A 72089-nucleotide genomic window follows, 5' to 3' on the forward strand; every position below is an offset into this window, starting at 1 on the left:
CAAACAACAAAAACAAATCCATTTTATTTCATATCTCCTGTGAGTTAATTCAGATATATCTAACCTTTAGGAGGATATCTGGTCTTCCCTAGAGATGTCCTTTAGAGTTTAATGCCAGTTCTGTTTAGACCAGTAGTTCTCTGTGAGAACTCAGTACCAGTAGTATCTCTGGGAATTTGTTAGAAATATAAATTGGGGGGCCGACCCAAGACCCACTCAATCATCAACTCTGTGGGTAGGACCCAGCAATCTGTGTTTTAACAAGTTCTCCAGCTGATTCTGATGCACAGCAAAGTTTGGGAACCACTTAGATTGTCTGCTACACTGTTGTTTCTCTGGTAAATAAAGCAGGTTTAATGATTCAGAGGTCTTAAAACGTTGCTTAGGATTTCAGGTGGATGCACAATTCGTGATATGAGCTGAATTTGCTGGAAAACCAAATAACTGGCACATAAGTGTTTCAAATGCTTAGGGCAGAGTGGCCTTGAGTCCTGCATTGTAGTTCTACTCAGAGCTTGCAGGCTCCACATGCAAAGGGAGGCCTTGCTCTCAGATAAGACTGATTCTCCAGCAGGGGCCCTGAAAGTGCCATTGTGATGGGACAACTGCTCTCAGCAAGAATGAACTAGTTTGGGCCTTAAGTGCTACTCAGTTCTCCAGGTAGCTGTTCCTAAACTAAACAGGCATGTAACATGCTTGCAAAAATTTTATAGTTTTGCCCTACTTATTTTATCTTCGAAGTATATGTCAAATCACCAAATCAAAGAGCGTCCTAGATCGCACCTCAGGTGAGACTGGTGGCCCCCAGTACGTTTTCAAAACACTTTCTCTGTCTTCTTGTATTGTAATTGATTGTCTTCAAATGCATATAGTAACTGACAGGCTTTAAATATCGAGGATAATAACTAACTCCTTTCCTCACCCAGAGCCTCTAGTCCAGTACCCAGCACAGACTGGGCACTTGGTAATTTGTTAAAGGGAATCAATCAACCCATCAGAAGTAGAATCTGAAACCAAGGACCCATCAAAATCATTTCAATAAAATCATCCCGTATAGGTATGATTCATAGATGCTGGTGCCCAGCTTTTACCCTCCATTCATCTATTCACCGTCTCCACCATCTCCAAATAACCAGAAAATTTACACGTCTCAAATACAACAGCTGCAGGACATATTTCAAGCCACTCTCCGACACCGACGCAATTCTCGCCGCTGGTCCGTCAGTCTGTCAGTTCCCTCTAATCCTCATCCCGTCTCACTTCCGTTCCCCTCTCCCTTCGCGGTTGGAGGCAGGATGTGTCTATGCTTTCGGCCCTAAAGAAGTGTTGTAAACATCCGCCTCATCTGCTCTCTGGCTGGCGGCCAAAGACCCCTGCCTTGCGGCCTTGGAAGCAGCTCGGGCGTCATTGACCATACTCCACCCCGCCGTAGCCCTCAATAAGAGTTGGTCATAATAGACAATCGAACCGCATATTTCCCGGGCGCTCGTGGGGCGACGTAAAACGGGGTTCCCACAATCCTCTTCGCCTTCTCCCCACCCCCCATCCATTACCCCCGCCCCGCGCAAAAAAAAAAAAAAAAAAAAAAAAAAAAGCATTAACCCCTTCGCGTCTAAATTCATTGTCTCATAGACCCTACCCTTGCGCAGATTGCTTTGTTGGGAGATCCAGGTCATTTATCTGGTAAACGAAATAAAAGACCATGCTTGTCCTCTTAGTCACAGTCATGTGATTAAGTTTTCTCAGTTTGCTTGTATATTGACTTGTAAGTTTACCAATCATTTTTAAATAGGAGCTTAACTTACTTGTTCATAACCTGAACGTTTCATAACGATGCTTTAAGCTTCTGGACCAACCCAAACTCTAACTTTGTAGTTTATGACTGTTCATCTTGAACCTGTGCCCTTTCTATCTATCCTACATTTCCAATCTCCTTTTGGTTCTTGTCTGATTATTTAACCGCCTACCTCAATGATTAAAAGCAGGTACTTTCTAGACCTGACTTTCTGGGTTTGGATCTCCACTCTACCACTTTACAAACGTGGAATCTTGGGCAAGTGATATAAGCACGTTTTCTTTGGCTTTCTAACCTGTAGAATGGGTATAATAGTAGTACCTACCTCTAAAGTTGTAGTGAGAATTTTAACAGTTCTAGGTGTGTGAGCAGCACCTAGAACATTGCCTGGAAGAGTTAAGCAGCATACTGAAATAGAAATTTTAATTATCAACTTTGAGGGTGATGTCTTCTCAGCTAATGCCTTCTAGCTAATAAATAAATGATAATAATTGTTAACATTTTAGCATCTATGGATCAGGTACAATGTTAATTGCTTTGAACCCATTGTTTTTTGTTTGTTTGTTTTATCCTCACAATTATTGTGGTAGTTAAAAGTATTATCCTTCCCTTTCCTCCTCTTTGTTTTTCTAAAGCAGCTAAGAAAATTCAGGTCAGTAAGGTATCAGATAACTCTGTAATTTTCTCATAGTTACAGAGTCAGTAACAAATAGAGCCAATACTTAACCTAAAATGAATTCAAATATGTCTTGGTCTTTCTCAAATATCACTGGGAAAATGGCAATAAATTATTTTTGTGTGTTTCCCACCTCCCAAGAGTTGCCTCAATACTGTGCAGGTCAGGAAGGCTAGGTTTTCTTCAGAGGCAGAAGGGCAGCAGGCAATAAAGCAAGAGTCTCTCTCAAAGGCTGGCAGCAAAGGGGATGACCAAAATAGCAATAGTCATAACCAGCGCACTTATTGTGCCCCAGTGTGCTACACAGTCCACATTACTGCCTAAGGCCACCAGAGATAAAAATGCAGGATCCCTACCTCACCTGACCTGTAAAGCTTGGATATTATCAAAGATTTTGTTTTAGGACAGCATCAAGAGGCTCTGTAATATACTATTCTGACTCCAGCCAAAGCGGTAGTAATTTTCATATTTGCTGTTCGTAGAATTAGGTGTTTCTACCTCAGCCCAAGAGCACAGGGAAATCTCCTTTTACCCCAGATGAAAACTAAAAAGGTAATTTCCTCCTTTCTTTCAGAGCCTACAGTACCCACAGTCTTGTTCTTGCTCTACACCCATCCACTCCCACTTCCCAGCTTATCCTCAGGCAGTTTATAATGTTGTTGGTTTTTTTTTCCCCCAGAAGGACTGGTGATGGTTTAAAAAGGCAGGGGAAGGAGAAGGTAAATCCCAAGTTTGCTGAAGGTAAATCAAGTACTGCTTTATACCCACCCCCTATTACTTCTGCAGATCCCCGACCTTCCTCACTCCCTCTTGGCACTTTAGAACCCATTATTCTGCACACCCAGGAAACCTCTGGGCTGGAATTGTAGAAGAATCAACTTCTTGTCTTTTTGCCCCTCCAATGTCCGCAATAGCATGTATGACTGGCCTTGGTCTTCTACTTAAAGAGGCTAAGTTTTAAAAGAAAAAAGGAGAGAAATAGCATAAGAAGACATTTTACTTAATTTTCTTCAATATTTTTAGCTATCAAACTATTAGAAAATGTCAGTGCAGGGGTAAAGCTACAAGAAGTTTAGTTCTAGAGGCCAGGAAAAATAGAGGTCTTGGTGCAAAGCAAAAGTGTTGACAAAAGAAAGACAAGCAGACAAGGGTGCCTCTAGGGTCAGTAGAAATAAACGAAGAGGGGAGGTTGGGATAAAGATCTCAGACAAGAGACCCTGCCCTTATAGCTCCTTTCACCTTAAACTCCATATCCTAATTCCAGAGACTTCATCTGTATTAAATTCTTCTAGCCAACCTGGTCTCCTAACCAACCCAGCTTTCACTTCTGGGCATCTTGCCCTGATCACTGAAGCCACCACCAGCTGCAACTGCTTCGCAAAAAGAAAGGTGAGTGGGGAGAATATTCCTAACCCAGTGTTAGAAAGGGAGATGTGTTCCCAGCATTCCTAGTGATTCTCAGAACATATTTTTAGAAACACTACATAGTTTCAGTGTTCTAGACACCATACATAGTTTCAGTGTTCAAGTTCTGCAATACTTTCTGTAGTATGTTTCAGTTACATGTTTCTTAAGGGCTGATCTGGCATCCTAACACACAAATGACAGTGTTTCGGGACGCCTGGGTGGCTCAATCGGTTAAGCGTCCAACTTCAGCTCAGGTCAGCATCTCATAGTTTGTGGATTCGAGCCCCTTGTCAGGCTCTGAGCTGACAGCTGAAGCCTGGAGCCTGCTTCAGATTCTGTGTCTCCTTCGCTCTCTGCCCCTCCCCTACTCACGCGGTCTCTTTCTCTCTCTCTCAAAAATAAAATAAACATTAAAAAAGTTTTTTAAACAAATGACAGTGTTTCTATATTGTAGTGTACATACACTGCTGGTGACCAGTTCAGGCCTCCTTTATAGGGCAGATGGACCCATCCCCCAGCAGCTCTGGGTATTAGCTGCTAACTACAGCTTCTTTCTTCTCTAGAGAATTGCACTCTGCAGAATAAGAGCTTCAGTACTCTGCCACACTCCCACTCCTTACACACCCCTGCAACCTGCAGTCAATGACTGAATGATGATGAGGGTACATAATGCCAGCAACTCTGCCTCAAGGTGGACCAATTCTGTGGGGGCAAATTCTACTCCAGTGCTCCTTGTGGGGTAAAGTTAAAGCTAGTCTCCAACTGGCTTAGTTGTTTTCCTCCTTGCCCTGTCCTGCTTCCTTCATTTCCCTTTACATGAGAGCACTTCGTTAATAAATCACTTACATAAGAACCACCTCCTTTCAGGCTGCACTTCAAACAACACTAAGACTCGTGCTTTTTTTTAAGTTTATTTTATTTTGACTTTTTTTTTTAATTTTTTTTCAACGTTTATTTATTTTTGGGACACAGAGAGACAGAGCATGAACGGGGGAGGGGCAGAGAGAGAGGGAGACACAGAATCGGAAACAGGCTCCAGGCTCTGAGCCATCAGCCCAGAGCCCGACGCGGGGCTCGAACTCACAGACCGCGAGATCGTGACCTGGCTGAAGTCGGACGCTCAACCGACTGCGCCACCCAGGCACCCCAACTTTTTTAATGTTTATTATTTATTTTTGAGAGAGGGAGAGACTGAGTGTGAACAAGGGAGAGGCAGAGAGAGAGAGGTAGAGAGAGAATCCCAAACAGGCTCCATGCTGTCAGTGCAGACCCTGATGCAGAGCTTGATCTCATGAATCGTGAGATCATGACTTGAGCCAAGATCAAGAGTAGGACGTTTAACTGACTGAGCCACCCAGGTGCCCCCAAGACTCATTCTTATCTCAGGTTTATCAGAGGACTAAGTAAAGAAGGCCCTCTGTAGTCCTCCCTTTCCCTGACCAGACCAAACCCCCATTGTAAGCAGAAGAGTCATCCATCTCTGGGAAGCCAGTGGTGAATTATGAAACTAGATAGGGCCCCTCAAATCAAAATTGGACCTATGACATAATTCAAATGACAATGAAGCCCAGCCAATTCCTAATATCTTTTGTCTTGCTGACACCAACAGATCACATTCTATCAAATCATAAATAAAGGTATATTTGTTCATACTTCATTGTAATTCTTTGTCACTACAGAATGTCAAAAATTCTTATAATTATGGGAAAATGCTATATAGCATTTCTTAAACTTTTGGCTAGATTATTATTCTCTTGTGATAGATATTCCTGCTCAATAGCATGAATCTTAAATTTGTTTATCAGCTGTTGGCTGTTTTATTTCTGTAAACTGTAAACTGTTATTGAAGATAGCCAAAGAATAAGCCCAAATTTGGATACCTGATAGGATGCACTGATTAATCTAGAAGTGTTAAAAAACAGACCAGATTACTAGTTTGAAAATAATAAAAATATATCCTAATTTAATAATTCTGTGATTCAGAAGACATATTGGGGTAATCATTATAAACCTCAATATTGTAGAAATATAGAAGTATTAGTTAAGAGTAATGTTCAGGTTGAGAACAACCAGATTTAAAAAAAATAATGTTTATTTTTGCGAGAGAGACAGACAGACAGCATGAGCAGGGAAGGGGCAGAGAGAGAGGGAGACACAGAATTCAAAGCAGGATCCAGGCTCTGAGCTGTCAGCACAGAGCCTGATACAGGGCTCGAACCCACGAACCTCGAGATCGTGACCTGAACCAAAGTCAGACACTTAACCGACTGAGCCACCCAGGCGCCCAGAAAATGACCAGATTTTTAAAATTTACATTTGCAAAGATTCAGATTCCATAACGTCTGGCATCTCGTCCAGTGTTTATCCTCCAATATGTATGTCCTATTATATATCCCTTGTATAGCCACCCATAACCAATCTCAGTTGACTAAATCCACTGTTCTGGCTTACAATAAAAGTGCCAAGACAATAATTTTCACTGAGATTATCTTCTCAATTAACTTCCACCTAAATTAGGACACAAATGTACCTGAAAATCTATTTCTATCTATATTTGAATACTTTCCTTTTGGTGTGACTTCTCATAATTAGTTTCCTTTTTACTTATTTTTTATTGATTTACATATATCTATTTACATGTAATTTTTTATTTTAATTCGTTTCATTTGTTATTTTGCAAAATATGTTGATCATCTCTTCCCTCGAAAAAAATCTAAAGTATGGAGGAACTTTTAAGTGCTTTTGATTTGGCAACTAAAATAAACATTGTCTATTTCATAAGAAGAAAATATCATTGAAAGGAAAACGAGGCCGGAGCTACGGGCACTTTTTCTGCCCGCGGTGTCTCAGATTCATTCTTAAGGAACTGAGAACTTAACCTTCCAAAATGTCAAAAAGACCATCTTATGCCCCACCTCCCACCCCAGCTCCTGCAACACAAATGCCCAGCACACCAGGGTTTGTGGGATACAATCCATACAGTCATCTCGCCTACAACAACTACAGGCTGGGAGGGAACCCGGGCACCAACAGCCGGGTCACGGCCTCCTCTGGTATTACGATTCCAAAACCCCCAAAGCCACCAGATAAGCCGCTGATGCCCTACATGAGGTACAGCAGAAAGGTCTGAGACCAAGTAAAAGCTCCCAACCCCGACCTAAGGTTGTGGGAGATTGGCAAGATTATTGGTGGCATGTGGCGAGATCTCACTGATGAAGAAAAACAAGAATATTTAAACGAATACGAAGCAGAAAAGATAGAGTACGATGAATCTATGAAGGCCTATCATAATTCCCCCGCATACCTTGCTTATATAAATGCAAAAAGTCGTGCGGAAGCTGCTTTAGAGGAAGAAAGTCGACAGAGACAATCTCGCATGGAGAAAGGAGAACCTTACATGAGCATTCAGCCTGCTGAAGATCCAGATGGTTATGATGATGGCTTTTCAATGAAGCATACAGCCACTGCCGGTTTCCAGAGAAACCACCGCCTCATCAGTGAAATCCTTAGTGAGAGTGTGGTGCCAGACGTTTGGTCAGTTGTCACAACAGCTAGAATGCAGGTCCTCAAACGACAGGTCCAGTCCTTAATGGTTCATCAGCGAAAACTAGAAGCTGAACTTCTTCAAATAGAGGAGAGACACCAGGAAAAGAAGAGGAAATTCCTGGAAAGCACAGATTCATTTAACAATGAGTTTAAAACGTTGTGCAGTTTGAAAGTGGAAGTGGACATGGAAAAAATCGCTGCTGAAATTGTACAGGCAGACGAACAGGCTCGCAAAAGGCAGGAGGAAAGAGAAAAAGAGGCAGCGGAGCAAGCTGAACGCAGTCAGAGTAGCATGGTTCCTGAGGAAGAGCAAGCTGCCACTAAGACCGAGGACAAGAAGGACGACGAGAGCGTCCCAATGGAGACAGAGGAGACACACCTTGAAGAAGCGACGGAGAGCCAACAGAATGGTGAAGAAGGCACATCTACTCCTGAGGACAAGGAGAGCAGGCAAGAGGGGGTGGACAGTATGGCTGAGGAAGGGACCAGTGATATTAACACTGGCTCAGAGAGCAACAGTGCAACCGTGGAGGAACCACCAGCAGACCCCACACCAGAAGACGAGAAGAAAGAATAAATGTTGCCTTGTTTTATGTGTTCTAAATACTTTTTTAAATGAAAAAAAGATGTTTTTTGAGTTAAAAAAAAAAGAAAATATCATTAATTGAAAATGTGTACTGATCTGAGAAATGTCTGTTGTTTCCAAAAAGTACTTTCTACATTAATCAGATAAATCTCAGTATTTATAGGACTTATATAGTATTTTAGTTGTGTGCAAGATTTGCAATATAGCATAGGAAAGAATACTACACTTACGTGCTTAACAGAGACATATACTGAAGAGGAGATATGAGTTTCCTAACTTATCTATAACAATGGTTAAATGAAAGTTTGTTAAGAGCAATTGAAGAATGCAGAATTATCCACTCATTAAAAATTTTAAAGCACTTGAACATTAGGATGTACACAATTATAGAAGAGGATTATAAATTATTTCCTTTTCAAAAATAAGAAAAAAAGTGTATGAGGGAAAATATGTAAATTTTATTGTAATAGTCCCCTTTGTTGGTATTTCTCAAAATATTTCTGGCCATCAACCCTTAAACGTTTCCATGATTATATATGACTAATATCACATCATCCATTTCTAATCAGAAATGTTTTCTAAGTCCGTAATCTCTTTCAAAATTCACCAGTTTCACCACAGAAATGATAGTGAATTTCAGTGCCACATTCTTTCATCTAAAATGTCCATCTTTCCTAGCCTAGTGGGCAGCTACTCATATTCTAAAAGCCCAGGCCAAATGTTATTCCCCCTGCAAAACCCTTACCAATCTTTCTCCCAGACAGAATTCATCCTTTCCTTAAACGTGCATTCATAGGTCTTTTTAGAAACCTCTTTTAGACTTTACATCCCAGTGTATTATAATTATGTGTTGCATCAGTTAGGAATTGTTTTGGCTGTCATTAAGAAACCCATGATTTTTCTATCCCGTAAGAGAAATCCAAAGGTAGGCAGTTCAATATTGTTATGGTGGCTGGATGCTTTCATCTTTCTGCTATATTTTCCAAGCTCAAGCTCTGCCTTTGTAGCTTGAAGTTTCCTTATTGTAACAATATGGTTGCTCTATCTCCAGCCATCACATCCATGTCATAGGCAAGGATAAATAAGAAGGTAATGCAAAATGGCCTCCCACCTTAGCAGCCTCATAAGCACCATCAATCTTCCTCTTCCCACCCCAGTGCATACATGTGCACACACACATATGCATGGACTCAATTATGAAGTTTCCTAGGAAGCCCAACCAATATCTTCCACCTCCATACAATTGGCCTATATATAGTCACATGGGCTCCTCTATCTGAAAGGAAGGCTGAGAAATTACATTCCGCCCTATTTGAGTATATAGCCACCCCCAACAAAATCAGGTTTTGTCACTTAGAATGAGGAGATAGGATATGTGATAGACAACTAGCAATCTGCCACATTTTTCACTTTTTTTTTCTTTTTTACCATATCTGTTTCCTTACCTAGAATGTAAAATTTTGGAAGGTATAGAGTATGTCACATTCACTTTGTATTTCTAGAGTCTAGCACAGTACAAGACACTCAAGACAGTGGTTTACTGTTTATTTCCTTTACCTACAATATGAAGGGTTATTCTGTGTAACTTGCCTAGATAAAAAAAGATTCCATGTTTTATCAGAATAATTTTTTGTGCTTTATGTTGACTTCATTGTGTCCTCAGTTATTTAAGAAAACAAAGCTTCTTCACCTATGTAAGGGCTAAGGTTCTTGACAATCATGTTACCTTCTATGTTTATCTTTAAATATTTTATTGTTCCCTTCATACGAATAGCCAAATAATGTTTCTTGGCACTAACTATTCTATTTTAAGTGCTCAAATCTCCTGATAAATTTTCATTTTTTTCTTTCCTAAAATTTAATCCTTAATGTAAAATGAAATAAAATAAATTTCAGGATATCTTTTGCATCTATAGTTATCCTTCGGCATTTCCCCAAGGGTCCCTGGACAATCAAAAACTTGTTCTTTCACCTTGCAAAAAGAGAGGTGTTAGAAACTGTTATGTTTATTCAGTGTTACTACTGATGATTCCATGGGAAAAGTTGTACAATTTGAAGAGATGCTCAGACTTCCCCAAGTTAAGTTTGCATGGGAAAAACATTATATTAATATAAAAATTTCAGAAATTATATGCTATATGGGAAATACATAGAGATTTCTCAATGCCCTCAGTCTCCATGATGTTTCTATTTATCAGAGTACTGGTAGTGCTTTGCCTGAGAATATTAAGCAACAGCAATATAGTGTTATCAGTTATAATTTCAGTTAGTGTTATAAACTTTTACTGGACCACAACTTACATCTTATGAATTTGAATCTAGCATCTCAAGGCCAGTGCTTTTTAATTGAGGATGCACATCAAACTTAATTATGGAGTTCCATTAAAATATAGTTTTTTGTACCTCTTCCAGCCTTAATGAATCTCTTTATTTGATATTGTTCATATTCTATCAACATGTTTCTCCATGAATGTTTGATATATTCATAGTATAGAATGTACATTGTATCTCTGTATTACTATATGCTATATCTTAAGTTTTTTTCTTTATAAAAGTTATCTTCATTAATTTTTTTGTAAATCAGATGTAATATTCACTATCTTTGCTGAAAATAAGCTCAATAATTATCCTTACAGATATTTCATCTATAACTTTGGGAATTGGCTTTATTATTGGGATTGTCTCTGATATCATACATTTGGGCCCATTGGTTTGTCATCTAGCAAAAAGGATCAGCAGATAATTAAATTCAAGAAAGAAAAAAAGTTAGGGGTCTCTGACTCAAGAACTGAAACCCTAAGTACTTCAGATGACTTCTGGATTTCTTTTTTCTCCCCTCAGCCCTCCTAAGTTCATGCTTTATAGGAGGTCTAGAAAGTAGAGCAAATCCTACATGCTGTGGTTCAGAGAATAGCAAGTAGTTTTGACAATGCTACTGCAACAGGCTGAATCGTATCCCCCTAATGATATTATTTCCACGTCATCATCCCTGGAACATGTGACTATTACTTAATATGGCAAAAGAGTGAATGTTACTGTAAATGGCAAACAAAAAAACATGTGAGTAAGAATTTTGAGAGAAGGACCTGATCCTGGATTATCTAGGTGGGCCCTAAATCCAAAGACAGGTGTCCTTATAAAAGTGAGGCAGAGGGAGATTTGACAGAGACAGAAGGTAATGTGAAGATGAAGGCTGAGATTGGAGTGATGGAGCTACAAGCCCAGTGCATCCCCCAGAAGGTGGAAGAAGCAAGGAACATGTCATGTCTAGAGTTCCCAGAGCAAGTGTGGTCCTGACAAATTTTAGATTTCTAGACTCCAGAACTGTTGTGAGAATAAATGTCTTTCGTTTTAAGCCACCATATTTACAGCAATTTGTTACAGCAGCCTTAGGAAACTAACATAGCCACCAAGACTATAGAACTTTCTTTTAAGTTTATTTATTTATTTTTTTGAGAGAGAGAGAGTGGGGGAGGGGCAGAGATAGAGAGGAAGAGAGACTATCCCAAGCAAGCTCCACACTGTCAGTGCAGGGCCTGATGCAGGGCTCGAACCCACAAACTGTGAGATTATGACCTGAGCTGAAATCAGGAATCAGATGCTTATTTGACTGAGCCATCCAGGCACCCCAAGACTATAGAACTTTTTGATCCAAAAGTTCATGAAATTGAACAGGTGGTGGTTCAGAATAGAGCTGCTTAGATATAAGACTGGTTTCTTGAAGAAGAGTGTGGGCAATTTTAACAGTAGAATTTTGTGTTTATATCCCTGCAGACCTCTCTGAGATATTTGATACTACTAAAAATACAGGAAATAAACCAAAAAATCAGAAATTGCATAATTTGGAGAATAATCTCATACCTGCTTTGACAGACTGTTTCGATTGGGGCCAAGATCTATTCACTTGGTGTAATATGGGCACTTGGCTTTCCTAGCTGAGAAGTAGACCACAAACTGAACTGTGACAAATAATACATTCAAATTTCATTTTATCCGTAGGTTGTGTTGGTGATATTTGGGGAGCTAATTATTTATTTGTATATATATATATATATATATATATATATATATATATATATATATGTATATATATGTGTGTGTGTATAATGTATATATATACACACACACAACTTTATATATCTAGATGTACATGTAGATACAGATACAAATATAGACATAGATACACACATACACATACATATACATCAATCACATGAAAAAATTACAAGGGTTAGACTATAGATCATTGGGTCAAGTCCAATATATTTCTATCCAAAAGTAACCAAAATGATAAAAATTGGTTGACAATTCTCAATCTTGTTCAGTCTCTCCACAACCCTCTTGGAGCCCATCAGCTCTCTGGGAGGTAAATTATGCATCTGAAGAAGGCAGATCACCTTGGAGTTTCTTTGCAGGCCCAAACCCTCACAGAAGGTAGGGAACTACTATATCTATGTTTTCAGAGAAACAGGAATTAGGAAAGATATTGGTGGAGAAAGGAAGGGAGAGATGAACTGGGTAAATTCGTTCAGACTAGATACACCCAAGGGACAATACAAATAAATTAAAGTGGGGCAAGGAGGGAGGATGCACAACAGTCATGAGCTCTTAATGGTTAAGAGCTTGGTAAAGATGTATTAATACATTATTACCATATATTTAAGTAAAAGTTATATACACAAGTGCACATACTCTGTTTACTGCTCTCAATATCTAATTAGTATTTCTCTACTGAGAAATATACTGGAGGGACTTCTTTTAAAGGAAAAACATTCTCTTAGACTCAAGCATTTATATAAATTCTTTTAATAATATTTCTTAAATGTAAACAAATATAAAACTAAATAGAGACTCTGCTGTTCATAAAGCTCTTATACAAATTTAACACCAAAGGAAATTTAAAAATTGTGCACAAATAAAAAATATTAATTCACTGTGGTACATGATATTTACTGAGACAAAACTGCTCTTAGAAACCTGAACATACTACTGAGTGGCCAGCGTGCGTTCTTGGCCTTTAACAGGCTTGTATGTGAGTCTTGTGAGGACTCAGCTTTCCCATCACTTTCCTTTTCCAAACTACCAGAAAATCTTCATCTGTATAGTCAGCCATGAAGTAAGAGGTACACCTAATTTATTTTCTCACTAGGCCATGACAATTAAAGTAGTATTGTTGCCAACTTGATTTTGAAAACAGGCTCAAATACATGTCCTAATTATGTGGCAGCTGTTAGTTACCATTCATCATCCAGACTCCAGGAAATGCTTAAAATTAAATGTAAAAGTAAAACATATTTGTAAAAACTTCACAGCTCTGTCATTAGACTCCAGTTTGAAAAACACTGTGCTATTATTACAGTATGTGCAAAAAATATATATGTTTAGACTATTTTGCTAGCTTCTTATTAATAGCTTCTGGTGCTATTACCTGAGTACCTACATTATTTTTTTAAGTTTATTTATTTTTGAGAACGAGAGAGTGGGGGAGGGGCAGAGAGAGAGAGAGAGAGACAGAGAGACAGAGAGAGAAAGAATCCCAGGCAGGCTCCACACTGTCAGCACAGAGCCCAACTCAGGGCTCAAACTCAACATCCCTGAAGTTATGACCTGAGCTGAAATCAAGAGTTGGATGCTCAATGGACTGAGCCACCCAGTTGCCCCTTGAGTACCTACATTATTATGCAGCTCTTGACTCCTGTTTCATTTGGACAACTAAGTCTCTTGTTTGTGGGGACTAAGCCATGGCCCATTCAGGCTCACTGGGAATGGTGCTTTGGAGACCACAAGTCAACCCATTATCACCCTCACATGCATGATTTTTAAATTAAATGAAAGAAGACAGGCACACTCAACAGTCAGGTAACCAAATAACTGAAGCAAGACAATATAAAATTTTAAAGGAGTGGTTCAGTTGTTTTCATTTTAAGTTGCATTGGTGGACGTGGCACGAGAAAGACTGTTTGGGGCTTGTGTGTGACAACTACCCATTTCCCCAACTTCTTTTCTCCTTTCCTTCTTTTTGGGTTCTTTCACCTTTCCTCTTTCTTCCACCTACTTTAGTTTTACTTTTCCCCCAGAGTTCAATGTAATGAGTTTTTCCATAAAGCTAAATATATTTAATGTTTTTTTTCAATATATGAAATTTATTGTCTAATTGGTTTCCATACAACACCCAGTGCTCATCCCAAAAGGTGCCCTCCTCAATACCCATCACCCACCCTCCCCTCCCTCCCACCCCCCATCAACCCTCAGTGTTTTTTTTTTATTAAGAGATTATGCCTTTATCATTTTTATATGAAATGTGCTTCCTTTTATAAAATAGAGTTTAGGGGCGTCTGGGTGGCTCAGTCGGTTGAGCATCTGACTTCGGCTGGGGTCATGATCTCCCGGTTCGTGAGTTCGTGAGCATTGGGCTGTGTCTGAGCTAACAGCTCAGAGCCTGGAGACTGCTTCAGATTCTATGGCTCCTTCTCTCTGCCCCACCCCTGCTTGCTGTCTCTCTCTGTCTTTCAAAAATGAATACACATAAATAAAATAAAATAAAGAAAAAATGTCTTCATTTGGCAAAATAAGAAATTGGCAATCTTGTGTTTTCCACTGAATATTAAAAAAAAAATGTTAACATGTCCAAGATCAGCACCCACTTGTCTGGAAAACAGAGAAAAGAGACAGGGAGAAAGAATGGTATGTGATATCTAATAAGTTGACTTAAGTTGAACAAGTTAAGCGCCATAATATACTTTCTACTGGAGCAGGAATATGTAAGACTCATTTGGGAGTCAGGGAAGGCTTCACAGAGGAGGTAACATTTGAGCTGGGGCTTTAAGGATTAGCAGGGGAGAAAAGGCAGGGCATTCCAAGCAGAATGCATAATGCAAGCAAGAGCACAGAGCACAAAAGAACACTACGTGTCCAGCAGCTCTGAGTAGCCTGGTGACTGTTGTGTAGAGTTCTCAGGGTTAGAAGATCAGGGGTGAGGCAGGGACTATTTTTTCCTTCTTGGCCCATTTTCCCTATAGCTCATTGCACAGTGCTGGGCACACACTGCAGGGACTCAATATAAATACTTATTGAATTGGGACAGGGTGGTCAAGTACGCTGGGAACCAGGACATCTGGATTCTTTCTCACGCACTCTCAGTGTGACCTTGGCCAAGTCCGTTTTCTCAGGGCCGCTGCTTGCTGCTTAGTAATCAGCCCTGGGTGAGAAAACGGCGGTGGTTGGCCTGAAGTGCCGGGTCTTTCCAGCGCCTGGAATCCCTGATTCCACGCGTCGAGGGCGGGGCGGACGGAGGTTCAGTTCCTCCTCCGCTCCAGCAGGGGGCGCAGGAAGCGACTTCCCGCCACCCTTCTCTTCCCGGCGGGCGCCAGGCGGATAGCAGGAGTAGCGAGTTGCGAGCGCAGTGGGCGGGACGGACGGCGGTGGCTCTGTGCTGCGCTGTGTTTACTGGGCTGGGCCGGGCAACGGCTGTGACGGAGACGGCTGCAGAGGCCGAGGCGCTGACCGGGTCGTCAGCCGCCTGCTGTGGTCTCTAGCAGCCTCTTCGCGCGGCTAGCATTCCCCGGGCGGCGTCTGGCCGTGGCGCTCAGCCTGCTAGTGAGCTGCGGTGGGCACACCCTGGCGCGGCGGCGGCAGACAGGTTAGAGTGGGGGAAGGGGCAGGCGCGGGAGCCGCTTGGGGCTAGAGAGGGAGCCCGAAGCCAGGCAGTCTCCAGCCATGTCCGACGAGACGTCGGCCACCACTTCGTATGAGAAGTTTCTAACCCCCGAGGAACCCTTCCCCCTTCTGGGACCCCCTCGCGGGGTGGGCACCTGCCCGAGTGAGGAGCCAGGTTGCCTGGACATCAGCGACTTTGGCTGCCAGCTGTCCTCTTGTCATCGCACCGATCCGCTCCACCGCTTTCACACCAACAGGTACGAACTGCCGCTGAGGGCAGGGGCGAACTGCTCACACCCCTGCCTTAAGCTGGAGAACGCCAGGTCCCTCCCGTGCCTGGATGTCCACCTCGGGTCTGCGCTTCCTTTCGTCCCCTCCCCCACCTTCCTCCGACCAGCGCTCATTCCCTGGCTCCTTCCCTCTCCCCCTCCCTATGTTCACCCCTGCCCTCCGATTTTCCTTTCTGCTGGCATTTTACTCGCTCTCTTTTCCGATTCTTCTGACCACAGCGACTCCTCCCTTTCCCCTCTTGCCTCATCTGTACCCTGAGAATTCCAAATCCCCACCCACGATTTTAAGATGCATCCCTGTTTCCATCCACCTGAAAAAGTTTAACCCCTTCCATCTCCCATACACTCTAGAGTAGATTTCGGATGACTCAAAGTCAATCTATGGATCTTTTGAAAAATGGCACTTTTAAAACTAGAATCTTCCCTTTCCCGATTTTTAGCCTGTCTCACAGCCCAGTTCCCACCCCCCCCCCCCCATTTTTTTGGTGAAGCTCTAGAAAACCAGGCCGTTCTTTTTTTCCTGTCCTTATGAACTTTTGCTTTACCACTTTAGGCCCTGCCAAAATGTATAAGCTTAGATCTGGAAGGTTCCTTCATGTGGCCTATCCCTTGGTTTGCTCCCCCAGTGGAGGGATGGAGCTACACTTAGGATGGGCTTGCTTTTACAAATTTATTTAAAGGGTGCATCTTCTAACTGATTTTATTGGAAGGAAGATTGTTCTGGAGAATTCCATCACACAGGCATTTAAGTATTATACCAAATGTGGGGATTTAAAGATGTTGTACACAGAGGTCCAACCTTTAATAAAGGTGGATATTGGGAGATACATACCAAAGCCTGGGAGGGTGTGTGGGGAACAAGGGAGGAGGAGAAGGGTTCAGCTATGGAAAATATTGGAGCTGACTTAAGAAGTCTAGTTCTGATTTCTGATCCACAACATGAGCATGAACATCCTTCCACATTTTGATGTCTTTTGCATACCCCATGCTTCTTAAATCAGTTTGCAGATTTACTGAGTACAAAGAGTGTATAAAACATGATTCTTACCTGAAAGAAATGTATAGTCTGGAAACGTGTTCCATTTAGAGTATCATCAGTATAACACATTTGAAAAGGAAGTGGTAGTAAATTTGTTACGTCTTTTCCAAATCCTCATTACAAAACTGAGGAAACTGAGGCCCAGGAGGAAAGACTGAGTTCAAGGTCATAAAACTGAGTTAGGCAAAGCCAAGATTATTTCTTTGAAGTCAGTGATGAAACTTGGAACAGAACTAATGGCTCAAATGTTATAAATGGTTGTTACAGTTCCTTAGACTAACTCACAGAAGCCTATTTAACCCAAGATGTGATTATAACATGAATGTAATCTGTTTATGAAATCAAGTGTCTTAGGATTGTTTGCACTGGAAAATGATATAAAAGAATACTTTTGCACATATTTGGTATTTAAGTTTTTGCAGCATTGGAGCAAGTCGTATACACAGGAAGTGAAATGATTTCAGAATTGGCCTGCTCTGATGATGAGGGAAAGGGAGTGGAGAAAGAGGCTGAGGGTAAGCACTGCCAAAACGGGTGGGGTGATGAGGAGTGAAACCAGGAGAATAATATATTTCTTACAGCTTGTTCTGTTCTTTCGCCTCCTCCCCATTTTTGTTCTTGTGTTTTTCTATTCCTTTTCTTAGAGACGGAAGTAAGGTCAAGGTTGTTTTCCAGAATGGGGCAGTTATGATAGAGGGGGAGGTTATTGTTCAGCCCCAGTTTTTCTAAGTCAGACATTTTTCCTAGTTACTGCCTACTTTTCAGAAATCTCCATCTCATACCCTACTTTTCCGAAGGCTTGGAATGGCAGTACTGGTCTAATGTATTTTGCTCTGTACCCTTTCCAACAGAGATAAGGGCAAGCAGAATTAGCAATGTTTACATCCGATGATGTTTCTGCCCTAGGCTACCTTTTATTTATTTATTTATTTATTTATTTATTTATTTATTTCTTAAATCTGTCTTTAGAAAGCCTTCTCTCCATTTATCCTCAACAAAACTGCCAAAGCATTATGTTTTATGTTTTATTTTTTATTTTTTCAATATATGAAATTTATTGTCAAATTGGTTTCCATGTAACACCCAGTGCTCATCCCAAAAGGTACCCTCCTCAATACGCATCACCCACCCTCCCCTCCCTCCCACCCCCCATCAACCCTCAGTTTGTTCTCAGTTTTTAACAGTCTCTTATGCTTTGGCTCTCTCCCACTCTAACCTCTTTTTTTTTTTTTTCCTTCCCCTCCCCCATGGGTTTCTGTTAAGTTTCTCAGGATCCACATAAGAGTGAAAACATATGGTATCTGTCTTTCTCTGTATGGCTTATTTCACTTAGCATCACACTCTCCAGTTCCATCCACGTTGCTACAAAGGACCATATTTCGTTCTTTCTTATTGCCACGTAGTAATCCATTGTGTATATAAACCACAATTTCTTTATCCATTCATCAGTTGATGGACATTTAGGCTCTTTCCACAATTTGGCTATTGTTAAGAGTGCTGCTATAAACATTGGGGTACAAGTGCCCCTATGCATCAGTACTCCTTATCCCTTGGGTAAATTCCTAGCAGTGCTATTGCTGGGTCATAGGGTAGGTCTATTTTTAATTTTCTGAGGAACCTCCACACTGCTTTCCAGAGCGGCTGCACCAGTTTGCATTCCCACCAGCAGTGCAAAAGGGTTCCCGTTTCTCCACATCCTCTCCAGCATCTATAGTCTCCTGATTTGTTCATTTTGGCCACTCTGACTGGCGTGAGGTGATATCTGAGTGTGGGTTTGATTTGTATTTGCCTGATGAGGAACGACGTTGAGCATCTTTTCATGTGCCTGTTGGCTATCCGGATGTCTTCGTTAGAGAAGTGTCTATTCATGTTTTCTGCCCATTTCTTCACTGGGTTATTTGTTTTTCGGGTGTGGAGTTTGGTGAGCTCTTCATAGATTTTGGATACTAGCTCTTTGTCCGATATGTCATTTGCAAATATCTTTTCCCATTCTGTCGGTTGCCTTATAGTTTTGTTGGTTGTTTCCTTTGTTGTGCAGAAGCTTTTTATCTTCATAAGGTCCCAATAGTTCATTTTTGCTGTTAATTCCCTTGCCTTTGGGGATGTGTCGAGTAAGAGATTGCTACGGCTGAGGTCAGAGAGGTCTTTTCCTGCTTTCTCCTCTAGGGTTTTGATGGTTTCCTGTCTCACATTCAGGTCCTTTATCCATTTTGAGTTTATTTTTGTGAATGGTGTGAGAAAGTGGTCTAGTTTCAACCTTCTGCATGTTGCTGTCCAGTTCTCCCAGCACCATTTGTTAAAGAGACTGTCTTTTTTCCATTGGATGTTCTTTCCTGCTTTGTCAAAGATGAGTTGGCCATATGTTTGTGGGTCTAGTTCTGGGGTTTCTATTCTATTCCATTGGTGTATGTGGCTGTTTTTGTGCCAATACCATGCTGTGTTGATGATTACAGCTTTGTAGTAGAGACCAAAGTCTGGGATTGTGATGTCTCCTGCTTTGGTCTTCTTCTTCAAAATTACTTTGGTTATTCGGGGCCTTTTGTTTTTCCATATGAATTTTAGAATTGCTTGTTCTAGCTTCGAGAAGAATGCTGGTGCAATGTTGATTGGGATTGCATTGAATGTGTAGATAGCTTTGGGTAGTATTGACATTTTGACAATATTTGTTCTTCCAATCCATGAGCAGGGAATGTCTTTCCATTTCTTTATATCTTCTTCAATTACCTTCATAAGCTTTCTATAGTTTTCAGCATATAGATCTTTTACATCTTTGGTTAGATTTATTCCTAGGTATTTTATGCTTCTTGGTGCAATTGTGAATGGGATCAGTTTCTTTATTTGTCTTTCTGTTGCTTCATTGTTAGTGTATAAGAATGCAACTAATTTCTGTACATTGATTTTGTATCCTGCAACTTTGCTGAATTCATGTATCAGTTCTAGCAGACTTTCGGTGGAGTCTATCGGGTTTTCCATGTATAATATCATGTCATCTGCAAAAAGTGAAAGCTTGACTTCATCTTTGCCAATTTGGATGCCTTTGATTTCCTTTTGTTGTCTGATTGCTGATGCTAGAACTTCCAACACTATGGTAAACAAGAGCGGTGAGAGTGGGCATCCCTGTCGTGTTCCTGACCTCAGGGAAAAACCTCTCAGTTTTTCCCCATTGAGGATGATGTTAGCTGTGGGCTTTTCATAAATGGCTTTTATGATGTTTAAGTATGTTCCTTCTATCCCGACTTTCTCAAGGGTTTTTATTAAGAAAGGGTGCTGGATTTTGTCAAAGGCCTTTTCTGCATCGATTGACAGGATCATATGGTTCTTCTCTTTTCTTTTGTTAATGTGATGTATCACGTTGATTGATTTGCGAATGTTGAACCAGCCCTGCATCCCAGGAATGAATCCCACTTGAGCATGGTGAATAATTCTTTTTATATGCACTTGAATTCGATTTGCTAGTATCTTATTGAGAATTTTTGCATCCATATTCATCAGGGATATTGGCCTGTAGTTCTCTTTTTTTACTGGGTCTCTTAGTTTAGGAATCAAAGTAATCCTGGCTTCATAGAATGAGTCTGGAAGTTTTCCTTCCCTTTCTATTTCTTGGAATAGCTTGAGAAGGATAGGTATTATCTCTGCTTTAAACGTCTGGTAAAACTCCCCTGGGAAGCCATCTGGTCCTGAACTCTTATTTGTTGGGAGATTTTTGATAACCGATTCAATTTCTTCGCTGGTTATGGGTCTGTTCAAGCTTTCTATTTCCTCCTGATTGAGTTTTGGAAGAGTGTGGGTGTTCAGGAACTTGTCCATTTCTTCCAGGTTGTCCAATTTGTTGGCATATAATTTTTCATAGTATTCCCTGATAATTGTTTGTATCTCTGAGGGATTGGTTGTAATCATTCCATTTTCATTCATGATTTTATCTATTTGGGTCATCTCCCTTTTCTTTTTGAGAAGCCTGGCTAGAGGTTTGTCAATTTTGTTAGTTTTTTTCAAAAAACCAACTCTTGGTTTCATTGATCTGCTCTACAGTTTTTTTAGATTCTATATTGTTTATTTCTGCTCTGATCTTTATTATTTCTCTTCTTCTGCTGGGTTTAGGCTGCCTTTGCTGTTCTGCTTCTAGTTCCTTTAGGTGTGCTGTTAGCTTTTGTATTTGGGATTTTTCTTGTTTCTTGAGATAGGCCTGGATTGCAATGTATTTTCCTCTCAGGACTGCCTTCGCTGCATCCCAAAGCGTTTGGATTGTTGTATTTTCATTTTCGTTTGTTTCCATATATTTTTTAATTTCTTCTCTAATTGCCTGGTTGACCCACTCATTCATTAGTAGGGTGTTCTTTAACCTCCATGCTTTTGGAGGTTTTCCAGACTTTTTCCTGTGGTTGATTTCAAGCTTCATGGCATTATGGTCTGAAAGTATGCATGGTAGAATTTCAATTCTTGTATACTTATGAAGGGCTGTTTTGTGACCCAGTATATGATCTATCTTGGAGAATGTTCCATGTGCACTCGAGAAGAAAGTATATTCTGTTGCCTTGGGGTGCAGAGTTCTAAATATATCTGTCAAGTCCATCTGATCCAATGTGTCATTCAGGGCCCTTGTTTCTTATTGACTGTGTGTCTAGATGATCTATCCATTTCTGTAAGTGGAGTGTTAAAGTCCCCTGCAATTACCACATTCTTATCAATAAGGTTGCTTATGTTTATGAGTAATTGTTTTATATATTTGGGGGCTCCGGTATTCGGTGCATAGACATTTATAATTGTTAGCTCTTCCTGATGGATAGACCCTGTAATTATTATATAATGCCCTTCTTAATCTCTTGTTACAGCCTTTAATTTAAAGTCTAGTTTGTCTGATATAAGTGTGGCTACTCCAGCTTTCTTTTGGCTTCCAGTAGCATGATAAATAGTTCTCCATCCCCTCACTCTCAATCTAAAGGTGTCCTCAGGTCTAAAATGAGTCTCTTGTAGACAGCAAATAGATGGGTCTTGTTTTTTTACCCATTCTGATACCCTATGTCTTTTGGTTGGCGCGTTTAATCCATTTACATTCAGTGTTATTATAGAAAGATACGGGTTTAGAGTCATTGTGATGTCTGTATGTTTTATGCTTGTAGTAATGTCTCTGGTACTTTGTGTCACAGGATTCCCCTTAGGATCTCTTGTAGGGCTGGTTTAGTGGTGACAAATTCCTTCAGTTTTTGTTTGTTTGGGAAGACCTTTATCTCTCCTTCTATTCTAAATGACAGACTGGCTGGATAAAGGATTCTCGGCTGCATATTTTTTCTGTTCAATACATTGAAGATCTCGTGTCAATCCTTTCTGGCCTGCCAAGTTTCAAGAGAGAGATCAGTCACGAGTCTTATAGGTCTCCCTTTATAAGTTAGGGCACGTTTATACCTTGCTGCTTTTAGAATTTTCTCTTTATCCCGTATTTTGCCAGTTTGACTATGATATGTCGTGCAGAAGATCGATTCAAGTTACGTCTGAGGGGAGATCTCTGTGCCTCATGGATTTCAATGCCTTTTTCCTTCCCCAGATCCGGGAAGTTCTCAGCTATTATTTCTTCAAGTACCCCTTCAGCACCTTTCCCTCTCTCTTCCTCCTCTGGGATACCAATTATGCGTATATTATTTCTTTTTTGTGTGTCACTTAGTTCTCTAATTTTCCCCTCATACTCCTGTTTTTTTTTATCTCTCTCTCAGCTTCCTGTTTTTCCATAACTTTGTCTTCTAGTTCACCTATTCTCTCCTCTGCCTCTTCAATCCGAGCCGTCATGGTTTCCATTTTGTTTTACATTTCGTTTAAAGCGTTTTTCAGCTCCTCCTGACTGTTCCTTAGTCCCTTGATCTCTGTAGCAAGAGATTCTCTGCTGTCCTCTATACTGTTTTCAAGCCCAGCGATTAATTTTATGACTATTATTCTAAATTCACTTTCTGTTATATTATTTAAATCCTTTTTGATCAGCTCATTAGCTGTTGTTATTTCCTGGAGATTCTTCTGAGGGGAATTCTTCCGCTTGGTCATTTTGGATAGTCCCTGGCGTGGTGAGGACCTGTAGGGCACTTCCCCTGTACTGTCTTGAATAACTTGAGTTGGTGGGCGGGGCCGCAGTCAGACCTGATGTCTGCCCCCAGCCCACTGCAGGGGCCACAGTCAGACTGGTGTGTGCCTTCTCTTCCCCTCTCCTAGGGGTGGATTCACTGTGGGGTGGTGTGGCCCATCTGGGCTACTTGCACACTGCCAGGCTTTTGGAGCTGGGGATCTGGCGTATTAGCTGGGGTGTGTAGGCAAGGTGCACGGGGGCAGGAGTGGCAGGCTTAGCTCGCTTCTCCTTAGGTGATCCACTTCAGGAGGGGCCCCTCTTCCGTGGGCCTCTCTTCTGCGCTTGGCTCCGGCGACTCCGTTCTGCTAGTTTCTGGTGGTGTTCTGGGTTAGTTAGGCAGGTGTAGGTGGAATCTAAGTGATCAGCAGGATGCGCGGTGAGCCCAGCGTCCTCCTAAGCCGCCATCTTCCCCACACTCCCCCCTAGGCTACCTTTTAAATCTTTTCTCATTTTGGACTCTTCTGCCTTCCTACCCCTCCTCAAGATGGCATTTGAGAGGACCATATACTTCCAGTCAGTTCTTCTCAGAGAGAAGCAAACAGCTAAGTCATGTATGTAGGCAAAGTTTAGTTTACAGAATTCTTTTGTTTTGTATTTGCATGTGTCACTTTTTTTCTTCACATCACCTGTTCAAGCAACAATTCAAAACAGATATGAATAGTTGAGTACTGATGTTCTGCTTTGGGTTTAGTCATTATAAAACACATTTTATTGGAAATAAAAAGCTTGTCAGTTGGCAGATACTTGATTTATGTTTATTTTGCTTCTTCCTTGTTACCTGATGAGAAAACTGTGGAGATTGTTTGATATCGTTGATAGTATCTGATGATGACAGTTTTGTGCCTGCTCATTTACCTGACTCTGGGCTATATTTGAAATCTTTGTTAGCCAAGGGATTCAAGGCACTATTATTTATTATCCCTAAGTTTGAATGTTTGTAGTGTTCATATTAGAGTCACCTGAGACTTCAAATGGCATGTCACTACTCTACATTCAGTGGAAAATTACATGAACACAGCCACTTTCCTAAGAAATCTCACTTTCCTGGGAGTATCTTTTAGGATTTTATGACCGAGTTGGGTTTGTCTGGAATTTTGCTTAGAATAAAATAAATTTTAAGAAACTTAATTATTTTTTTTAGTTTAAATGTTAATACAGAATATATGTGGTGTTTATGACATTTTTCCTTGGTTTTGAGACAGGATTTTTCTGATGTAATTGTTGGCATTTGTCCATGGCACTCTCCACCATTATCAAAAAAGGATGTCATTTACAAAACTGAAAAAATTAAGATGATATTGGTTGGTCCTGGAATTAAATTGAAGGAGATTAATATGAACTACTCGATGTGTTATTCTCTTCATCTTTTAGTAGTACATCAGTACTTAGACATTGCACAATTGTGAAAAGCATGTGGGAGGACGGTGCCCCACTTTTGTACACCCTATTGGCAGAACAGGAAATGAACTATCGTATAAAGCAATTATTTGGTTATGTGATTACCCAGAAGAACCCCAATACTATTGTGTACCTTTTGTACTCCCCACAGTTTCCCTATCTCAATATAGAATTAACAGTTGCAAAACAGCTGTAAGTTGCAGGTGGGAGAACCACACTCCGTGAAGTAACAGATTATAGAGGCAGGAGGAATTTAGTTTGGGGACTTCTTGAGACAAGTTGAGAATGGGGATCAGGCTTGGGAGAACTATCCAGGCTAGAAGTGTGGATTTGGGAGCATTCAGAACAGAAATTCCAGTAGCGTCTTAGGAGTAGAACTGTGGGTTACAAAGGTTGAAAGAAGAAGGAACTTTTCAATTAATTTAGCAGGGAAGGGAAAGAGAGGAGATATAATAATTTGAAAAAAAGGTGAAGGTTTCTTCATTGTTGTTGTTTGCTTTGTTTAGTTTTTCTTTTCCAAGAATAGAGCTTTTAGCTCTTTAGGAGCAGCCCACAGGAAAGGGAGAAATTGAAAATGCAAGAGAGTGTGGGATGACAAGAGATGGATGGGTTGAACTCAGAAGCCCAAATGGAATAATTAACCTTAGACATGACATGGAATGTTTTTTGCTTCTGAGGCAGTGGAGAGGGTACCAAGACAGTTGAGATTGCTAGGAGGAGAGTTAGCAATTTGAGTGAGTAGAGTAGCTAGCAGGGTTGTATCACCTGCTCTTACTTGGGACCTTAATGGCCTGTGCTGCTCCAAAGGTGTAGCAGAGGTCAGGAGTGGCTGTATGGGGTTTTTGGCAGATAAGCCTTGCAGATAAATGTACTTGGCTTTACTTTTTTTAAATTAAAATTTGGACAGGAAGCCTTGTTATTAATCCATTGGGATTAATAAACTCCCAATAAACTCCATTGGGATTCTTTTCAACATTTTTCTTTTAAGATAGAAAGTCTCCTTTGTGAATAATTTTATGATTATAGCTAGGATCTTAGTATTAGGTAGCTTTCTCTTAGTGGAATAAGATGTAGGGGCTTTGCAGGTTTGAATAGTTCAGTGCTGACTGAGCACATGCACACAGTGGTCATTCATTACATATTTGAAATCACACTTAAATTTTTATTATAAAATCTCATTTTAGAAAATTGGCATATGCAAAACTGTAGGGATCACTTATGATCCCTTTCAGTAAAGAAAACAACTATCAACATTTTGATGTTGTTACTTTTAATATTCTTTTTATGTTCATATGTAATTTTTAAAAATCAGGATCAGGTTATATAAAATTTGTGACCGGGTTTTTGCACTTACATTGTGAGTGTTTTCCTTTTTAAAAAATAGTCTGAAATATAAATTTATTGATTATAAAACACCATTATTTAGATATGTTATTTAATTATTCCCCATATTTGGGGACCATGTCTTTTCCCTTTATTGGCTATTATAAATGATATTGTTTGGACATGTTTGTACATACATTTTTTTCCAAATTTCTATTTGAGGAAGTGATAGATTCCTAGAGGGGCAATTACTGAGTCCAAAGGAATGAACTTCTTTGAAGCTCTTGATATATGTACAGTACCAAATTGCTTTTTAGGAAGATTATGCCAATTTAACACTCCCACCAGCAGTGGATAAAAAGTACTATCTAGTTTGTTTTTGTTCACATTGCCTTAAAGTAATAATAAAGATAATATTTGGAAATTAGAAGATAATAGAATTTTTAAAAAATCTCTAGTAGTAAAAATACTAATTTTCTGTTTTGTAAATGATTGGTTTCAAGTATGAACCCACTTTTATTGCCACTGTTAATTACAAGAAAAAAGAGAAAAGGCTTCTAAGAATACCCAGAATCCTGTTAAATCTGTTATAAAGTCATGGACCTGGAAAATTGAGAAACATACTGATTTTGCCCGACGGTTAGAACACAAAACCAAGCAAATTCCTGACTGCCTTGTCAGTGATCCAAACATTAGATTATTAAATCTAGCATAGTTTTTTTAAAAAGGAAAGCCATTATTACTCATGGAAGGAAACACATTTCTGCAGAATTTTTGCAAGCTCAAAAGGAATTCTCATTAAAAACAATTACCTAACAGCTTTTCCTACCACATAACACAGTACGTGGCACATAGAAGATGCTAGCTAAATGTTTGTTGAGTGGGTGAATGAAGGTTTTAAAAAGTCACATGCAATTTGAAGACACAAAAGAAAAAATAATTTGCCCAGAATACAGTATAGGTACTGGTTTACTAGGTCTAGGACAAATCTTGTGATTGCCATTTTATAGCTTTTATATTGCCTTACAAACTATATTAACTTGGTTAATTCTGCTAGGTTTGTTGATTTTTTGAAAAATGAGGATACTGCCTGCCTAGGAGGCGTGTGATGAATCTATGTAATATTACAGGGTATTCTAAGATTGTTAGATGAATTAGATTTTTGCCTATTTATAAAAGCTTGATGACATCTGTGTTTATATTTACTGAACTATAACAGTTTAGAGACTGTGTGTCTGTGTGTGTTTTGATGCTATAAAATTGTCAGATTGCCCAAATTTTGTAAATCAAGAACTTTGAAATTAAGATTAGTCGTACAAAGTGGGGAGGTAAAAAATGAAAAACACAATTCAAGAAATAATGGATTTAATGAGGGATGAGAAACAATCTTAAGTAAGTAACAGGCTTTTCTTCAGGAGGTAATTATTTCAGTATCTTATTGGTATCGGATGTACTAAATCATTATCTTAAGGATTAATTCCCTAGGCTACTGCCAAAGCAATGAAGATTACCTCCTTAATAGTATAAAGCTAGTGGAAATTTACAAAAGAAAGCAGACTTGTAGATTTTGAGACAAAAAAAAGTAACCCTGCAATAAATACCACAGACAAAATGTTAATGTTGCTAATGTATTAAGAACTCATAAAATCAATAAGGAAAACATTAACACATACAAAAACACTAGAGCAAAATAGTTAATAAATGTTTTAGAATTTGATCTTGCCAGTAATTAAAGAAATAAAAATTGATATAAAAATGTGTTTTTTTTCTATCATATAGGTAAAAATTTTGAAAATTCCACTGCTGTTAAGTTTGTGGTGAAATGAGCACTTTTTGTATACTGCTTTGGGGATTGTAAATTGGTGCAGCTTTTCAGAAAGGTCTTTGGCTAAGTATGATATGACCTTCAGAAATGTTCATATTCTTTGACTCAGTACTTTCCTTTCAAGTAATCTATCTTTAGAGATTAAATATTTTGATAAATAGTTATAACCAAAAAAGAGTTAACCCCCCCCAAATAGAAACAGCCTAAGTATTACTGAAGGAATAAGATTAAATAAATTATGATACTTTTTAATCAGTGGAATATTATATAGGCATTACAATGTTTTCAAGATAGGGGAGCCTGGGTGGCTCAATCGTTTAAGCCTCCGACTTCGACTCAGGTCATGGTCTCATAGTTTGTGAGTTTAAGCCCTGCATTGGGCTCTGCGCTGACAGCTCAGAGCCTGGAGCCTGTTTTGGGTTCTGTGTCTCCCTCTCTCTCTATTCCTCCCTGCTCATGCTCTGCCTCTCAAAAATAAATAAACATTCAAAAAATAAAAAAAAATGTTTTCAAGTTATATATAATAGTATCCTGCTTTCTATACTTAACATATATATGATTCTCTCTCTCTCTCTCTCTCTCTCTCTCTCTCTCTCGCCCTACCCCACTGATGTGCATGTGCTCTCTCTCCCAAAATAAATTAATTAAAAAATAATAATAGCTACCATGTATTGAGCACTTTTTATGTCTGCTAAGTGTTCCATATGCATTCTTATATAATGTTCCTAATAACTGTTTCTTAAAGATGAGAACACAGACTTGAGGAGGGTATATTTTGCTTAAGATCAAGTAGTAGTAGTAGTAGTAATCAAATGATAGAGCAAGAATTTGAACTCAGTCTGACTTCAAAGTGTATTCATAACTACTATGCTAGAAGTTTTGATTATAGATGAAGGTTTTACTGTATTCTTAATTTAAATACAATCTTTAATATAAATACATATATTTATTTATTTTAGAGAGGGCATGAAAGTGAGGGAGAGTGGCAGAGGAAGAGAGAGAATCTTAAGTAGACTCCAAGCTCAGTTTGGAGCCTGATGTAGGGCTCGATCCTAGGACCCTGGGGTCATGACCTGAGCCGAAATCAAGAGCAGAACTCTTAACCGACTGAACCACCCAGGCTCCCCTAAATACAATTTTCTTTTAAAATGTTTTATTATAAAAATTTTCAAATACAAAAATTAAAGGGACTAGTGTAATGAACCTCATACCCAGCTTCAACAATTATTTGCATATGACAGTGTGCTTCATACCACTACTCATTCCTCAAACCCTTCTTATAATTTCGAGACAAATTCCAGATATATTTCATTCATAAATGTTTTGGTGTACATCCTTAAAAGAGAAGGGCTCTTTTGAAAATAATCACAATAACATTGTCATACCTAAAAATATACATACAGTCTTTTTCTTAGGATGATTTCTTAATTTTTTTTTTAATTTTATTTTTTATGCTTTAAATTTACATCCAAATTAGCATATAGTGCAACATTGATTTCAGGAGTAGATTCCTTAGTGCCCCTTACCCATTTAGCCCATCCCTTCCACAACCCCTCCAGTAACCCTGTTTGTTCTCCATGTTTAAGAGTCTCTTATGTTTTGTCCCCCTCCTTGTTTTTATATTATTTTTGCTACCCTTCTCTTATGTTCATCTGTTCTGTGTCTTAAAGTCCTCATATGAGTGAAGTCATATGATTTTTGTCTTTCTCTGACTAATTTCACTTAAAATAATACCCTCCAGTTCCATCCATGTAGTTGCAAATGGCAAGATTTCGTTCTTTTTGATTGCCAAGTAATACTCCATTGTATATATACACCACATCTTCTTTATCCATTCATCCATCGATGGACATTTGGGCTCTTTTCAGTACAGTCATCATAAATGTCATAAATGTATCCTATTAATATCTTAAAATTGTGTGGATTTTGTAGTTCCTATTGTAATTTCTTTTGTGTTGTGTTTTTAAGGTGGAACTTAACTTCTTGTGGAACAAGCGTTGCCAGCTCAGAATGCAGTGAGGAGCTATTTTCATCAGTTTCTGTTGGAGATCAAGATGACTGCTATTCCCTGTTAGATGATCAAGACTTCACTTCTTTTGATTTATTCCCCGAGGGAAGTGTCTGCAGTGATGTCTCTTCTTCTATTAGCACATACTGGGATTGGTCAGATAGCGAGTTTGAATGGCAGGTAGGTTTTGTTTTTCTTTGTATTACCATCATTATTCCATAAATAGAAGAATGAATTTCTATTTTGATATTTTCATCTCTACCTCAAAGTAAATTTTCTTCAGTGTTTATCCAGTCCTGGAAATTCTCTGACAACATTAAGAATTAGATGGAATATGTATCCTTTATTTTTGCTAATGTACCATTTAGGTATCTGATGCTGCAGATATCCTTATTTAGATTTTCGTGTAATTTAATACTTGTATAATGTTCCCATTATTATATATAATCAGTACTTTTCTATGCATCTTCCTGCTATAGTAAAAAGCCTTCGTGTCCTTATAGGCACAATATCTTTGCATCAGGGTTATGTTCTATATATCTGGGCTCTGAAACCATTATTATCATAAAAACAATTTTTGGCTCTGTTATCAGCAACACAATACAATTACTCATTTTGTATTCTCTTCATATGTAGAGATGTTTTTTGTCCTACAGTTTTTTTTTTCTTATGGCATATATACCATGTAAAATGGCTTTGTACAAATTGCTTGGAAATTCTGCCGTATAATGAATGCAGTCTATCAGAAAATGTAAATCATGTTATTGCAACATCCATTGATTGTAAAAAACAGTAACATTTGAAGAAGCTTTCCTTGCATATAGCAAATGTTATGTTCAACAGATATTTGAATGCCTATGTTTGAAAGCCATCCAAAACTTTGAAGTTGTGTTCTAAAAGAGGAATCAAATATTATTTTATTTTAAACACTTTCTTATTAAAATATGAAAACAGGCTGGCATGAAGTTAAAAATAAGTCTCCAAGTCCCACTCTGCTGTGGTTACCACTGTTAAGAGTTTGTGCAGATCCAATTATGTTTGCACAGTGTTAAAAACACACAAATGGGATATGTTGGCCACTGTTTGGCCCTTTGATTTTTTTCAACTAATATCTCATTCTTTTCGATACCTATATCATAATTTATTTAACCTGTTCCCTAATAATGGATATTTAGATTGGTTTCAGTTTTTTCTTGTTATAAAAATGCTACACTGAAAGTTAAATTTTTATTTCATTTTTTAAAGTTTATTTATTTTTGAGAGAGAGAACATAAGGACAAGTCGGGGAGGGGCAGAGAGAGAGATAGAGAGAGGGAGACAGAATCCCAAGCAGGCTCCATGCTGTCAGCGCAGAGCCCAACGTGGGGCCTGAACTCCCCAACCATGACCCAAGTGAAAGTCCCATGCTCAACTGACTGAACCACTCAGGTGCCCCTGTGGGTTATCTTTTTACTTGATGCTGTCCTTTGACACACAAAATTTTTTTAATTTTAAAGAAGTTCAATTTATTTTTTCTTCAAATTCTGTGCTTATGATGTTATATTTAAAAAACCATTGTTTAATCTAAGGTCATGCAGATTTTCACCTGTTTCCTTCTTAGAGTTTCAGTTTTTACATTTAGGTCTTTGATGTAAGATAGGGATCCAAATTCATTCTTTTGCATGTAGATATTCAGTTGTCCCAACACCATTTGTTGAAAAGACTATATTCTTTTCTTATTGAATGGTCTTTGTACCCTTGTGGAAATGAATTGGTCATAGATGTGGGTTTAGTTCTGGACTGTCAGTTATATTCCATTAATATATATATGTCTATCCTTATGCCAGTGCCACAGTTTTAATTGCTCTAGCTTTGTAGTGAGGTTTGAAATCAGGAAGTATGAGTTCTCCTACTTTGTTCTTTTTATTAAGCCTGTTTTGGCTATTGGGGATCCCTTCTGAAATTCCATATGAATTCTAGGATTAAGTGATCCATTTCTACAAAAAGGGCAGTTGGAGTTTTGATAAGGATTGTATCGAATCTGTTGTAGTTTTTAGTGTCTAAGCCTTGTACTTCTTTGGTTCAATTTATTCCTACATATTTTATTCCTTTGATACTGTTGTAAATGGAATTGTTTTTTTAATTTCATTTTTGTGTTCATTGCTGGTGTATAGAAATAAAACTGTTTATATTGATTGTGTATCCTACCACTTTGCTGAACTAATTTTTTTAGCTTAAATGATTATTCTTCTCTGTGTGGATTCTTTAGAGTTTTTATGTTTAAGATCTTATTTATCATCTATAAATAGAGATAGTTTTTCTTCTTCATTTCCAATCTGGATAGCTTTTTTTTTTCTCTTGCCTAATTGCTCTGGCTAGATCACCAGTGCAGTGTTGAATAGAAGTGGCAAGAATAGGCATCCTTGTCTTTTCTGATCTTAAGAGAGAAGCTTTCAGTCTTTCACCATGGAGCATAATGGTAGCTGTAGGTTTTTCATATATGCCCTTTATCATATTGAGGAATTTCTCTTATATTCCTAGTTTGTTGAGTGTTTTTATCTGGAAGAGTATTTAGATTTTGTCAAAATGCTTTTACTGCATTTATTGAGATGACCATGCAATTTCTCCCCTTCATTCTATTAGTAGGATGTACTACATTGATTTTTGTATGTTGACCCACCTTTGCATTCCTGGAAAAAAATCCTAATTGGTCATGGTATATATTCCTTTTAATATGCTGCTGGATTTCATTTGTTAGTATTTTGTTTAGGATTTTTATGTTTGCATTCGTAAGGGGTATGGGTCTGTAGTTTTTTTGTGATACCTTCGTGTTGCTTTGGCCTCATGGAATGAGTTAGGAAGTATTGTATTCTCTTCTAGATAAAATATTGTAATAAATTTTTTTCATTTAGCATATAAACTTTTTCATGATCTTCATTATAACTCTTCTAATGACTTTATAATATTCCTGGTGCTAGATATGCCAGAGTTTGTGAAACCATTCCCCTATTTATATCCATTTCAGAATTTTTTCTGTTTTAGATAGCACAGCAGTGAGCATCTTTGTGTCGGTACCTTTTTATTTTATGCCTCAGTTTTAAGTGCACACTTTGTATTTAAAATCAAACTACTACTTGGCAATGAGAAAGAATAAAATCATGCCATTTGCAGCAACGTGGATAGAACTGGAGGGTATTATGCTAAGTGAAATAAGTCAGTCAGAGAAAGACAGATACATGTTTTCACTCATATGTGGATCTTGAGAAACTTAACAGAAGACCACGGGGGAAGGGAAGGGGAAAAAATAGTTACAAACAGAGAGGGAGGGGGCAAACCATAAGAGACTCTTAAATACAGAGAACAAACTGAGGGCTGAGGGGGGGTGGGGGAGAGGGGAAAGTGGGTGATGGGCATTGAGGAGGGCACTTGTTGGGATGAGCATTGGGTGTTATATGGAAGCCAATTTGACAATAAATTATATTTTTAAAAATTACATACATACATACATACATACATACATAGCAGACTACAAGGATTCTTTAAAATATAGTCAGATGGAGTCCTGATAATTCTGAGAATTATTTTTTTCTGATTATTTTATTTGAATTAAAGTTCTTACTATCCAGGGGTCCTGGGTGGCTTGGTTGATTAAGTGTCCCACTTCAGATAATATGATCTCACGGTTCGTGGATTCGTGGGTTTGAGCCCCGCCTCGGGCTCTGTGCTGACAGCTCAGAACCTGGAGCCTGCTTCAGACTGTCTCTGGCTCTCTCTGCCCCTCCCCTGCTTGTACTCTGTCTCTCTGTGTCTAAAATAAATAAACATTAAAAAAATAAAGTTCTTACCATCCATAATGTTGCAACACAGTAGTCGTTCTTTAATTTTAATTGCTGACTTCTTCATTCATTTCATGAGTAGAGTGGAAAACTATCCCCAGCCACTCACTGTTAATGTACATGACTGACTCTAACATTGGAGCAAAAATAAAGCTTGCCTTAGTAATGTGTTTTCTGAACTGGACTTCTGAAACTGGAGTGCGGGTACTCTGTCACCATGGGTATTTGTTTTTAAGTACTATTCTGAAAGGCTTAAAATGCTCTCTGTGGCTGCCTGCCAGGGCATACAATGCACCAAACTCATAAGACAGACTCAATAAATATCAGTTGAAATCTGTTAAAAAGAAAACTACAGGCCCAATATGGTGTCACTTAGGCCAAGTCTGGCAAACCAAGACTTAATACCTAACCTAACTGCAGTTTCAACGTCCTGGGAATGTAACCTTTAAGTAGTCAATATGGGATGTCTTGGTCAATACTAGGAAATTTACCGATAGAATTCTTTTGCTCTCCTTAGGAGGACAGCAACCTTGCCAAACAATGCATTCCTTGTTAATAAATTCCTTTTTTTAAGGCCCTCTCTCTGCAGTTAAAAAACTTTTTATTTGTTTGTTTAGTTTTGTGAATAATCTCTTTATTTGCTATATGAGATACTGCCTGATTCATGAATGGGTTAATAAAGCCAATTTAATCTTCAGTTTAAAAAAAAGTGCTCTTTGTGGGACCACGTAATGATTAGCAGTACATTATCCAAGAAGATGATTGCAATAATTTATCCAAGAAGACGATTACAAATTATATGTTAGGATTAATATAGACTAGAAATTGTTGACTGTAATTTAAAAATTCATATTACCTTTGTTGTGATTAAAAACCATATCTGTTTAAATCTTTCTTTTTAACAGATGTTTCAGTTACTACCAAAGTAAATATAAAGGATTCATAGATTCTTTGGGACGAGAAATACTAACTACTTGATAAGGCAGGATTTTAAGCTTAGAATCAAGTAGAATCAAAGCATTTTGCTTTGCTGACAGTTTTCTTTGCTTGCAGTCCTTTTGTTATTAAAGATATATTTGACTAGTCTTAGAGCTTGAAAAATTATTTTACTGTTGAGCAGGGAACCATAGAAAATTTAGAGTGAGTAATTCAGCTGTCACACTTGAAACCTAAAGGTACAATTTGAAATTACACATCGACTGTTACAGAAATGAGCTTACTCATAAAATTTTGCTGCATACTGCAGAAAATTTGGCAGAGGTTTGATTTAATTCTGTCTCCTTGCCACAATTATTGATTATAATATAAATATATTAAATGCTGTTGTCCATGAAAAATATGGAATAAGAATTATTAAACATTTTTAGCTTGAAATATATTATCAGTTATAAAATGGAAAAAGAATGGTCTGATAAATATACAGGAGCCCACACAGTTAATTCTGATGTACATCTGCAGCTCTAATCCCGTATCTCCAATTGACTACTTGACATTTCCACTTGGATGACCTTATTATTTAATGTACCTGTTATTTGATGCTGATTCTTTGGTCAGTAGTGTAACTTCCAATTACAGTGTTTCCATGGGAAAAAAATAGACTCCACTTTGTGACATGTCTTATGGTGTAGTGAATAAAAACTATTATCATTTCGAAGGACATTTGTACTTGCTTCTTTCATTATCAGTACAAACTCTCCATATCCGAAATTGCATTCTTCTCTCATTCCAAACTCCCTGCAAGGCAGGACGGTTGGGCATAGTTGAAAGCACTGGACTTTTGTCCTACTTTGGATACTGCCACTAGCCGTATGACCCTCCCTAGACATCATTTTTCCTTATTTGTAAAATGACGGTGTTGTAGTGGAAGATCTGTAACATTGCTTCAGGTCTCTTGCTATAAAAGTTGGAAGTCATCAAGTGCATACCCTGGATGGGTTGGTTGTATGACTGAAATGTGGCCAGTTTTCTTCTGGTTTCAACAAATGGTCATCTCTTATCCATTCAGTTATCAAAGAGCCTTGTAGGGGCACCTGGCTGGCTCAGTCGTTAGAGCATGCGACTCTTGATCTCAGGGTTGTAAGTTGGAGCCCCACATTGGGTGTAGAGATTACTTAAAAATAAAATCTTAAAAAAAAACAGTCCTGTAAATTGTTTTGTATTTTCCCTATTTATTCCCATTTTCTTTGCATTTTTGTTAATCTTAGTCCAAGTGTAGATCAAATAAGAACTTCCTGTGTAATTCCATTCTTTCATCATTCTAATTTATCCCCATACTGCTTTTTTGCTCATCTTCCCTCAAGACCAGTTGCATCAAGTTACTTCTATTTAGAAAATGTTACTGGCCTACTTCTCTGTATCATATAACAGCTTGTTCATCCATTGAGCTTTCAAATCCCTAGCACTGATTTTCTGTTTTAATTATATTGGTCTCATTAATCTCATCCTTTTTTTTTAAATTTGTGTATTTACCAGGTTATTCTCCTTACCTGAATGCCTTCTCCTTTTCCCCATTCTGCCATTCTGAGACTACCTTGTGAAACTTCACCCACTTTAGCAACAGGTGTCATTCTGTGATGGCTTCTTGTCCTTTTCTAAGGGTACAAAACCATGGCAAGAAATGGAAAAAGGAAAACACATCTGTGTATGGAGTATTGCCGTGTGCCAGGCTTATTACCTCATTTGAATTTCTTAGCAGTCTTTTGAGATGGGTGGCCTTAATCATAACTCTGGGGCTCTAAGAAGCGAACTAACCTCTACAAGATCACATGGCTAGTGAGCAGTTATAGCCGGGATTTGAACACTGGCATCTGTTCTCCCTGACAAAAAAAAAAAAAAAAATGCCAAAGAACCATTAGTTGTGTTTTTTTACAGCCCCCCTGCAAACAAACACATAAACAGTACTAAAGGCACAAATTTAAGTGTTTAACATAGTCTGCTACCTAGCAGAAGTTCGCTAAAGATTTAGATGAAAATTCTTCTTAAATTTTGAGGGTATACATATTTTGTTAGTTCCTTTACATAGTTTATCAAAGGAGCTTGAAGTAAGGGAAGGCTTTCATATGATAAGGACTGTCTCTTTTTGTTTTAGAAACCCCAGGGAGATCTTTAATGTAGTAGTATTGTGATTTGAACTCTTTCAAAGGGAAAATAGCAAGATATTTTCTTTTTTAAATGTTTGCTTATTTAGGGAAAGACAGCATTTACCAGTGGGGAAGGGACAGAGAGAGAGAGAGAGAGAGAGAGAGAGAGAGAGAGAATATCCCTTTGTGCTGTCAGCACAGAGCCTGATGCAGGACTCAATCTCAATTAACTGTGGGATTGTGACTTGAGCCAAAATCAAGAGTTGGACACTTAACTGATTGGGCCACCCAGAAGCCCCAAAACATTTTCTTTTTTGACATTAAAGGCTGAAAGATGGCCTTCATGTGTGCATTCAGCAGTTATTCTTTCATGACATTGACTAGATAACATCAGGGCTAAAGGTGAATGAACAAGTCAAGCAGTGTTAATTAATGAGGGCTTTTAATGTTTATTTTTCAGAGAAAGAGAGCATGCGTGCCTGAGGGTGGGAGGGGCAGAGAGAGAGGGAGACAGAGGATCCGAAGCAGGCTCTGCGGTGTCAGTGCAGAGCCTGATATGGGGCTTGAACTCACAAACTGAGATCATGACCTGAACCGAAGTTGAATGTTCAACTGACTAAGCCACCCAAGCATCCCAATTAATGAGTTTTTAATGGAAGTCATACAAATTGTTGGTAGTCATTTATGCACTTGGATTCATCAGCGACTGTTAAAATGAAAATGTGTTTTTTTGACAGTAGTAGCTTAGATAATTTCATTCTAAGCCTTATGGTCACTTTGCATACTGATCTCAACCCCATATTTGTGTCTTCATTAGGTTATTCTATGCATCTCACTCCCCATGCCTGCCCTCTTGTAGCTCTCCTAAGCTTTAATCTTGTAGCTTTAACTCACTGCTATATATTTCCACTGATGATCTGTCATTTCATACCTAGCATTTGTCATTTGATATTTTGTATAATTGTATGTTTGTGTTATTATATTCTCTTCCCCAGTGGAGAATAAAGTTTTAGTGTAAGGACCGTGACAAAAAAATTCTTTGAGTCCTCTGTACTTATCAGAGTGCTATGGGTGAGTAGGAGGCCAAATGTGTGTGATTGCAGTAATCTTCATGGCTAAACTAGCTTTTCCCTTTTGGTAACTTCAAAAGCCTAGTTATCATCCAGAGTTCATATATCATTGCAAAGAACAACAACAACCAAAAGGTGTTATTTTGTACCTTGTAAAAATGAAAGCATTGTCTTTGAAAGCTACGTATTCCTTGTAGAAGAAATTATCTTTTTGATGAATGACTTAAACTTACTTATTTTAGAGAGAGAGAGCAAGAGAGAGAGAGAGCACATAAGTGTGAGCTTGGGAGAAGGGCAGAGGGAGAGAGAGAAAGAATTTTAAACAGGCTCCATGCTCAGCATGGAGCCCAGTGTGGGGGCTTGATCCCACAATCCTGAGATCATGACCTGAGCCAAAATCAGAGTCAGATGCTCAACCTACTAAGCTACCCAGACATCCCTTTATTTATTTATTTTTAGAAGTTTATTTATTTAAGTAATCTTTACACGCAACATGGGGCTCAAACTTGTGACCCCAAGATCAAGAGTCACATGTTCCTCTGACTGAGCCAGCCAGGTGCCCCTAAACACATTTATTTAAAATTAAATCCATTTTGACTTTTGAAGGTGATAGATCTATTACCTTGATTGTGGTGATGGTTTCATGGGTATATGCATATGTCCAAAGTCCTCAAATTGTCTATATTAGTTATGTACAGTTCTTTGTATCACTTATAATTCAATGAAGCTGGTAAAAAATTAAATCCATTCTAACTGGCTTTTAACAGGCAGTATACAATTAGAGCACATAATTCTGGTGTTCATCTCACTTCAAACTAATTTTCTGTGTATTAGGCTTGCTTGCTTTTCTCCTTTGTCTACACATTGTCTCAACATTTTTTCTGATTTTTATAATATTTCTGATCTTTAAAATGTTTTGCTACATATTAACAGCATATTTTAAATACTTTTAATTGCCTTGAGATTATTAATACTGACTTGAGCACAAGGACCATGGCTTATCTGTCTTCATATTGGCAGTATGTCTAGCATAGTGTTGGGCAAAGAGCCAGGTAGTAGCAGATCACTCAAGTCTCCTGAGATGGAGACCAGTGTTACTTATTCATCATGCTGTGTGTGCCCTAGCCTACATTCACATTGTGAACTAAAAACCCTAATGATGCTTGACTCTTAAATTAGCAATTATTAACAAGTCTTGATTATGATTTTAAACTTTTGGAAAATATCTTTCATTGAATAAGTTACTATCTACAAAGAATATGTTGATATTGCTGCTTTGTGTAACATTGGAGGGATCAGAAATAGTGTCTTCTCATTCTGTATTTGTCATTAAAAAATAATTTTTAATCAGTATGAAGTGCGTTGTAATATTTAAAATGTATTTTTGAAAAATTTTGCTTTTCCTACCCCCTTCTTATTTTTATAGTTACCGGGCAGTGACATTGCCAGTGGGAGTGATGTACTTTCTGATGTCATACCCAGTATTCCGAGTTCACCTTGCCTGCTTCCTAAAAAGAAAAACAAGCACCAGAATTTAGACGAACTTCCTTGGAGTGCAATGACAAATGATGAGCAGGTAGGGATCTTGCCATTTCTTTATATAAAGTAGGCTTCACACCCAGCACAGAGCCCAGTGTGGGGCTTGAACTCAACGACCCCAGGATCAAGACCTGAGCTGAGATCAAGAGTCAGATGCTTAGCTGACTGCACCACCCAGGCATCCCAGGATCTTAACATTCTTAATTGAAAGCATATATATAGAGAATATGTGAAATTCAATGTATTGCCTATTTAAAGTTACTGGGTAAATGTGGATTGCTTAGTAAAATCTGAATTTGAGTTTTAACTGTTTTCAGGGAACAAATATAATATTTAAGTGCTTTTGATATTTGAAACACACTATAAATGACACACTAAAATATCAGGTTTTGGCATTGATCTTGTTTATTATAATTTTTTATCACATAGGTGGAATATATTGAGTATTTGAGTCGTAAAGTCAGTACGGAGATGGGTCTTCGGGAGCAACTTGATATTATTAAAATAATTGATCCTTCTGCTCAAATCTCCCCTACAGACAGTGAATTTATTATTGAACTTAACTGTCTCACAGATGAAAAACTGAAGCAGGTATGTAAAGAAAATACAGATTATACAAGTATTAAGAAAACTGTTATTTTATAACATGTAGACTGGAATAATCATGTTAAAATACACAAATAATTAAGGTCCAGATCACTGCTGTGAAATGTAATATTAGAAAAAATGATGGCAGTATTTGAGAGCACATGGTTGTAAGGTTTTAGGTACATCTCACCTGGCAGTACCTTTCTGGGTTCATGTGGATCTAGAAACTGCTGTTTAGTTGTGTAGGCTTTGAAACTTGATTTCACCACTTAAGGGGTGGTTATGCTATTTGCTTCTTCTAATTCACCTTAAAAAAGAACGATTGACAGAATCAGAATACTGATTATTGAGGGCTGTCTATACTTCAGCGAACATCTGAGTTGAGGGATTTGAGTAGTCCTGTGAAGTAATTGATCCTGGCTAGGGTAAAACGTAAATTTCCTTCTGCTATTCTGAAATATGCATTTCTGGTATCTTCTAAATATAGTCTTTACTGCTCTATTTTTCTCTGGTACATAGCTGAATGAATACTTACGTTCTACTTTCATTTTTTAAAGAATTTTTTTGCATTTATCATTACTTACAAAAATTTTTTATTTCATTTCTCTCAACAGACGTATTATTATTTTCTATATTCCAGCTCATTTTTCATTAGTGTTGAAATCGATGCCTTGCATTTGAAGACAGGTACCATGGGCCCCTAGCCAAGATTTAGGAAACACCCTAATCTTCAATATATTCAGCAACTTAAATCATATTAAGTGGAGATCTTTAAAACATGCCTAATCTGATCTATTTTATTGTTAATTTCTCTGAGTGTTATTTTCTTATAATCCTAAATTCTGGAGGCCAGTAGCCTTCCATTGACTGATTATATTATATGTTTTTAAAATATAACTCCATGATCAATATTCTAGAATTTTGACATTGTCAATTTTTCTGGTACTTGTTTCTACATTGAGAAATTTCTTTTGTCCTTATAGTCTACTTATGTACATCTGTAGCACTTTTTTATTTGATTTATTTATCTAACAATATTAAGTGTCTATCATGTATTAAGCTGTAGGATAAAAAACACTTTAACAAATGATCGTTGTCTTTATAGAGCCTACAACTCAAGAAAGAGTCAAACAAATCAACCTGGATTATAATCCAAGTTCATAAATCATTATTCAATAAATGTTAATTTTATTTCTTCATAATTACTATCTTTCACTTTCTATTTGTTAAGCATCTAGTTCCAAGTTTTTTTTTTTTTTGGTATACTCATCAAAAGCAAGAAATGAACATAGTTACAATATTATTAAATAATCTACAGACTGTATTCAGGTTACACCAGTTTTTCTACTAATATCTTGTTTTATCCCAGGATCCAATCCAATCTTTTTTTTTATAAAGTTTTTATTTAAATTCTAGCTAACATATTAACTTCAGGTGAAATACTAATTTCAGGTGTACAATTTAGTAATTCAACACTTACATACAACACCCAGTGCTCATCATAACAAGTGCACTCCTTAATCCCCATCACCTGTTTAACCCATCCCCCCCACCCCACTCCCCTCTGGTAGCCATCAGGTTGTTCTCTATGGTTAAGAGTCTATTTCTTGGTTTGCCTCTTTTTTCCCTTAGCCCATTTTTGTTTTTTAAGTTCCACATATGAGTAAAATCATATGGTATTTGTCTTTCTCTGACTGACTTGTTTTGCTTAGCATAATACTCTCTAGCTCCATCCATGTTGCACATAGCAAGATTTCATTCTTTTTTATGGCCCAGTAATATTCCTCTGTGTGTGTGTGTGTGTGTGTGTGTGTGTGTGTGTGTGTGTACACATACCATATCATCTTTATCCATTCATTAGTCAGTGGACATTAGGGCTGTTTCCATAATTTGGCTGTTGTAGACAATGCTGCAGTAAACATTGGGGTGCATTGTATCCCTTTGAATTAGTAGTTTTGTATTCTTTGGGTAAGTACCTAGTATTGCAATTGCTGGATCATAGGATAGTTCTATTTTTAGTTTTGGGGGGACCCTCCATACTGTTTTCCATAGTGGCTGCACCAGTTTGCAATCCCATAAAGAGTACAGGAGGGTTTACCTTTCTCCACATCCTCACCAACACTTGTTGTTTCTTATGTTGTTGATTTTAGCTGTTTTGACAGGGGTGAGGTGACATCTCCTTGTAGTTTTGACTTGCATTTCCTTGATGAGGAGTACATCTGTAGCACTTTGGATAATCTTTTACTTTATGTACAATATTCTTCTTTTCTCCAGTATTTTGAGGGAGAATGTCAAGGAACACTAACCAGATTTTGTCTGTGTGTTCCAAGGTCAGAAACTATATCAAGGAGCATAGCCCTCGCCAACGGCCTGCAAGAGAGGCCTGGAAGAGAAGCAACTTTAGTTGTGCGAGCACCAGTGGAGTGAGCGGTGCCAGCGCCAGCGCCAGCAGCAGCAGTGCCAGCATGGTCAGTTCTGCAAGCAGCAGTGGGTCCAGTGTTGGAAACTCTGCTTCAAACTCCAGTGCCAACATGAGTCGAGCACACAGTGACAGCAACTTGTCTGCAAGTGCAGCAGAGCGGATTCGGGATTCAAAAGTAAAATGTCTAATCAATACAAAACTTTACCTTTCAATATTAATATTAGTACTCCTTCATATAAATTTCTTGAAGAGTTAAAATTATCTTGCTCTCTGGATGCCAGTGGATTTTGGCTTTAATTGAACAAGCAGGCTACTCTGCTGTTGAGTAAAGCCCTTTAGGCTGAATACTTTGAAATACCGTTTTGACCCACAACCATATCACATTCAATTTTATCTGATTTTTGTGTCTGTTTTTAAGTAAGATAAATTGGTGGAAATAGTGAGTGAGTCTCAAGATTGCAACATTGACTGCAAGTCACTACTGAGCAGATCTTACTATGTTGCTGATGTTGCTGTCTATTAGCTCCTAAGAATGTTCTGCATGTCTTTTGTGTGTGTGTGAAATGTTCTGTTAACCTTGAGTGTTTGTTCTTAGATCTTTTAAAAATATAATAACACCTTCTCTAACTTCTGCCTATTCACAGTTGAGAAATTCTTGGTAATATTATTGGGCATGTAAAAAATAGGGAGGTATTAGTGCATATAGAAGGGTTTTGTGATACTGAGGGGAGTTCAGTTCCTTGCAGTGGGTACAGTTTGGAGCCAACTTAACAATGATAAGAGTATCTCTGTAACTCTTTGGGAACCCAGTGGTGACTGGAAGATACACAGTGATTCCTTCCCTGGCTTTTACCAAAGTAGCAGAAACATAGCCAGCTTTGTTGGTTGCCAGGGGATTCCTCTGGATATGTGGTCATTCCTTTTTTGCATCACTTCACCAGTGACAAGGAATAGAGTACCCACTGGGTTTCTAATGGGTTTTTAAGATGGTATTTGCCTAAAATGGAAAAGACATGATTCTTTCCCAGCTGTTGTAAAATTGCTAGTGCTTTCAGATGAAAGACACCTTAAAAGCATAAGCATTAGAGATTTTGGCATTGTTCTCTACATTTATATTTAGTATTGTTCACTGTGTATTCACTCCGCAGTGACACCAATGTACCTTAATTTGGTAAAAAAAAAAAAAAAAAAAAGGCTTTGAAATGATTATCTATAACTAGATAAAATGATCAGATGTCCACCCTTCCTAAGATTCACTGGTCAAATACCATAAAAATAGAATCTTGAAGAATCATTTTCAAGTCTAAGCCAGTGGCTCACTTACTGGAACCAGGATCATACTGCAGAGGAATTTGAACATCTCCAAGAATTCTGAAAATACAGAACTTGATCCATAAAATACTCTGGGGTGGATATGGCAAAACTGAACCTTACTGATTGAGAAATTTTTATTTTGGCAGAAGCGATCCAAGCAGCGGAAGTTACAGCAGAAGGCCTTACGCAAGAGGCAGCTGAAAGAGCAGAGGCAGGCTCGGAAGGAGAGGCTCAGTGGGCTCTTCCTCAATGAAGAAGTGCTGTCCTTGAAAGTGACTGAGGAAGACCATGAAGCAGATGTAGATGTTTTGATGTAATAAGGGTGAATTTGTCAGCATTCTTTCTAAGCATTAAAGTATTCTCCTTTTATTTGTTTACATGCATCTTTACCAAACTTTTGGTTAGGGCTGTGCTGATATACCATTAATAATTTAGGCCAGTGGTTCTCAGCAGGTGGTCCCTAGACCAGCAGCCTCAGCATCACCTGAGAAATTGTTAGAAAGGCATACTACCAGGCTCCATCCCAGATGCAGTGAATCATAAACTCTGGGTGAGGGGCCCAGCATTGTGTTTTAACAAGCACCAGGTTCTTCTGCTGCACGCTCTACTTTTAAGAATCACTAATTTAATAAATGTTTTCACTATTTAGACTTAAGGTGGCTAAGTAGGCTTTTTCAAGAACTAGTACTTTTACAGTTTAGAAGATTTCAAGGTACTGCTGACAAGTAGCTTATTATGTCAGTATAGGTACATATGTCCAGATCATAATTCAGTTTTCCTTCCTAATGTTACAATTTTTTAGTTTGCTTTTTATAAGGGCCATAGCATAAGTCTCAATTCCTAGTGGAAATCTTGTTTTGAGGTTGTGGGTGTGGGGTGTAGATTGCTGTTTACAATAGTGCCTTCATTAGGTTTAGTTTTATTTTCATTTATTATTAACTCAAAGGTGTAAAAATAGGCCCTAATGTCTTTCCTGTTAGGTTTGTTTCTGTTTTTCACTTTATGTAAATTCAGAATCCTTTCTGTAAGTGATGACTACTGAGGAAATAATGTTAGTAGTAGCTGAACTTCAGACTTGATGCTATATCGATTAATATTCAAATAGAGAAGGCAATTAAGCAAAACAGCCAATTCTGCTTTTCCATGGCTTTCTGAAATTTTAGTCTGTGAAACTGTCTCTCTTAAGTTCTTTTTGAAAGTCACTTTTTTTTTTCCAGCACTGCTCTAATTTTTAAATATTTGGTATAACAGCTTCTGGCATGTGAACAGGCTAATGTTCAAAGTTAGCTAAAGAAAACCCTTACAGTTCTAAACTTCTCTATAAATGGCTAGAAATACACGGAGCAGTGTGATATAGAAAAAAAACCTTTGCTTGTTGGCTATTGATAGAAGTCTAATTTTAGATGTGAAATCATGGGTTTTCTTTAAATGTTTTCATGGAGAGTTTGTTATCATGAACATTAGAAGTAGTATTATTTCTTTTCTTCTACCACATGTCTAAACATTCACATGGGTTAAAGAAGATGGAAACTGATACTACTGACAAGCTGCTTTCTGACTTTCATAATTTTTATTATGGATAACTTTTGGGAGGTAATCATGATTCTGTAGGAGGAACTGTAATCAATATTTTTTTTAACTCAATATTTTTTTTAAGTCAGAGGTTATGTGATAGGATCTTTACTTTTTTAAACTATCATATCAAGTGGCTCATTAAGAAAAAGATTAATGACTTAAATTTTTAATTCTCAGTTGATATAAAGGCTTTTAACCTTTGCTTACAATCATGTGTTTTGAAATTTTGATTTTACTCTAGTTCCTTGAAGGTTAAAGAATTGAAACTGAGGATAAAAATTGATGTATTGCAGCTTTGCTGAGGTCTGTGGTATGGTTTTAAGATTTTGAAGACTACTAAGTTCATACTTTAAATTTTACTAAAATATAAAAGTATATGTATATGGTTTTCAGTTGGAGTACTCCCTTTGACTTTCCTCTTACCCTTTCTTTGATGCTCCTAACTTGTTTAGAGGGCCCAAAAAGAGCTTAGGGATAGACCCCAGAATACTTTGAGGAAGGTGGAAAGGGTCGACCTCATTGTGTCTTCCTTCCAAGTCTAGGAAGAGCAAATGGAGAGAAGAGCAAATGCAGCTGAATTCTCTGCCTGCTCTTAGCAAAAGCAAAATTCCAGAGAATGACTTGTCTGTTCTCTACCTATTCTTCCCAGGAAAGTAGGCCACTTCTGGAGACCATAGAGCAACATTTATCTGTTAAATACTTGGAAACAATTGACAATGACCAGTAAAAGAAAATCCTAACAGGGTCATGATATAATACGACCATTTTTTTCACTCTCCCAACAATTACATAGTCTTATTACCTTAGATTTAACTTAAGTCACTATTAAACAAGTTTACCAAAGCACCACAAAGCCAGTTTTAAAAGTTTATAAAGATTTGAATGTTTATAGTAAAGTATGCCATGAGATTTTGCATAAATTTGGATGTCACGTCTTTACTATAAACTAGAGGTTGCCTATAAAGTTGGTTTGAAGGAGACTGAAAATAATTCTTCTGTTTAAAGGGAAAAAAAATAAAACAACTTGGCTTGCTTGTGTTATGGAAGAGGGAGATTACAAAATCTCTCTCCATCTCCTCCCCCCCCAAAAAAACAGCATAAAAAGATAAAAAAGTTCTTGTTTTTGTTAATGTGCTGTACTGTACTTTTTTTTCTGTTTTAATGTCTCATGTAGATAATTCAAGTTTGAATTATTTCTTTCCTGGAATAAGTCATAATTTATTCAGTCTGACATATCTCTGAGTTTAAGACAAATCCAACTCAGTATTTTTCCTGTTTATAAATCCAAACTAACAAATTAATAAAAATGTGAGACTTATTTGCTCTAGTGTCAGTGTTATCTGTAGAGAATTGATACTGGAGTAAATAAGTGTCTCCCCTTTAAACATAACCTTTGTTAACTTAGGGCATGATAAAGTACCCTCAAGTTTTTCAAAAACATTTTATTAGAGACCTTGTATGTATGTTAATTGTACCTCAATAAAACTGGAAGAAAAAAAAGAGTTTTTGTAGAAGTCTATGAGACCCCAGCACAGCTTTTCAAAGTATGGACCTTGAATTAAACAAAATGGCATATCTTTTTCTATAGTTTTGCAACTGAATCAAAGTAAGGCAATGTAGTATAACGTTTAGTGGAATTTAAAGGGCTAATTCATTCTGCCCTAACAAGAACTTACAATAAAATAGCACTTTTTTTTCATGAGACTTGTCTCACTTTTTTGTTAGGCTGTGGCAGTTTTGTCCATTTCCTCAGCCCTTCGGGTTGACCAGATATTGCTGAATTAATCCCAGAAACTGACTTGTAATTTAATGACTCTACAGATTGAACAGACATCTCATTTATTTAGCTCCTTAAAAGTGCTAATTGCCACTTAAAGGAGAAATTCCAAGAAACTTCTGTATAAAGGTATCCAGATTCTGGTGAGCTTTAAAAATTGTGAAATTAATGAAATGTCTTCATATTTAAGCCAAAAATGTTAGCATATGACAAATATAGAAGTCTTGTTTCCAGATTCTTTAGCAGAGATTTTTGTTCATGGCTTACTTTATAGCCTCATGTGCCTTAAAGGTTAACTCTGTACTTTTTCTCAATATCAGGCTTTTTCAATCTCAAAAGTAATCTAAAAATTATAATTTGTTTTATAAAATGTCCATACTATTGGATATCAGTAAGCAAAAACATTAAATTGAATCTGATTAATCAATGGTGATAGAGTGTGTAATAAAACAAGAACCTTTCAGGTCTTAAATTTCATTTATATAACATTATTTTTGGCCCAGCTAGGTCATTGAAGGACACTGAAAGTTATCTGAAGTATAGCTTAATGTATTCTCTCATTTTTTCCCATGAAAAAGGTCATAAGCCAGAATGCTTTTTTAAAACCAGATAATTCTTAGTATCTGGGAAGATCATTTTAAAGGCAAAAGTAGTTCAAGAACATAGATTATAGAACAACTTGATTCTCTCATTATAACTTTTGGCATTCTTTGCATTCATTTCTGTAATAGCTGGAACACTCCCCTCCCCTTTAACAAATTACTTTTTAGCTCAAGAAAATGTTTGCTTAGAATGGGAGGAGTTACTTAAAGTCAGTATATAGTTTGAGACAGTTGATAGGAAAATTCCCAGTTGCATTCAAATATAGTATTGATATTGAGCACACTGACATTGAACATGTCTAAACTTAGAGATAAATCTAATCCTTAAAAGGACTATTAGTTAGAAAATAAGTATCTGTATACACATGTACTGTGGTAACTTTGGATTCGTTTTAAGTCTGACAAAGTAAGATAAATTCTATCTTTACAAAGAAATTATGCTGAGTGAGAGAGAAATATTTAGACCTAGACATTTCTGTCAGCATAGTATCTAGAACATAGCTCCTTAGAATTTTAGCTTAATTCTCATTTCTTTGGAAAATAATTTACTTTTTCCAAAGGCTTAGAAGGAACTCTAAAAATTTCTCTAATTAACTGGCAATTAATAGAGTACAGAGTTGCATGCTATAGCTGCAGATCTCAGTTGACTCACTAAAATTTTATTTTCACATTTTCTCTAATATTAAAATTATTTTGAGCCCCTCTCACAGTTTATATTTTCAATTCAGGTTATTAATATTTTAACCTAGATCACATGATGCTAAGTTAATTTTTAATTTGACATTCATACTGAACTCTGAAAAACTGGTTTGTTCTTGTCTTATTTCAGAATACAGTATTTTTCCTTTATCGTCAGGTTTGTTACATCTTTGTGGTCAATGGAACCTGTGGAAATCTGTGTTCTTTTTTTTGTGGTGAGGGATATGGGTAGAAAAGAGAATTGCTCTAATCATACGTACGTATTTTAAAGGTAGTTGTAGAATTAATATGTATAAATGACATGTTAACACTTACCTACTCTGGATTGTTCTAAGGAACAGTGGCCTGAAGCCATGGCTTGTTTTCTGGAGCTGCTTGCTCTTCAACAGTAGCTGACCAATTGGATTTAAGTTTAGACTTTGGAGTTAGGTTATCTAGCTGAGGCTTTTAGGAATGAAGCAGACTATGTCTGTTCCTGTAGTGAATCAATTTAATTTCCACTTTGAGTACTCTAATTTGGGTATAAGTATTATCCATTCTAAATCTTTGTGTTGGGAGTTTAATTGGACTGTTGTCAAAAGCTATTAAAAAAGCTAAACACAAATATATGTAAAACACTTCATAAATGTTTAAAATTTTCACTTTTTTTTAGTTTCAAAGGTTAGTTATGTAGCATCAATATCATAACCAAAGCAAGTAGGAAGTTGACTGGTTTGGAGATTCTTCAAGTAGTCTTCAATACTGTTAACACTTCAGATTGTTAACCAGGATTTTTGTCCTGTATTTCTGCTAAATGTATTACTATATTAATGCACTTTTGTATATATAACTGTCTCTGTACATTCTGTACTTACTGAAGTGTATATAAAAGCTGTTTTTCCTGAAGCTGTAGGGGAAAAACAATAGCTGTAACACAAGTTGTTTCTATTTTGAGTTCCTTCTTGTACTTGAAAGTAGTGGTTCTGTAGTTAATTCTAAATGTGTATGTATGGTTGTAATTAAAACTGGCAATGTGGCAGACCTGTCTTTTGAAGCTGAATATCAGACTGAACAGTGTTGTTTTGGCTATTGAAAACTCTTGTAGTATTTTAATTGTTTCTTTTGATGTACCATGGGTTTCTACAAAACTCACTGCTGCTTACTTACTACTTTATACTTCTGAATCTACTCCTTTACATATTCCATCCCAGAACATTTATCAACAGAGAAAATTAGGTCTCCTCTCTTTTGCTTACAGTTCGGTTAAGATTCCATAAACTTGTTTTGTGAAAGCCCCAATTTCCCAAATGTCATTGACAAATCATTTTTTTTTTCTGGGGAGATAAGATTTCTAGGGAGATTAGCATTCATAGTAAGTTGAAAATTAGGTCTAAATTTTGTTTATAGAAAATCAGATTTATTTTCCTTATATATTAATCTAGAAAATTTTTAGGTTATAATTATATGAAAGAAATGTCTGAGCAGTTTTACATAGTTTCAGAAGCAATTCAACTTTCAGCAGCAACTTTATCTCTTGCCACTAGAGGGAGGTCTGTGTTTGCTCTCCTTTGGAAAATCTCTTAGCTGCTTTTCTTTTGTTTTTAATTTCAGAGGTTGGAATCCACCTCATTTTCAAAATCCCTTTTGTGATATTACTTTCATTTGTTAGTGAAAGGTAAGTTAATTGAGCTTGTTTAATAAAGCAAATCTAACGCTTTTCTGTAATCTTCAATTTTTAATAAATGTGAGTTAGATATTAAGTGAAACGTGTGTGTGTGTGTGTGTGTGTGTATGTTTTTCTTAGATACTTTAGAACTATACTGTCCATTATAACCACTATCCATGTGTGGCTATTTAAATAAATTAAATAAAATTTAGTTCCTTGGTCCCATTAGCAACACTTCAAGTGTCCAGTAACCACGTATGGCAAAAGACTACTGTGTTGGTAACTCCAGTGTACAGAACATCTTCACTATCATGGGAAGTTCTGCTGGACAGTACAGTCTAGAGATTTGATGGTTTATGTAGCGACCACTGTCATCATTTTACCACTGAACCATACTCTGATTCAAAACTGCTTCACACAGTTAACTGTTGTAAGTGATTGGTGTGGGAGGGAGAGTAAGCTGTGTTTCACTTTTCTACTTCATTAAATCTACTACCAAAGTTGAGACTTCAGTGATTTAGTGGAGAAATTTCTCAAATATCGAGCATTTCACTTGAACTCTGAATAAGATTTCTTAAAGACTCCATTTTAAAAAATTGCTTAGAGGGTTTCTTTATTCTTGTGATGTAAGAGTCTTAATAGAGTAATGGAGCCATTGTTACTTGGGACTGACAATCCTCTACCCTCTCCCCATCAGTCTGAATCTTATGGTTAAGTGGTATTTTTATATTACGTTATCTGTGTTTCTTAGTAATAGGTTGATGGATATTAGATTTAGGTACAATGTTATTTCCCTTCGTAATGGGTAAGTAACATTTTTAACATTCCAGTTTGTGCATTTGGTCACCAGGATCCCATTATATTCCTTTTTTTCAGATTTGTCTTATAAAAATTGTCAAGTAAGACAGCAAAATGAATCCCCACATACCCATATTTACTTCCACTCTTGCCTTATGCCAATCTTGTTTCTTTTGACCTCCACCCCCAGAAACTCCCCTTACCTCAACTCCCAATGATACTAAAGTTAACCCCAGGTGATAATTTCATTTTTAAATGTTTCAGTATCAGATGTTTAAAAGATAAGGACACTCCTACTTTATACATATGACCATATACCTTCATAAATAAAAATTCCTTGATATCAAATGTGTAGTTTACTTGCTTGAAATAAAAACCATAACCATTAGTCTTTTTCATTTAAAAATCATTCTACATTTTGTTAGCACTAAGGAAGAATTACTTTTATTATGGCTTGAGTCAGTGTTGACAGTATGTCTTGAGCGCATTTTAAGATGAGATATCTGTTGCTTTTAGATAAAAACAAAATCCAGCTGTTTTCCTTACTACTTTGTTAATGAAGGCATGAAATAATTTGGGTAGCAGGAAAGAAGGAGGGAATTAATTGTTCAAGATGAGTTGAACAGATATTTTCTGTCTCACCTAACTTTCAGTTCAAGAATGATCTTTTTTAGCCCAAATTGGCACACATGGTAAAGATCTGAATACCTATTATTTATTTATAAAGAGTTTTGCAAGGGTACTCAAGGAGACATAAGAAAAAATAGAGATTATTTGACCCCCTCAAAATTCATTTCAGGAAACCTTTTTAATAGCTGTGACTGAGGCTATTGGTTTTGGTTTTGCATTTTAACTTACTGAAACTTAGACTTCCCAAATTGTAGAATTTCAGAGCTTGAAGGGACTTTGGAGATCATTTATTTAGCTTGGTGGTTCTTAAACTTGATTGGGCATCAGAATCCCCTGCAAGACTTGTTTTAAACACAGGTGGCCAGCCCCCACTCCTCAGTTTCTGATTCAGTAGGTACGGGGTGGGGCCTGAGGATTTGCATTTTTTTTTAAACGTTTATTCATTTTTGAGACAGAGGCAGAGCATGAATGGGGGAAGGTCAGAGAGAGAGGGAGACACAGAATCGGAAACAGGCTCCAGGCTCTGAGCAGTCAGCACAGAGCCCGACGCGGGGCTTGAACTCACGGACCGCGAGATCGTGACCTGAGCCGAAGTCGGACGCCCAACCGACTGAGCCACCCAGGCGCCCCGAGGATTTGCATTTTTAATAAGTCCCTAAGTGATGCAGATGCTGCTGGTTTTATGAACCCATGGAGAACCATTGCGATGCAGCTCAATCCCTTTTTCTCTTGCCTGTATTTTTGCAAATAAAATTTACACTAAATGGAATGTGACTTCTTTGCCCAAACTGGTTAGTGACATGGCCAAATCAGAATCCATACCTTGAGGTGCCTTATTCACACTGGAAAAGTGGAGTGCTTTTCCTATTGTGCATTTGTTTTCTTTATAGTAGTTACCTCCAAATGATTCCTTCCAAGTTTTTTCTTAACATTTGGATTTTCTTGATACTGGTCAATCTTTATCTCCCTAGATTGGGAGTTCCTAAATTGGAGTCAGGATTAAAATTGCTGGCAATTCTGGGGCACCTGGGTGGCTCAGTCGGTTAAGCATCCAACTTCAGCTCAGGTCATGATCTCCCAGTTTGTGAGTTTGAGCCCCACGTCGAGCTCTTTCCTGACAGCTCGGAGCCTGGAGCCTGCTTCTGATTCTGTGTCTCCCTGTCTCTCTGCCCCTAACCCACTTGCATTCTGTCTCTGTCTCTCTCAAAAACAAGTAAACATTAAAAAAAAATAAAAAATTGCTGGTGATTATTTTTTACATGCCAATGTATTTTTCTGAGGAGGGCTCCATATCTTTTATTAAGTTCTCAGATGACTTTTCTTCCCCTTAATGGCTAAGATTCTGTCCTTTTAGGGCAATTTTGTTTTTTGGCAATAACCAAGGGTCATTTGGGAAGCTGTCTGGTGGTTAATGTGCATGAGAAACCTGGAAATTGCTACATTTGGTCAATAAAGTATGATTTTAAAAGTAATAAGACTGGTTTTCTCATGTGGTAAAAACTGGCTTTAATGTATATTAAAGAAAAGAGTTCTAGAAATATTTTGGGCAGTGACAGCATTATTGGATTAGGTGTATGGTGATGACTTGGAATGGGGATGTTACTAATTTGGATGTATTAGCTCTGGCTTGTTGATTAAAATAGTCATTTCTTTATAATCATAACTTTTATTCTAGAGCAAAATTCTCCAGTAATGTTTTAGAAATGTTGGGTTAGACTTCATAGATTTGTTCATCAGATCTGAGATAACAGAACTAGATGGTAATCTGAAAACTTGAAACAGATACAGACTTTCTGATATAATGGTCATTAAAACAGTCTATTTTTCAAGTGAGAGAAATGAAGTGATTCATTCAGGTCCTATATGATGACATATTAAGGACTAGAATCCAAGGCTCTTGAGTGCTTTTCCCACTATATCACACTGCTTTATATCATGCTACTACTTTTCACAGTGTTTGGGGGAAAACACCTTAGGATTTTGGTATAGAGCAGTGGTTAAAGTGTGGACCCCACTTTGCTGGACACCAGCAAAATAAGTATCACCTGAGAACTTGTAAGAGGTGCAAATCTTTAGGCCCCACCCCAGAACTAGGGAATCAGAAACTGAGGGGAGGGAGGGTAAAGCCCAGTAATCTGTGTTTTAGCAAGCCTCCCAGAGGATTCTGATGCACACTCAAGTTTGAGAACCACTAGTATAGAGTAATGATTCTCTACTCTGGCCAAACATCAGAATTGTCTGTGGGAAACTTAAAAAATACCATACCACCTTCCCTACTCATCCAGACAAATCAATCTCAGAGGTGACACCTGGGCATCTATTGTTTTGTAATAAACATTATATTTTGGAATAATTTTATGTTTATAGAAAAATTGTGAAGACAGTATAGAGAGTTCCTGTGTACCTGTTGCTCAATCCTCTACTGTTAAAATTAGTTTTAAAAACTAAGAAATTAACATTGGCACATTACTGTTAACTACAGGTTTATTCAGATTTCCTTATTTATTCTTAATTCAGATTTCACTAATTTTACCATTAGTGTTCTTTTTCTATTCCAAAATCCAATCCAAGATTCCTCGTTGTGTTTAATCATCATGTGTCCTTAGCCTCCTCTGGTTTGTGACAATTTCTCAGTCTCTCCTTGTTTTTCATGATCTTGACAAATATAAGGAGAATTGGTCCGTTATTTTGTGGAATGTCATCCTCAATTTGGGCTTGCCCAATGTTTTTCTCACAGACTGGGGTTTTGGGATGACTCAAGATCAACATGAGTCAACCCTAGTTACATTAACTTTGATCACCTGGCTAGTGTTCACCAGGCTCTTCACTGCAAAGCTACTATTTTTCCCTTTCAATACTCTGTTTTTTGCGAGTAAGTCATGCAGTCCAGCTCACACTCAAGGAGGGGAGACAAAATAGGCTCTGCCTCCTGGAGAGAGAAGGATCTGTACATATGTTTTGGGGATTTCTCTTTGGGAGATTTGCCTCTTCTCTGTATTTATCTACTTGATCACTGATATCAGTATGGATTCATGGATATTTATTTTATACATTGGCCTATAACCTAATAGTTATTTTATAGCTCAAAAATTTTCAGATTTGGACATTGGGAACTCTTAAAGGTTGCTTCTAGTGCCCCTTAAACCTACCCATATCCTTTTGTATTTTGAGTGCTTTATTTTCTGGCACTATACAATGCTCCAGCACTAGAATCAGCATTTAATCAAGGAACTGGACACCTTTTTTTCCTTCAAATTTTAATTTAAATTACAGTGTAATTTTTGGAAGTGTTTTAGACACTTCTTTTTTAAAAGCTTCTCAGGTGTGGGGCACCTGGGTGGCTCATTCGGTTGAGCATCCAACTTTGGCTCAGGTCAATCTCATGGTCATAAGTTCAAGCCCAGCTTTCTGGCTGACTGGGATCCTCTGTCCCCACCCTCTCTTTGCCCCTCCCCCACTCACGCTCTCTCTCAAAAATAAATAAACGTTTTAAAAACTCTTCAGGTGATTCTAGTGCAAAATAAGTGTGGGAACCACTGATATTGAGGGTGAACCACATTCTTCTGTAAATCTAATGCTATGATCAGACCAGATCCTATCTTCCATCCTCATAAAGCATAGTCATCTTTGATTCATTCCTCCTCCTTTTCTTTTCATGTTCACTGTTCACTAAAGCTGTTTTCTCCTCAGCAACCAGAACAGCACTATTTAAACTTTATATAAGATCTTGTTAAAATGCAGATTCTTGGGGGCGCTTGGGTAGTTCAGTCGGTAAAGCATCCAACTTTGGCTCAGGTCATGCTCTCATGGTTCAGGAGTTCGAGCCCTGTTTCAGGCTCTGAGAGCCTGGAGCCTACTTCAGATTCTGTATCTCCATCTCTCTCTGCCCCTCCCCCACTTGTGCTCTGTCTGTCTCTCTCAAAAATAAACATTAAAAAAAAATTTTAATGCAGATTTTGATTCAATTGGTCTGGGGTAGAGGCTCGAATTTTTGTATTTCTAGTAGGTATCTAGGTGATATAAATCCTTCTCATCCATGAACTACATTTTGAGTAGTGAATATCAGAACAAAATCCAGATAACTTAGAACATTTCGAGAGCCTCCATGGTTTGCCTGACCCCAGTGTGCTTTTCAGCTTGATCTTCCATGAATTTTTACACTCAAACCAACCAGTCTACTCAGTATTTGTAGTATTCACCTTCTGACATGGCCCCAAAGATTGTGGCGATTCATTTCTTTGTTTAATTCCTTTTCCTTGGATGTAGGCTGGACCTAGTGACTTAGTTCTGATAGCATACAGCAAAACTGATGGGATGTCACTTCTGTGCTTAGGTTACAAAAGATGGTGACTTCTGTCTCACTTGTACTCTTGTTGGTTGCTTACTCTGGTGAAGCAAGCTGCCAGGCTGTGACATGCTCTGTGAAGAGGCCCACATGGCAAGGAACAGAGGGACTGAGTCCTTAGTATATAACAGCCCATGAGGAACTGAATTCTGCCAGCAATTGTGAGTTAGTTGGGAAGTGTATCTTTCCCAGTGGAGCCTTGAGATGACTGCAACCTTGTGACAGACCCAAGGCTGAGCTCAAGTATCCATCTAAGTCATGTCCAGGTTCCTGCCCACAGAAACTGTGAAATAATAGACGTGTTGTTTTAAGCTGATAATTTTTGGGATAATTTGTTGAGCAGCAATAGATAACTAATACATTATGTATATAATATGGAATGAAATGACTTCCTGTTGCACCCTTCTTATCCTCAGATGCTCCTGCCTCCATTTATTCAACAATATTTGCCGGATGCTATTATATGCTAGGCACTGTGTTAAGCACTAGGGGATAAGTGGTAAATAAGCAGACACAGTGTCTGCCCTTACATCGCTTGTATTCTTTTGTATTGATTTTTGGAGTCTCACAAAAGAGGAAACCAAGATACATTTGTTAAAGCAACGCTATTTTTAATGCCAAGAAAATAGGAAGGAAATAACCTAAAGGAGCTTCATGAAAAACTTTCCTACAGTGTCATTTTTGTCATTTTGCTATAGAACAGTTAACACTTCATTATGGAATAGTATGGGCTGCATTTATGCGAAGTCCTGGTTCTAGTGCATTTTAAGTCAACCCTAATTCCTCCCAAGTTGGGTGTATTACTTTTTCTAAGCACCATTAAATGTTTATTGTACCCTTATTTTGCTTGTATGCTATTCTGCCTTACAATTAGGTTTATTTGTTTTCTCTACTAGTCCTCATTTTCATTTGTACAACTCCATGGTTGTTTGCACATGTGCAAAGAGCTTTGTTAATTTAATATTAATAATAGCTTTGTTAACCTGAGATTAATGGAGCTTTCAATTCAAACAGTTATTTTAAAATTCCAAGTGCCATTTTTCTTCATTTTCTTCTTTTTAAAAAAATTTTTATTTTTGAGAGAGACAGAGCACAAATGGGGCAGGGGCAGAGAGAGAGGGAGACACAGAATCCAAAGCAGGCTCCAGGCTCTGAGCTGTCAGCACAGAGCCTGATGTAGGGCTCGAACTCACAAGCTGTGAGATCATGACCTGAGCCAAAGTTGGATGCTTAACCAACTGAGCCACCCAGGCGCCTCTCATTTTCTCCTGTTTTAAGAGAGTATTTATTGAAAGCACAAATATATCATTTGTAGCAAAAGAGTTTGACACCTAATTTTTCCCAAATTTTTGAAAGAAATACGTTTTTCAGTTAAAAATTTCAAATTCTCCTTCTATCCTTCCCCATGTTAATGCACATATTTGTTTAAAAATTTGATGTTATCCTCACTTTTAGAATTATCTACCAGTTTTATCTGATATCTGATCTTTTGTTTAAATTTTGTTGGCTTTTTCCAAAAGCAAAACATATCGGTAAATCTAAAATATTAACAGTATAAGATTAGAATGATATAGTCTACTTTGGGGTTAAAAATAGCAAAAACTCAAATAGATTAAAAATAGCATATATGCAATGGTGGGTGAGACAGTGGAAGATCCAGAACTCTGTAAAACTGGTAGTATCTAATACAGCTGAAGGTATACATTCCTTAATCCTCAGCAATTTCACTCTCATATGTATTCTATGGAAGATGTATATTTGCCAAAAGATGTACTGGAATATTTACAGCAACACTATAATATCCCCAAACTGGAAACTACCCAAATGACCAATAGGTGAGTGCATAAATAAAATGAGGTATATTCACGCAATGAAATACTATGCAATCTTAATCATGAATATGGTTGAATATTGGATTAATATGGATGAATCTCACAAACATAATGCTAAGCAAAATAAAATACAAAGGAGTATGTACTTCAAAAAATACGGGGGAAACTAATCTATGTTACTAGGATTAGGATAGTCTGGGGTGCCTGTAATGACTAGAAAGGTATTTGAGGGGGCCATCTGAGGCACTGGTAATATTCTATTTCTTGACATGGCTAGTGGTTGGTTAAATAATGTGTTCAGTTTATAGAAATTCAGTGAGCTGTTCACTAATCTGCAATGTTTTAGGTATGTTAAATTTCAACAAAATGCTTTAAAATTAGCACTTAAGCCATCAGGAGATGACTGGAGTCAAAATATTCTAAGAAAGCTTTATAGAATATAAATTTGAACTTCAAGGATAAATCCTAAAAACATAGAGGCTGCAACTTACAAGTCTGTAAAGGGAGAAATGGTGTAAGAACAAAGAATCTTTCATTCAAAACAAGGCAAGGAAAAAGAAACAGAAAGGACAATTGGAAAGCACAGAATGACTGAAAGAAATCTAAATATATTTTTAAAAATTACAACACATGTAAAACAACTATGGTTAAAAGATGAACAAATGTATGACTAGGTGTTTAAGGTTTTTTTTTTTTTTTTTTGAGTCAAATGCTCTGTACCAAAAACACCTCTATGACATGAAGACCCAACACTAACCAAAAGAAAGATGGCATAGATGTATTAATATTAAACAAAATATAATGGAGGACAAATGTCATTATTACAAATAAAGAATGTTGTCACTATGTAAATGATACAAGTTTCAAGCTACCAGAAGAATAATACAATTCTAAACTTGAATATGTCTAACAACATAGCTTCAAAGTGTATAAGGCAGCGGCGCCTGGGTGGCTCAGTTGGTTAAGCATCCAACTTCAGCTCACATCATTTTCTCACGGTTCATGAATTCCAGCCCTATGTTGGGCTCTGTGCTGACAGCTCAAGCCCGAGGCCTGCTTCAGATTCTGTGTGTGTGTCTCTGCCCCTCCCCTGCTCACACTCTGTATCTCTCTCTCAAAAATAGACATTAAAAAAATTACAAAACAAAGATAATGAAAATTCTATGTATCGAAACTATGGCATGCAGCTAAATATTGCTCACTGGAAATTTATATCTTTACAAGCTTATATTAAGGAAGAGGGGCAAAGATGGTGGCACAGGAGAACACTGGGCTCACTTTGTCCTGCTGATTGCTTAGATTCCACCCACATCAGCCTAAGTAACCCAGAAAACTGCCAGAAGACTGGCAGAATGGACTCTGGAGCCAAACATAAACAAGAGGCCCACGGAAGAGGGTAGGAATGGTGGGGAGGCGGTGTGAGCTACACGGACAGGCGGACTGGTGGGAGGGAGCCGGGGTGGTGGATGGGCAGCCTGCCAGGCAAGGCAGAGCCCCCGAAGTCTGGCTTGAAAAAGCTGGACTGTGAAAGTTCTGACAGCCAGTGGGCCTTAACATCTGGAATGTTAAAAGTCAACAGCTCTGCTCTTGGATAGCGGGGAGGGCCAGAAGATGCCGGGAGGGAGAGTTGTTGAGTCCAGGAATGACAGAGCTCGGTGGGGGAAACAAAGGTGCAGGCAAGTGACATTTCCCTCTCCCATCCCCCAGCTGAAATTCCAAAGGGAACCAGTTCCCCTCACCAAACTCGCACCGTGGAAATGCCCAATGCTGTGTTTCTGTGGATCCATCCCTCCAAGGGGCCTGCCTCCCTCCTGGTGCTGCAGGGCCCCTCCAACAGGGGACCACCCACTGTAAAGCCAGCTGAGCCTGCCCCTCCTGCCCCTGTGCACCTTGTGGATCCACCCCAGCTAATACACCAGATCCCGTCAAAGCAGCACCACAAGCCTGGCAGTGTGCAAGTAGCCCAGACAGGGACCACGAAAGTTGGCAGGCCAGAAAGGAATGGCAGGAAATCTTCAATGTGATAAACAGAAAAAATATGCAGCTGAGAATCCTTTATCCAGCAAGTCTGTCATTCAGAATAGAAGGAGAGATAAAGGTTTTCCCAAACAAAAACTAAAGGAATTCATCACCACTAAACCAGCCCTACAAGAGATCCTAAGGGGGACTCTGTGAGTGAAATGTTGCAAGGACCACAAGTACCAGAGACATCACTACAAGCATGAAACCTACAGACATCACAATGACTCTAAACCCATATCTTTCCATAATAACTCTGAATGTAAATGGACTAAATGCTCCAACCAAAAAACATAAGGTATCAGAATGGATAAAAAAACAAGACCCATCTATTTGCTGTCTACAAAAGACTCATCTTAGACCTGAGAACACCTTCAGACTGAAAGTGAGGGGATGGAGAACTATCTATCATGCTACTGGAAGTCACAAGAAAGCTGGAGTAGCCATACTTATATCAGACAAACTAGACTTTACCTTATTGATAAGAATTTGGTAACTGCAGGGGACTTTAATACCCCACTTACAGTGATGAATAGATCATCTAGACACAGTATCAATAAAGAAACAGGGGCCCTGAATGATACATTGGATCAGATGGACTTGACAGATATATTTAGAACTCTGCATCCCAAAGTGACAGAATATACGTTCTTCTCAAGTGCACACGGAACATTCTCCAAGACAGATCACATACTGGGTCACCAAACAACCCTTCATAAGTATAAAGGAATTTAGTTCATACCATGCACACTTTCAGGCCACAATGCTATGAAACTTGAAACCAACCACAGGAAAAAGTCTAGAAAACCTCCAAAAGCATGGAGGTTAAAGAACACCCAACTAAAGAATGAATGGGTCAACCAGGCAATTAGAGAAGAAATTAAGAAATATATGGAAACAAGTGAAAATGAAATGCCAGAATCCAAATGCTTTGTAATGCAGCAAAAGCAGTCTTGAGAGGAAAATACATTGCGATCCAGGCCTATGTCAAGAAACAAGAAAAATCCCAAATACAAAATCTAACAGCACACCTAAAGGAAATAGAAGCAGAACAGCAAAGACACCCCAAACCCAGAAGAATAAGAGAAATAATAAAGATCAGAGCAGAAATAAACAATATAGAATCTAAAAAAACTGTAGAGCAGATCAATGAAACCAAGAGTTGGTTTTTTGAAAAAAATAAACAAACTTGATAAACCTCTAGCCAGGCTTCTCAAACGGAAAAAGGAGATGACCCAAATATATAAAATCATGAATGAAATTGGAATTATTACAACCAATCCCTCAGAAATACAAGCAGTTACCAGGGAATGCTATGAAAAATTATGTGCCAACGAACTGGACAACCTGGAAGAAATGGACAAATTCCTAAACACTCACAAACTTCCAAAACTCAAACAGGAAGAAATAGAAAATTTGAACAGACCCATAACCTGCGAAGAAATTGAACCAGTTGTCAACAATCTCCCAACAAATAAGAGTCCAGGACCAGATGGCTTCCCTGGGAAATTCCACCAGACATTTAAAGCAGAGATAATACCTAACGTTCTCAAGCTTTTCCAAAAAAATACAAAGGGAAGGAAAACTTCCAGACTCATTCTATGAAGCCAGCATTACTTTGATTCCCAAACCAGACAGAGACGCAGGAGAGAGAGAGAGAGAGAGAAAGAGAGAGAGAGCGCTACAGGCCAATATCCCTGATGAATATGGATGCAAAAATTCTCAACAAGATACTAGCAAATCTAACTTGGCAGCATATAAAAAGAATTAGTCACCAAGATCAAGTGGGATTCATTCCTGGGCTGCAGGGCTGGTTCAACATTCACAAATCAATCAATGTGATACATCACATTAATAAAAGAAAAGAAAAGAGCCATATGATCCTGTAAAGGGATGCAGAAAAAGCATTTGACGAAATTCAGCATTCTTTCTTAATAAAAACCCTCGAGAAAGTCGGGATAGAAGGAACATACTTAAACATCATAAAAGCCATTTATGAAAAGCCCACAGCTAATACCATCCTCAATGGGGAAAAACTGACAGCTTTCCCCTGAGATCAGGAACACGACAGGGATGCCCACTCTGACCACTATTGTTTAACATAGTGTTGGAAGTTCTAGCATCAGCAATCAGACAACAAAAGGAAATCAAAGGCATCCAAATTGGCAAAGATGAAGTCAATCTTTCACTTTTTGCGGATGACATGATTCTATACATGGAAAACCTGATAGACTCCACTAAAAGTCTGCTAGAACTGATACATGAACTCAGCCATGTTGCAGGATACAAAATTAATGTACAGAAATCAGTTGCATTCTTCTACACTAATAATGAAGCAACAAAAAGACAAATAAAGAAACGGGTCCCATTCACAATTGCACCAAGAAGCATTAAATACCTAGGCATAAACCTAACCAAAGATGTAAAGGATCTGTATGCTGAAAAGTATAGAAAACTTATGAAGAGAATCGAAGAAGATACAAAGAAATGGAAAAACATTCCGTGCTCATGGATTAGAAGAACAAATATTGTTAAAATATCAATAATACCCATAACAGCCTACACGTTCCATGCAATATCAATCAATATTGCACCAGCATTCCCCTTGAAGCTAGAACAAGCAATCCTAAAATTTGTATGGAACCACAAAAGACCTCGAATAGCCAAAGTAATACTGAAGAAGAAGACCAAAGCGGGAGGCATCACAATCCCAGACTTTAGCTTCTACTACAAAGCTGTAATCATCAAGAGAGCATGGTATTGGCACAAAAACAGACACAGAGACCAATGGAATAGAATAGAAACTCCAGAATTGGACCCACAAAAGTATGGCCAAATAATCTTTGACAAAGCAGGAAGGAATAGCCAATGAAAAAAGACAATCTCTTTAACAAATGGTGCTGGGAAAACTGGACAGCAACATGCAGAAGAATGAAACTAGACCACTTTCTTACACCATTCACCAAAATAAACTCCAAATGGATGCAAGACCTGAATGTGAGACAGGAAACCATCAAAACCCTAGAGGAGAAAGCAGGAAAAAACCTCTCTGACCTCAGCCGCAGCAAATTTCTTACTTGACACATCTCCAAAGGCAAGGGAATTAAAAGCAAAAATGAACTATTGGGACCTCGTGAAGATAAAAACCTTGTGCACTGCAAAGGAAACAATCAACAAAACTAAAACTTTTCCTATATGTCTTACTAGATATATATGCATCATTACAGATGTAGTCATTTCAAGGTCAAAATTATCTGAACATAATTACCCATGGCTATCTACAAAGAGGGGACAAGGAACAACCAACAGAATGGGAAAAGATATTTGCAAATGACATATGGGACAAAGGGCTAGTATCCAAAATCTATAAAGAGCTCACCAAACTCCACACCTGAAAAACAAATAATCCAGTAAAGAAATGGGCAGAAAACATGAATAGACAGTTTTCTAAAGAAGGCATCCAGATGACCAACAGGCACATGAAAAGATACCCAATGTCACTCCTCATCAGGGAAATACAAATCAAAACCACACTGTGATATCACCTCACACCAGTCAGAGTGGCTAAAATGAACAAATCAGGAGACTATAGATGCTGGAGAGGATGTGGAGAAATGGGAACCCTCTTGCACTGTTGGTGGGAATGCAGACTGGTACAGACGCTCTAGAAAACAGTGTGGAGGTTCCTCCAAAAATTAAAAACAGATCTACCCTATGACCCAGCAATAGCACTGCTAGGAATTTACCCAAGGGATACAGGAGTACTGATGCATAGGGGCACTTATACCTCAATGTTTATAGCAGCACTTTCAACAATAGCTAAATTATGGAAAGAGCCTAAATGTCCATCAGCTGATGAATGGATAAAGAAGTTGTGGTTTATATACACAATGGAATACTATGTGGCAATGAGAAAGAATGAAATATGGCCTTTTGTAGCCACGTGGATGGAACTGGAGAGTGCTATGCTAAGTGAAATAAATCATACAGAGAAAGACAGATACCATATGTTTTCACTCTTATGTGGATCCTGAGAAAGTTAACAGAAGACCATAGGGGAGGGGAAGGGGAAAAAAAGAGAGGGAAGCAGGCAAAACATAAGAGACTCATAAAAACAGAATAAACTGAGGGTTGATGGGGCTGGGAGGGAGGGGAAAGTGAGTGATGGGCATTGAGGAGGGCACCTGCTGGGATGAGCACTGGGTGTTGTATGGAAACCAATTTGACAATAAATTTCATATTAAAAAAATAAAAAATAAAAGTAAATAAAATAAAAACGAAGAAATGCTTAAAAATTAATTCATTAAGGGTATAAGTTAAGAATTCCGAAACATAACTTTTTGTCTTTTTTTTCCGCTGTTTTGTTTCTTAAATTCCACATATGAGTGAAATCATATGGTATTTGCCTTTCTCTGACTTATTTCACTTAGCATTATAACCTGTAGGTCCATCCATGTTGTTGCAAATGGCAAGATTTCATTCTTACTTATGGTGGAGTAATATTCCATTGTGTGTGTGTATGTATATATATATCCATTCACCCATTCACCCATAAATGGATACTTGGGTTGCTTCAGTATCTTGGCTATTATAATTAATACTGCAAGAAACATAGGGGTACGTGTATCTTTTTGAATAGTGTATTTGTTTCCTTTGGATAAATACCCAGTAGTGGAATTACTGGGTCATATGGTAATTCTATTTTTAATTTTTCTTTTTTTTTTTAATTTTTTTTCAACGTTTATTTATTTTTGGGACAGAGAGAGACAGAGCATGAACAGGGGAGGGTCAGAGAGAGAGGGAGACACAGAATCGGAAACAGGCTCCAGGCTCTGAGCCATCAGCCCAGAGCCTGACGCGGGGCTCGAACTCATGGACCGCGAGATCGTGACCTGGCTGAAGTCGGACGCTTAACCGACTGCGCCACCCAGGTGCCCCTCTATTTTTAATTTTTCAAGGAACTTCCATACTGTTTTCCATAGTGGCTGTACCATTTGCAATCCTACCAACAGCACATAGAGTTCCTTTTTCTCCACATCCTTGCCAACACCTGTTATTTCTTGTTTTTATTTTAGCCATTCTGACAGGTGTTAAGGTGATACCTCATTGTGGTTTAGATTTGCATTTACTTGATGGTTAGTGATGTTGAGCATCTTTTATGTGTCTTTAGGCCATCTGTTATGTCTTCATTGGAAAAACATCTATTCAGTTTCTCTGCCCATTTTAATTACATTAGTTTTTGGTGTTGAGTTGTATAAATTCTTTATATATTTTGGATATTAACTCCTTATTGGATATATAATTTGCAAATATCTTCTCCCATTCAGTAGTTGCCTTTCTGTTTTGCTGATGGTTTCCAACACTGTGTAAAAGTTTTGAGGGAGGTGAGTGGGGGGATGGGTGAAATACATAAAGGGGATCAAGAGTACACTTATCTTAATGAGCACTGAGTAATGTACAGAATTGTTGAATAATTATATTGTACACCTGAAACTAATATAACACTGTATATTTTACTTAAATAAAAAAAGAGAATAAAAAAGAATTCATAGCCAGAACAACAGAATAAAGCTAAAGAGAATAGAAGGCAAGTAATAAAAATAGCAGAAATGGATGAACTAGAAAACAAAGATATACTAGACAGAATTATCTATGGTATCATACCTGAAACCTTTCTTTAGCTCACAACTTATACTCTATCTATCCACGAACCCTGTTGTCTCTACCTGCAAAATATTTTCAGAAACTGACCACTTCTCACCACCACCATTACTACTACTGAGGCCAACGCTGCCATCACATCGCTTGTCTTTAAACTATCATGCAGGTCTGACACCTGTGGAAGCAAGGAGGGAAGGAAGGAAGATTGGGGAGGAAGAGTTTCAGATTGCAGTGCAGCTTTGAAAAAATCTTGACCAGCTGGGTGTGCAGTTCTGCAAAGATTATCCTGTGCTGGCCGTAACATGCTCAGTCATAGGCTGAAAGCTGCCTGGGAAGCACATGGCCTCAACTCACAAACAGCAGGCCCTATAGGAGCCTGCAGCTGGAAGCTGTCAGATAATTGCACTCCTTGAGGCAGATTCTCTGGAATCTGGAAGTGGAATCTGGAATCTCTGGAAGTGAGATCTGAATGGTGTCCTTTCATGTCTACCACAGTATCCATTTCTCTTTGATGTTGTCAGGATGAGATTTAGGACACAGTACAGGGCTCAGCAAACTATGACCCAGGGGCCAAACTGAGCCTGCCACCTGGTTTTGTAAATAAAGTTTTATCGGTCCTTAACCACACACATTTATTTCTTGTTCATGGCTGCTTTTAGGCTACAATGGCAGAGATGAGTAGTTATGATAAGACTATATTGCTTTTAAAGCCTAACAAATAGCCCTTTACAGAGAAAGTTTGCAGACCCCTGACTTAGTATATATTTAGTAAGATGCAAGGCACAATGGAGTCTTTGAATTTTTTTTTTAATGTTGATTTATTTATATATTTTCATCAAGAGAGAGTGTGCACACAGGGGAGGGAAAGAGAGAGGAGAGAGTCTTTGAAGTTTTATATGTTGGCCATCTTTTAGGAAGAGTAAGACATGCACAAATACTTGTGATGTCTCACAATTTCTATTCCTCATACTACATGTAAAATCTTTGGGTGTATAAAAGAAGGAGGGATTTAAGAAAGGCAGTTCTGTGTTCTTATTTAGGCTTTTAAAGGCTTATTCTGGCTGCTCTGTGTGGACTGTATTATAGAAACACAAAGATAAAAGCAGGGATACCTGTCAGGAAGCAACTGGTCTAGTCTAGGCAAGAAACAATAGTAGTTTGGGTTAGGATGATGGTGATAGAAAGGGAAAGAACATTTTATGAGATGAAAACTGTAGTGGGATTGAGTAGTATGACAATCAAAGTTTTGTTTTTGGCATGTTGAATTTGAGGTATCTAAGTGGAAATATCAAATAAAATGTTAAGATATATGAAGCTAAAGTTCAGAAATGGTCAGGTTGATGATGTAAATTTGGGAAATAGTATATAAGTGGTACTCCAAGCTAGGACTAGATGGAATCACATAGGAAAAGAATATAGATAAAGAGGTCTTTCTTATAATGAATATTTGAGACGCCAACATTCAGATATTGGGGAGGGGAAAGAAGCCAGAAGAGGAGTCTGGTATAGTGTCTCCACAAACAGGCAGTGGACAACAATGTGGAATGCTGCTGAGACGAAGATGAGGTAGGAAAATGGTCCATTGAATTTGGCAACATGGAGATACCGGTGACCTAAAAAATAAGCGGGATTTTTTTTTTTTTAATGTTCAGGAGCAGAAGCTAGAGCGAAATGGGTATAAGAGAGAATGGAAGTAAGGAAATGAAGATAAGGTAGAGGTAACTGTTTTGAGACACTTTACTGTGAAAGGGAGCAGAGAAACTGGGGTTAGTTGGAGGAGCTGTGGGGTCTAAAAAAATACCAGAGCCTCTCTGAAGGTTTTAAAGCAGGGTAGTGACCCCATTAGTGCTTTAGGAAGACTGATCCTCCTTATCTTCCGCTGCACAGTAGAAATTACAGGGAGATATCCAGATGAGAGACAATTAGTCTCAACTAAGGTAATGGTAATGAGAATGGAAAGTGGGAGGCAAATGCATTCCTCAATGTGTAGAATTTTTACCTTAGCTTACTTCTTCAGAAGTTTATATGTATTAGCCACCCTTATCTTGATATATTTCTTTCTGAAATGTATAACTCAAAGAGATTTTTGTCTTTTCCTATAATACTTGAATTAGCACTAAATGTTAATTAGTTAATTAATATTATTAATAAAAATAATTAGCTCTAATCCCGTGCCACGCAGGCTGCTATATTGCCCTTTGTCTTGTTACTTATAGGTTGGAATCAGAGAGGCTGGGCTACCATTGTTATCTCTCCTAATTTTTAGCTGTGTGATGCTGAGAAAACCATCTGGATTATTGTAAGGAATATTTGAGGTAATATTAAAAAAAATGTTTCAAGCAGGATTTCCACTCTGGCGATGGTGAATTAGAACAATCCTCCCATTGAGGAAAATTATGAAAAGTGTGTGTGTGTGTGTGTGTGTGTGTGTGTGTGTGTGTGTGTGTAATTATTCATTGCTTCAAAGCAATCAAGAGTTTTGGAAGTCAAGATCCAAAGAGCCAAGAAAAGGCAGAAACTCAGAAAGGTAAGTAGGGCATTTGGGGGCAACTTTTCCTATAAGGCTTTTGTTGATTCCAGAATATACTGCTGAATGACTGAGAAGCCAAGCAGTGCTTTAATAGCTTCAATGGACAAGGGGGTACAAAATCTGCAGACTAGAGATCGCCAAGAAGAGGGTCTGGAAAGTCCACCCAAAACTCTTAGGTGGCACTTCAAAAAGGCTACATCATAGTAATAATGGAAAACTGGAAATAGACTGATGTTTACAAGATTTGAAGCCCAGCTTCCAAAAATCTCAGTCTCTGAAGTTGGATTAAGATAATACTAGATGGCTAGGGACTCTAGCCACTTGCAAGAAGGCTCTCTTGGCTGAGCAACTTCATTCTAGGCCTCAAATTATCTTTTGTAGTTGTTCACGTACAGTGTTTACCATTCATTCAAAAATAACCATGTATAAGAGAAAATGAAATGTGAATAAAAACCAAGAAAATAACAGACGAGAGAAACAGAAATATTCCATATATGTATATTTCATATAATGGAGTTAACAAGCAAAGATTTTGCAATAACTATCCTTGGGGCACCTGGCTAGCTCAATCAGTGGAGCACGTGACTCTTGATCTAGGAGTTGTAAGTTCAAGCCCTATGTTGGGTATAAAGATTACATAAAAATAAAATCTTTAAAAAATAACTATCCTTAATATGTTAAAGAAGATACATGGCAAGATTCAGAATTTAGAAAAAAGACTTGGAATTGAGCAAGACTCTTGAACAGGTGCTTCACAAGATCTCCACATGGCCAGTGAGCATATAAAAAGGTGCTCTACATCATTTGTAAATAGGAAAATGTAAATTAAAATGATGAGATACTACTATGTACTCTTCCAAATAAGTAAAATTAAAAAGACTGACAGAGGCACCTGGGTGGCTCAGTGGCTTAAGCATCTGACTCTTTTTTAGTTTTTATTTATTTACTTTTTAAATTTACATTCAAGTTAGTGAATGTAACATTCAAGAATGATTTCAGGGGTAGATTCCTTGAAGGAATTTACCCATTTAGCCCATCCCCCCTCCCACAACCCCTCCAGTAACCCTCAGTTTGTTCTCCATATTTAAGAGTCTCTTATGTTTTGTCCCCCCATATGTCCTCATATGAGTGAAGTCATATATTTGCATTTCTCCGACTGACTAATTTCAGTTAGCACAACACCCTCTAGTTCCATCCACATAGTTGCAAATGGCAAGATTTCATTCTTTTTGATTGCCAAGTAATACTCCATTGTATATATGTACCACATTTTCTTTATTCATTCATCCATTGATGGACATTTGGGCTCTTACCATACTTTGGAAAGCTGATAGTGCTGCTATAAACGTTGGGGTGCATGTGCCCCTTCAAAAGAGCATACCTGTATCCCTTGGATAAATACCTAGGGCCAGATGGCTTTCCAGGGGAATTTTCCCAAACATTTAAGGAAGAGTTAACACCTATTCTTTTGAAGGTGTTCCAAAAATAGAAATGGAAGGAAAACTTCCAAACTCTTTCTATGAAGCCAGCATTACTTTGATTCCAAAACCATACAAAGACCCCACTAAAAAGGAGAACTATAGACCAATTTCCCTGATGAACATGGATGCAAAAATCCTCAACAACCGGATCCAACAATACATTAAAAAAATTATTCACCACAAACAAGTGGGATTTATACCTGGGATGCAGGACTGGTTCAATATCCACAAAGTAATCAATGTGATTCATCACATCAATAAAAGAAAGAACAAGAACCATATGATCCTGTCAATAGATGCAGAGAAAGCGTTTGACAAAATACAGCATCCTTTCTTGATAAAAAGCCCTCAAGAAAGTAGGGATAGAAGGATCATACCTCAAGATCATAAAAGTCATATATGAAAGACCCAATGTTAATATCATCCTCAATGGGGAAAAACTGAAAGCTTTCCCCCTAAGGTCAGGAACAAGACAGGGATGTCCACTCCCGCCACTGTTATTCAACATAGCATTGGAAGTTTCAGCCTCAGCAATCAGACAACACAAAGAAATAAAAGGCATCCAGATCGGCTGGGAGGAGGTCAAACTTTCACTCTTCGCAGATGACATGATACTCTATATGGAAAACCCAAAAGACTCCACAAAAAAACTGCTAGAACTTATCCATGAATTCAGCAAAGTTGCAGGATATAAAATCAATGCACAGAAATCGGTTGCATTCCTATACACCAACAATGAAACAACAGAAAGAGAAATGAAGGAATCAATCTCATTTACAATTGCATCACAAACCATAAAATACCTAGGAATAAACCTAACCAAAGAGGTGAAAAATCTATACACTGAAAACTATAGAAAGCTTATGAAAGAAATAGAAGAAGACACAAAATATGGAAAAAGATTCCATGCTCTTGGATTGGAAGAACAAATATTGTTAAAATGTCAATACTACCCAAAGCAATCTACATATTCAATGCAATCTCTATCAAAAGAACACCAGCATTCTTTACAGAGCTAGAACAAACAATCCTAAAATTTGTATGGAACCAGAAAAGACCCCGAATAGCCAAAGCAATCTTGAAAAAGAAAACCAAAGCTGGAGGTATCACAATCGCAGACGTCAAGCTGTGTTACAAAGCTGTAATCATCAAGACAGTATGGTACTGGCACAAGAACAGACACTCAGATCAATGGAAAAGAATAGAGAACCCAGAAATGGATGCACAAACGTATGGCCAACTGATCTTTGACAAAGCAGGAAAGAATATTCAGTGGAATAAAGACAGTCTCTTTAGCAAGTGGTGCTGGGAAAACTGGACAGTGACATGCAGAAAAATGAACCTGGACCACTTTCTTACACCATCCACAAAAATAAACTCAAAATGGATGAAAGACCTCAATGTAAGACAGGAAGCCATCAAAATCCTGGAGGAGAAAACAGGCAACGACATCTTTGATCTTGGCCACAGCAACTTCTTACTCAACACGTCTCCGGAGGCAAGGGAAACAAAAGCAAAAATGTACTACTGGGACCTCATCAAAATAAAATCTTCTGCACAGCGAAGGAAACAATCAGCAAAACTAAAAGGCAACTGATGGAATAGGAGAAGATATTTTCAAAGGACATATCAGATAAAAGGTTAGTATCCAAAATGTATAAAGAACTTATCAAACTCAACACCCAAAAACAAATAATCCAGTGAAGAAATGGGCAAAAGACATGAATAGACACTTCTCCAAAGAAGACATCCAGATGGCCAACCGACACATGAAAAAAATGCTCAACATCACTCATCATCAGGGAAATACAAATCAGAACTACAATGAGATACCACCTCACACCTGTCTCAATGGCTAAAATTAACAACTCAGGCAACAACAGATGTTGGCAAGGATGCTGAGAAAGAGGATCTCTTTTGGACTGCTGGTGGGAATGCAAACTGACGCAGCCAGTATGGAAAACAATATGGAGATTCCTCAAAAAATTAAAAATAGAACTACCCTACAACCCAGTAATTGCACTACTAGGTATTTATCCAAGCGTCTGACTCTTGATTTCAGTTCAGGTCATGATCTCAGGTTTTGGGCTCTGTGCTGACATTGAGGAGCCTGCCCAGGATTCTCTCTCTCTCTCTCTCTCTCTCTCTCTCTCTCTCTGTCCCTCCCCCAATTTATCTCTCTCTCTAAATAAATAAATAAATAAAATAAAATAATAAAATAAAAAACTGCTAATACCAAGTATTGGAGAAGGATGTGGAGCAATAGGAACTCCCACACGCTGTTTGTGAAACTGTATTTTGAGCAACCATTTTATTTTATTTTTTTTATTTTTTATTTTTTTTATTATATGAAATTTATTGTCACAATGGTTTCCATACAACACCCAGTGCTCATCCCAAAAGGTGCCCTCCTCAATACCCATCACCTACCCTCTCCTCCCTCCCACCCCCTATCAACCCTCAGTTTGTTCTCAGTTTTTAACAGTCTCTTATGCTTTGGCTCTCTCCCACTCTAACCTCTTTTTTTTTTTTTTAATTTTTTCCTCCCCCTCCCCCATGGGTTCCTGTTAACTTTCTCAGGATCCACATAAGAGTGAAACCATATGGTATCTGTCTTTCTCTGTATGGCTTATTTCACTTAGCAACACACTCTCCAGTTCCATCCACGTTGCTACAAAAGGCCATATTTCATTTTTTCTCATTGCCACGTAGTATTCCATTGTGTATATAAACCACAATTTCTTTATCCATTCATCAGTTGATGGACATTTAGGCTCTTTCCATAATTTGGCTATTGTTGAGAGTGCTGCTATGAACATTGGGGTACAAGTGCCCCTATGCATCAGTACTCCTGTATCCCTTGGGTAAATTCCTAGCAGTGCTATTGCTGGGTCATAGGGTAGGTCTATTTTTAATTTTCTGAGGAACCTCCACACTGCTTTCCAGAGCGGTTGCACCAATTTGCATTCCCACCAACAGTGCAAGAGGGTTCCCGTTTCTCCACATCCTCTC

General features: G+C 37.9%; 2 protein-coding genes across 3 annotated transcripts; both read left to right on the forward strand.

Moving 5' to 3' along the window:
* Positions 1–6678: 6678 nt before the first annotated feature.
* Positions 6679–8070, forward strand: LOC123594736 (SWI/SNF-related matrix-associated actin-dependent regulator of chromatin subfamily E member 1-like). Its single transcript, XM_045471645.1, is given in 1 exon segment — positions 6679–8070. A coding segment is annotated over 1 exon segment (1236 nt). The 5' UTR covers positions 6679–6765; the 3' UTR covers positions 8002–8070.
* A 7296-nt stretch (positions 8071–15366) lies between these two features.
* FAM199X (family with sequence similarity 199, X-linked) lies at positions 15367–49832 on the forward strand. Of its 2 annotated transcripts, none has more exons than XM_045470634.1 (6): positions 15367–15923; positions 29616–29835; positions 39047–39196; positions 39589–39750; positions 42078–42344; positions 43630–49832. In XM_045470634.1, exons 1-6 carry the CDS (start codon positions 15727–15729, stop codon positions 43798–43800), a joined length of 1167 nt encoding a protein of 388 aa, XP_045326590.1. In that variant the 5' UTR covers positions 15367–15726; the 3' UTR covers positions 43801–49832. The 2 variants fall into 2 exon arrangements, with proteins under 2 accessions (XP_045326590.1, XP_045326591.1); XM_045470635.1 differs by having other exon boundaries at positions 15393–15923; positions 42078–42215.
* The last annotated feature ends 22257 nt before the right edge of the window (positions 49833–72089 follow it).

This window comes from Leopardus geoffroyi, chromosome X, assembly GCF_018350155.1.
Source record: "Leopardus geoffroyi isolate Oge1 chromosome X, O.geoffroyi_Oge1_pat1.0, whole genome shotgun sequence".
Classification (NCBI taxonomy): Eukaryota; Metazoa; Chordata; class Mammalia; order Carnivora; family Felidae; genus Leopardus; species Leopardus geoffroyi.

Bases quoted from the DNA above. Each gene is read 5' to 3' on its own strand.
- FAM199X (XM_045470634.1), top strand. From the start codon at position 15,727: ATGTCCGACGAGACGTCGGCCACCACTTCGTATGAGAAGTTTCTAACC. The intron at 29,836-39,046 runs GTAGGTTTTGTT...TTATTTTTATAG, and splicing joins ATAGCGAGTTTGAATGGCAG to TTACCGGGCAGTGACATTGC. The intron at 39,197-39,588 runs GTAGGGATCTTG...TTTATCACATAG, and splicing joins CAATGACAAATGATGAGCAG to GTGGAATATATTGAGTATTT.